At 42.5% G+C, this 72,089-nt stretch overlaps 1 protein-coding gene and 1 long non-coding RNA gene across 2 annotated transcripts; both read left to right on the forward strand.

Moving 5' to 3' along the window:
- The first annotated feature begins 2,084 nt into the window (after nucleotides 1-2,084).
- LOC139062279 (uncharacterized) lies at nucleotides 2,085-3,016 on the forward strand. The gene is made up of 3 exons (XR_011515856.1): nucleotides 2,085-2,515; nucleotides 2,583-2,762; nucleotides 2,834-3,016. It is a non-coding gene; the product is annotated as an uncharacterized lncRNA (long non-coding RNA).
- A 28,092-nt stretch (nucleotides 3,017-31,108) lies between these two features.
- On the forward strand, nucleotides 31,109-49,981 carry LOC107376139 (gap junction alpha-5 protein). Its single transcript, XM_015945088.3, has 7 exons — nucleotides 31,109-31,304; nucleotides 36,550-36,679; nucleotides 38,500-38,664; nucleotides 46,768-47,043; nucleotides 47,137-47,202; nucleotides 47,286-47,434; nucleotides 49,274-49,981. Exons 2-7 carry the CDS (start codon nucleotides 36,611-36,613, stop codon nucleotides 49,725-49,727), a joined length of 1,179 nt encoding a protein of 392 aa, XP_015800574.1. The 5' UTR covers nucleotides 31,109-31,304; nucleotides 36,550-36,610; the 3' UTR covers nucleotides 49,728-49,981.
- Nucleotides 49,982-72,089: the final 22,108 nt, after the last annotated feature.

Genomic DNA, 72,089 nt, shown 5'->3' on the forward strand with positions numbered 1-72,089 from the left:
TATTGTTCTTTGACCTTTTTGACCTTTCAGTCCTATTGTTCATTTTGACCCTTGACCTTGCCCCCCCCTTTCCTATCATTAATCAAATGGACAGGTGTATTGTTCAATCTTTGCCCCCCCCTTCCGTATCATTAATCAAATGGACATGTGTATTGTTGATCATCCAGATGGCCTAGACCCCCCACGCCGCATCATCAATGGCGTATTGTTGAGCGTCCAGATGTCCATGATCCCCACGTCATAGGCTAATGTGTGTAATGGCGTGTGAAGTTTCTTATTGTGTTACTCCAGCGGTTCCCACAGCCCCCTCCCTTCTGAGTGTAATCCTATAGTGGATAACTCTTTAAAAGCTCAGATCTGTCCGAATGGTGAAAAGCCGAGCTCTAAGAAAAAATGATGAACCACGAGGAGATGCATGAAGCACCAAGCCACGAGGAAGAGGAATGTCTTACCTCTCAGATATGTTCATCACCTAAATTCAACACACAGAAAGTTTTGTCATCTAAATTGTACTGCAAATGCAGAGAAGCATGAAAAAGAAGGCCAGCCTCACCAGTGAGCAGAACCACATCAGTCTGACGCTGCAGCCATTATAATGCATTTACCAGCCCTTACTGGCACACCATATCAGTCTAACCTCGTGGGACTTTTTATATCAAACATGACATGGCTCACTGACAGTGGATGAGTGCGGCCTAACTGCTGTGAATGACAGCCCCACACGCTGGTCAAGTACTTATGAAATGGTTGTACGTCTCCTCAAAGTTAAAGAATCTGTTTTTGGAGTAGCAGACAAGATGGGATGGTCTGCTTGCTCTCGAGTGAGTGACAGAAGCTGAGGTCAATGCAAGAACTTTTGCAGCCTTTTACTGAACACACACAAACTCTTCAGAGTGACACATTGTCTATGTCATTAATACTCTCTTTGATTTACTCAGCCATCTGGCAGATGTTCACGTTGGATTTCGTATGTTCAGTCTTAAACTTTGTGTTTAAATGTGTAAATATTTACATGCAGCTCACTGACACTTTTTGACCAGAACTAAAACTATTGTGTAAAACTCTCTGTCCAGCAGCACATCAAATTAATGGCTGTAAGCCCACACACACACACACACACACACACACACACACACACACACACACACACACACACACACACACATACACACACACACACACACACACACACACATTTAAAGCACTTTCCCCTTTCAGAAAATGTCTGACTCTCTCTAAGACAAGTAAAGAATTTAGGTTACCAACTCTAAACACCATTCATACATTTCTCTCACTTCACAAAAGCAATGGTTTACCATCCTAAACCATTTATGGTTCTGTTGTAAACCACCCTGCATACTCAAGCCTATAAGAATAAAAGTTGATCCTTACCTCAGCGTGACGCTTTTAGTCGACAACTCAAAAGCAAATGCCTCTGTATTGTTCTGCAGGTGGATTTGTTTGAAAGAGTGTCTGGAAGTTGGTTCAACAAAGATCTGTTGAGCTTTCTTAAAGCTCATTCTAAACAATTTTACACGGCCAGCGACTTCTGACAAAGCAATTGACTTCCTTTTTTTTTTGCAGGTGGCGGGAAAGTTTTAAAACAAAGATCTGGTTCATTCTAACCAAGTCGGCATGGAAACAATTCACAAAAGCAAATGACTTGCTATTGTTTCAAAGAGCTATTTAGGTGAACAGCATCTTTGGTTCGTCATCATCAGCAGTGAAAGCTTAACCATCGCCTCCTGCCTTTAGTGTCACATTTTGTTTTCACTGTCACACACACACACACACACACACACACGCACGCACGCACGCACGCACACACACACACACACACACACACACACACACACACACACACACACACACACACACACACATTGCTTCCTGCCTCATTGAGACATGATGAGATTGGCTTGACAACGCAACAGATTTTTCATAAGCGATTTCAGGAAGAAATGTCCGGTACAAAACCGGTCCGGTATTATTTTTTGGATCGTAAAGGTTTTTTTTTTTCTGCTCCGGGGAGTTTTGATGAAGCAATGGATACGAGTTACACACACACACACACACACACACACACACACACACACACACACACACACACACACACACACACACACACACACACACACACACACACAACTCTAAACACCCATTCAGACATTTGTCTACCTATACAACAAAGCAAATGACTCTGTATTGTTTATAAACATTTTTTTTCGACCAATCGCAACCGTTTTCTATTCAAGATTTTTTTAAACAGCTGTATAAAATGTAAAACCGCATTTTCGGAGTCGTGATTTGAGGTGTAACAAGCTAAGATGACGGGTAAGTTTTTAACTTAAGACGCAAATCTTTTTTTCTCTTTCTGGTTTAACATCTTTATTTTCAGACGCTATTGTCATATCGGACGGCGAGTGGGAAGAAATTCCTATTGAGGAATTAACTTGTAAAACTCCGGTCCCTCTCGATGATTTGTCTAAAATTAATCGTGCGGTCGAGAATCTGAGTGAGTGGATTTTATAAATATATAGGTAACGTTCTTTTCTTCAGCTGAGAAATATCTCATTTTACAGAAAAGGAGGGGGTTCAACCTTACCCCGGAAGTGATAACTTTTACCCAACCACGCCTCCATCCACCAGCCGAACCGTCTTACATTCGTATCAGCCCAGCCATACCGTCAGATCACACGCGAATGCGAACGTGAAAGCTGTTCGTTACAGGACCATCACGCCACAGACGATCCTCGAAGCTGGTAAGTGATTACAAAATAGCGATTAATAAGTCAGAGATGTGTCGTTCATATTTATCGTTTTTATTCTCCAGAGCAACGGCCGACGGCCTACGCACCCCCAATATCTCAGCCCCCACCACCTCCAACCCCTTCTCATGCGCAGACGGATGGTAACGATAAAAAAACAACTGATTAATAAGTCAAAGATGTCTCGTTCACATTTACCGTTGTTTTTTATCCTTTCAGAACAACATCAGACAGTCGCTTCAATATCTCCGCCCACACCTCCTCCTCCTCCTCCTCCTCCCCCTTCTCCTGCACAGGGTAAGAGATATATAAAAAGGTGGTTATTTACTTCAAAGATGATTCGTTCATATTCAAATCTTGAATAGAAAACGGTTGCGATTGGTCGAAAAAAAAATGTTTATAAACAATACAGAGTCATTTGCTTTGTTGTATAGGTAGACAAATGTCTGAATGGGTGTTTAGAGTTGTGTGTGTGTGTGTGTGTGTGTGTGTGTGTGTGTGTGTGTGTGTGTGTGTGTGTGTAACTCGTATCCATTGCTTCATCAAAACTCCCTGGAGCAGAAATAAAAAAACCTTTACGATTCAAAAAATAATACCGGACCGGTTTTGTACCGGACATTTCTTCCTGAAATCGCTTATGAAAAATCTGTTGCGTTGTCAAGCCAATCTCATCATGTCTCAATGAGGCAGGAAGCAATGTGTGTGTGTGTGTGTGTGTGTGTGTGTGTGTGTGCGTGTGCGTGCGTGCGTGCCTGCGTGTGTGTGTGTGTGTGTGTGTGTGTGTGTGTGTGTGTGTGTGTGTGTGTGTGACAGTGAAAACAAAATGTGACACTAAAGGCAGGAGGCGATGGTTAAGCTTTCACTGCTGATGATGACGAACCAAAGATGCTGTTCACCTAAATAGCTCTTTGAAACAATAGCAAGTCATTTGCTTTTGTGAATTGTTTCCATGCCGACTTGGTTAGAATGAACCAGATCTTTGTTTTAAAACTTTCCCGCCACCTGCAAAAAAAAAAGGAAGTCAATTGCTTTGTCAGAAGTCGCTGGCCGTGTAAAATTGTTTAGAATGAGCTTTAAGAAAGCTCAACAGATCTTTGTTGAACCAACTTCCAGACACTCTTTCAAACAAATCCACCTGCAGAACAATACAGAGGCATTTGCTTTTGAGTTGTCGACTAAAAGCGTCACGCTGAGGTAAGGATCAACTTTTATTCTTATAGGCTTGAGTATGCAGGGTGGTTTACAACAGAACCATAAATGGTTTAGGATGGCAAACCATTGCTTTTCTGAAGTGAGAGAAATGTATGAATGGTGTTTAGAGTTGGTAACCTAAATTCTTTACTTGTCTTAGAGAGAGTCAGACATTTTCTGAAAGGCGAAAGTGCTTTAAATGTGTGTGTGTGTGTGTGTGTGTGTGTGTGTGTGTGTGTGTGTGTGTGTGTGTGTGTGTGTGTGTGTGTGTGTGTGTGTGTGTGGGCTTACAGCCATTAATTTGATGTGCTGCTGGACAGAGAGTTTTACACAATAGTTTTAGTTCTGGTCAAAAAGTGTCAGTGAGCTGCATGTAAATATTTACACATTTAAACACAAAGTTTAAGACTGAACATACGAAATCCAACGTGAACATCTGCCAGATGGCTGAGTAAAGCAAAGAGAGTATTAATGACATAGACAATGTGTCACTCTGAAGAGTTTGTGTGTGTTCAGTAAAAGGCTGCAAAAGTTCTTGCATTGACCTCAGCTTCTGTCACTCACTCGAGAGCAAGCAGACCATCCCATCTTGTCTGCTACTCCAAAAACAGATTCTTTAACTTTGAGGAGACGTACAACCATTTCATAAGTACTTGACCAGCGTGTGGGGCTGTCATTCACAGCAGTTAGGCCGCACTCATCCACTGTCAGTGAGCCATGTCATGTTTGATATAAAAAGTCCCACGAGGTTAGACTGATATGGTGTGCCAGTAAGGGCTGGTAAATGCATTATAATGGCTGCAGCGTCAGACTGATGTGGTTCTGCTCACTGGTGAGGCTGGCCTTCTTTTTCATGCTTCTCTGCATTTGCAGTACAATTTAGATGACAAAACTTTCTGTGTGTTGAATTTAGGTGATGAACATATCTGAGAGGTAAGACATTCCTCTTCCTCGTGGCTTGGTGCTTCATGCATCTCCTCGTGGTTCATCATTTTTTCTTAGAGCTCGGCTTTTCACCATTCGGACAGATCTGAGCTTTTAAAGAGTTATCCACTATAGGATTACACTCAGAAGGGAGGGGGCTGTGGGAACCGCTGGAGTAACACAATAAGAAACTTCACACGCCATTACACACATTAGCCTATGACGTGGGGATCATGGACATCTGGACGCTCAACAATACGCCATTGATGATGCGGCGTGGGGGGTCTAAGCCATCTGGATGATCAACAATACACATGTCCATTTGATTAATGATACGGAAGGGGGGGCAAAGATTGAACAATACACCTGTCCATTTGATTAATGATAGGAAAGGGGGGGCAAGGTCAAGGGTCAAAATGAACAATAGGACTGAAAGGTCAAAAAGGTCAAAGAACAATAGACCTGTCAAAATGTTTGACGAAAGGTATCTTATAATCCTCTCTCTTGATTATTATTATTATTCTGAGCTTCTACAGCAATCAATTTCCATCTGGGATTAATAAAGTATGTTTGAATTGAATTGAATTGAATTAATTCAACAAAGAGAAAGCAGCTCTCGCCCTTGACTCATCGCCATTGTTTTGTTACTGCTAGACAAGCATTATAAGATGACACTTGTCCTACGTGGCCCTTAGATGTGACCAGCAGCATGATGATCTAACAAATGCTCTTTGATGGTCACATTAATTTGAGAGTGATCTGATTACACATCTATCTAGTAGTTTTTATGTTTGTCAGTCTTTTATTTTGTTCATTTTGTTTATTTCTTGTTGTGTTGTGAGTATAAATGCTTTAATTGTTTTTAATCACACTTAGTTATACTCCACTGCTTGACCTTTAAGCTAATTAGGGCTCCTCCTCATGCATTTCCTTGTTTCCTGTAGTATAACTGTAACCCAGAAGCTAGAACCTTAATGAGGTATTAACTAATTGGCTTACTAATATGATCCATCCTCAATTTAGATAAAATATAAAATATAAATTAAGGAAATTAACAATACTAATTAATAGATATCTAATTAACTAATAGATAATTTCATAATGAATTATTGGAAGGGTGAATAACTAAAATAACGAGTTTAATATTAAACATCGGTTAAAACAAGAATCTTGAACATCCCTAACAGAAACAGAAGAGGAAAGCTGTATACTATTGGTCCAGGTGGGAATCTGAAATTTCATTGGCTGAGAGAAATAAGTCCCGCCTCCGCGAAATAAAACCGTGCGACGCAGCTGAGCGAGAGGAGAGACAAACGGCTGTGCAGCACGCAGATACAGAAAGCAAAGACTGAGCGGTTAGAGAGAGAGAGAGAGAGAGAAAAAAAAACAACGGTCGAGGCCGTGAAGAACCCTGATTTGGGTGCCGCATAGATAGAGGGAGAGGCGGACTTGACTCCTTCTAATAAGAGCTAGGAACTTGGAACCAACGCGGTGAGTAAAGAAAAAAGAAGAGAAAAAGCTAACGATGCAACTTAAAAAAAAGGAAACTTAAATAGCTTATCAAATTAATTCCATTCTTATAGATTTGTGTGGAGACGACAGAGTGAACCAATCCTCTGTAGGAGGGAACCGTTGGAGCGCGTTGGTGAGTGAATGAGATTAAATTCAGTAAATTATTAAATTCAAAAAGCTAATTACAGCAACCGAGGTGACAGCAGTGGGCTGCTAGACGTTAGATCCCAGGAGTTAACATCTCAAACTACCAGTTAACGGTGGTAGGGCATATAGGAGTTAACGGCTCAAACCGCCAGTTAACGGCGGTAGGGCATATGGGATTCCCAGGAGTTAACGGCTCAAACCGCCAGTTAATGGTGGTACGGCCTAGATGTACAAGGTCCTCAGGGGCGTTATAGCTAACGCCATAGAATTAGCAATGCGTCCCTTAACCAAACATTTAATAATAAAAAAAATAGATAAATAAAAATAAATAAAAGCTAACTGATTAGGGAGGAATTATTTTACAAAGGTGGACCAAAGGACCAGAATTTATATTTTGTTGAATTTTGTTATAGAACATTTTATTTATTTATTTATTTATTTATTTATTTATTTATTTATTTATTTATTGTGTTACAGATATACAAGGTGTCACAATGCTGTATAGAAACACAACTAAATGTATCCTTGTTGTCATGAATGTATTTCTTGTTGAGTAGTGTAGAGTAATAGAATCTAACTGAGCCTATTGAGCTGAACAATTGTTGTCATATGTAATTATATTTCCAGAGCTACTGAGAATTATTTTAATAGACAATCAAATTGATGTTATGTTAGTTGAACTGTGAACCCAAACATGATTGGCTATGCCAATAGAGTGAAGCATTTGTTTAAGTCTGTAAGACTTTATGCTGTGATGTGACGAGAAGGGTCGATGCCAACTCGCTAACAGTCCTGTTGTTTACAGGCTGGGTTTTTTTTTTCCTTGGGTTTGATCCCGACTCCTATGATCACTCACTTGGAACGAGAACTGGATTTCTTCCTGACGAGGGAGATGGCGAGCCTTAACCACTGAACGAACCAGGACATCTCAAGTAACTGAAGAGCAGACTGCTCTCTTCTGTGAACAATCTCAACGGTGCGGTAGGAAAAAATCGCACCACCGGACTCTGACTTTCACCCCAAGCGTGGGGATTTGACTTGACGCCGGCTGACTTGTGACTCATATGATCAAATCTCATACCGAGCATTTTACTATTGTCGATTGTTTTCATCTGTTTTTGTGTGTTATCTTTATGTGTTATATTTCCCATTATTATTAAAATTTAGTATATAAACCGTTTCATGCTATACCCGTGACTCCAGTCATTCTTAAACAACCTCCAATTCTCCCCGAACCTAATTATTGGCCCATTTGTTTATTTTTTCTTTTAATTATCTTATTGTATCCTGTAATCCGGTTACATAAAACTTGGCGAGCCAGCCAGGAGAATTATAGAGTTGTTACCTTAGCTAACCATTGACTGACATCATAAGAGTGCCTGGAGGTCACAGTGGTTTGCCATTTTGGCATTATTGGTACTTTTGAGTGTTTTAAAATGGAAGTTGTAAAAACAGAAAAGGTCAAGGTTTCAAATGCTGTTTTAATCAGTGGGTTAACTGATACAGACCTTGATAACGAAGTCTTTGGGTTTATGGAAGGATTCGGACCAGTTAACAGGCGCATTAAGTTACCAAACTGTGATCAGATTATTGTGGAGTTTCAACATGAAGCCACTGTTAAGGAATTAAAGAAACAATGTTTACCCTATGACAAACCTTGTACTAGGAACCCAGATGTTTTCTTCCATATTCAAGACCTAGCCAGCGCGTACAGTCTAGAAACTAGCACATCTGCCACTGATGCCTATCTGTCAGAGCTCAGGGACATAGCTGCGCGTAGCAATCAATCATTTAAAGACCTTCTAATGGAGGAACTGGCAAAAATTGGGGAATCTTTAGGAAGGGATACCCATGCATCTGAACCAGTCACTGAACCAGAGCCAATGCTCCATAGTGACCAAGTTACATATTCCCTGCCTTTAACACCAGAAGTTAACTATATGAACAACTCAAAGGACAATTGTCCACCTACAGAGACTGGAAAACAAAACCCTTGCATTCCACCAAATCTTTTAAACACACCTGAGGTTCAGCGAGTTATTGTGGAACACATTGTTAAAAGCAGTGAGGTTATCCCTCCGCCTACTTCACAATACAGACTAAAACCGTTCTCAGGGCGAGTTCCACACCCTTCTTTTGAAACTGACTATGATACTTGGCGTAGTAGTGTAGTGTTATGCATAAATGATCCTTCACTCACCAAGTCCCAAATTGTACGAAGAATCGTGGAGAGTCTGTCAGCCCCAGCAGCGAGCATCGTTAAAGCTCTTAGTCCAAAATCCGACCCGGAAACGTACCTTGAACATCTCGATTCAGCTTACGCAGCTGTCGAAGACGGCGACGAGCTCTTTGCTCGCTTCTTAAACACAAACCAGGACAGTGGTGAAAAACCTTCCGATTACTTTCAGAGGTTATACACCTTGTTAAACCTAGTTATTCAGAGGAATGGAATTTCCTCCAGTGACGCCGACCAGCAGCTGCTCAAGCAGTTTTGCAGAGGCTGTTGGGACAGCTCGCTGATTTCAAACCTGCAACTCGAACAAAAGAAAGACAACCCGCCTCATTTTACAGCACTTCTCCTCAAACTGCGCACTGAAGAAGACAAACAGGCTACTAAAGCAGCACGCATGAAACAACACTTAGGGGCACAACGAACTAGAGTGTATTCAAATGTGCAAACAACATGCTCTCAGAGTAAAAACACTTGTGAACTGGAAATAGATGATAACTGTGATGACTTACGCAAACAAATCGCTGAGCTCAGGAGCCAAATTGCACAGCTTAAGGTTAACAACACAGATAAAAAGGCAAAGAAAACTCAAAAAGAGTCAAAACCCCGTGTGGGGACTAAAATTCCAGATGAGCCCAAACAGATTCAGCAGATAACAGCAGTGGTGCCCAGACCAAAGCCTGGATACTGTTTTAAGTGCGGAGAAGATGGGCACATAGCTTCTAGCTGTAGCAACGAGCCAAATCCAGCACTAGTTGCAACTAAAAGACTTGCTCTTAGACAGAAGCAGCGCGAGTGGGAGATGTCAAAGCCAATTGCTCAGTCTCCTCCTTTAAACCGGTAGAAGCTCCTATCGTGGGACAGATAGGTGCTAAAGTAGAACCAAGTCCCTCTAAGGAAAGGACAGAGAGACTTTTTTGCAAGCCAGTTCATGCTCATTCAGTGCCAAAACTTCCCAAAAGATTAGTGGGTGGGCGATGCACAGCTACAGTCTCAGTTAACAGTGTTGAATGTAATTGTTTACTGGATTCAGGGTCCCAGGTAACCACCATTGCCAATTCTTTTTACCAAGAACACTTACCTGACCTCTCAATTAAACCCATCAGTAATCTGTTAGAAGTCGAGGGCGCAAACGGTCAAGCAGTTCCTTATTTAGGATACATAGAGATAAGTGTCACATTTCCAAAAGAGCTCGATCAGTCTGGACTTGAGTTACCTACCCTTGCGTTAGTGGTTCCGGATATAAGCTCAAACTCTGATACACCACTACTCATTGGCACAAACACACTCGATCCTTTGTATGAGCAATTGTCTGCCAATAACTTACCTGATTCCAAGGCACTCTCTTATGGGTACCAACACGTGCTAAAAGCCTTAGCAGTCACAAAAAAAACAAAGCAAAGATGGACGAGTTGGTGTGGTGAAGCTTCGAGGGAGAACCCAAGAAGTTCTCCCTGCAAATAAAAAACTGTTACTAGAAGGGTTTATGCAACCCAGCCAAAACAAGCATGAGCCTTATGCACTCATTGAACAACCCACCAATGGTTCTCTACCAGGGGGTATAATTGTAGACTGTTGCCTCATTTCCTTACCTTCACATGGTCCATACAAAGTACCTGTTGTACTAAGAAACGAAACTAACCATGACATCACATTACCCACTAACTGTGTGATCGCTGAGTTAGTTAAAGCCGATCGTGTTATGCCATATCCAGAACCTGACAAAAGTGATCAGAAAGTACTTGCGGCGTGTAGTTCGCAGCAACAGACTTCACCTTCAAACCCTCCTCTCAGTTTTGACTTCGGTACTTCGCCCTTGTCCGAAGAATGGAAAGGGAGGATCACCAACAAACTTAACACTTACTCCGATGTGTTTTCGCACCACGATCTTGATTTTGGTCATACACAACAGATAAGACATCACATCAACTTAAAAGACGAGACCCCATTCAAACAGAAATCTCGGCCGATCCATCCACATGATTATGAAGCCGTGAGAAAACATTTGGAAGCCCTCTTGGAAACCGGTATAATAAGAGAGTCGGAGTCTCCATTTGCCTCACCAATAGTGGTAGTTCGGAAAAAGAATGGTGAGGTACGTCTATGTATAGACTATAGAAAGCTTAATCTGCAAACCATTCGCGACGCATATGCCCTGCCTAACTTGGAGGAGTCCTTTTCTGCTCTCGCTGGATCACAGTGGTTTTCTGTGATGGACCTCAAGTCAGGTTACTATCAAATAGAGATGTGTGAAAAGGATAAACCTAAAACTGCTTTTGTTTGCCCGTTTGGGTTTTATGAATTTAACCGTATGCCACAAGGAATAACAAATGCTCCAAGCACTTTCCAACGGGTTATGGAAAAGTGTATGAAGGACATTAATCTGAAGGAAGTGTTAGTTTTCCTAGACGACTTGATCGTCTTTTCCAACTCCTTGGAAGAACACGAAACCAGACTTTCTCACGTTCTTGAACGGCTTAGAGAATACGGACTCAAGCTATCACCAGATAAGTGTCGTTTTTTCCAGACATCTGTGCGTTATCTTGGACATATAGTATCTCGAGATGGCATAAAAACCGATCCAGATAAGGTGGAAGCACTCAAAACATGGCCGAAGCCTCAGACTTTGAAGGAACTCCAATCTTTCTTAGGATTTACCGGTTATTACCGACGCTTCGTTAAAGATTACTCAAATATTGTCAAGCCACTAACATCTCTCACGGCTGGTTATCCACCCAAACGGAAAAACTTTAAAACACCACCATGTAGATCAAAGTACTTGAACCCCAAAGAACCCTTTGGGAATCGTTGGAGCCAAGACTGTGAGAAGTCCTTTCAAACTATTATTGAAAAACTTACCACTTCGCCAGTTCTTGGCTACGCTGACGCAAAACTCCCATATCTAGTACACACAGATGCTAGTACGACCGGACTCGGTGCAGCGCTATACCAAGTGCAAAACGGTGTCACACAGGTAATCGCTTATGCAAGTCGCGGTTTAAGCTCTAGTGAAACTAGGTACCCTGCGCACAAGTTGGAGTTTCTAGCCTTAAAGTGGGCCATAACAGATAAGTTTCATGACTATTTGTATGGGAACACATTCACTGTCATTACTGATAATAATCCGTTAACTTACCTCTTAACAACGGCAAAACTCGATGCAACGAGCTATCGTTGGCTAGCTGCGTTGTCCACCTATAATTTTGACATCAGATACCGTGCAGGTACACAGAACGTTGACGCGGATGGCCTGTCTAGGAGGCTGCATGATAAACCTGAAGACAACTCAAAATTCACTGAGGAATGCCAACGACTAGATGAGTTCCGATCTCATCTTTTATCCTCTGTCAAAGAAGTCGAGCTTCAACTTCAAGCCGAAGCAGTGAAGGCAACATGCCAAAAGCACATGGTCTTGGATGAGACTGATTCTCCTTGTGGTTTAGTTCAGTCACTTGCCATGTCTGCAGCGGCCATTCCAGACCTATTCCAGTTGGAAGACAATAGTGACAGTTTCTTTGCTGTGCCCAAGTATAACCATGCTGACCTTGTCTCCTTGCAGAGGAAAGATCCAACCATTGGCCGAGTCATTCAGCTGCTTATGACTGACAATAAACCGCCAACTGATACTATTGCAGAACCCCCGGTGGTTCTTAACCTTTTGAGAGAGTGGAAACGGTTTGAGTTTCAAAATGATTTACTGTACCGGAGACGCCAATTAGGACCAGAGACATCATTGCAGTTAGTCTTGCCTGATTCATTACGTTCAACAGTCATGCAAAGCCTACATGATGATATGGGGCATCTTGGGGTTGAACGTACGACAGATCTCATTCGGTCCCGTTTTTACTGGCCAAGAATGGCTAGTGATATCGAAATCAAAGTTAAAACTTGCGAAAGATGTATCCGTCGGAAGGCCCTCCCTGACAAAGCTGCTCCAATGGTGAGTATTACCACCACCAGACCTATGGAGTTAGTTTGCATGGATTTTCTCTCCATAGAACCAGACAGTAAGAACACTAAAGATGTCTTAGTGATTACAGACCATTTTACAAAGTATGCAGTGTCCATCCCAACCAAAGATCAGAAAGCCACCACCGTCGCGAAGAACCTGTGGGAACATTTTTTAGTCCACTACGGGTTTCCTGAGCGTCTTCATAGTGATCAGGGACGGGATTTCGAATCACGTACAATCAAGGAACTTTGTTCTTTACTTGGTATCCGTAAAGTCAGAACGAGCCCTTATCACCCTCGTGGCAACCCCGTTGAACGGTACAATCGTACATTACTCAGCATGTTGGGAACTTTACAAGCCACTGAGAAACATCACTGGCGCGATTTTGTAAAACCACTTACTCACTCGTACAATTGTACAAAAAATGACGTGACGGGATACTCTCCCTACGAGCTAATGTTCGGTAGGCAGCCTCGGTTGCCTATAGATATTGCCTTTGGGTTACCGCATTTGAACAAGCCCTCTATAACTCATTCTCAGTATGTTAAAGAACTGAAGAGTCATCTGGAACAGAGTTATGACATTGTCATAAAAAACTCTCAAAAAACAGCGAGGAAGAACAAAGAACGGTTCGACAGAAACATTCGTGAGTCCACACTAGGTGTGGGAGATCGTGTTTTAGTCCGAAATCTTCGCTTAAGAGAAAAGCATAAATTAGCAGACAAATGGGAGCAAACAGTGTATATAGTTCTCAAACAGATGGAAAACTTGCCAGTATACACTGTAAAACCAGAGAACGGAGAAGGACCCAACAGAACACTCCACAGAGATCTTTTACTGCCTTGTGGTTTTCTCTCTTCATTAGAAAATGAAACAGAACGCGTTACGAAACCTAGCAGACCTCATACAAGACAGAGTTCAGCCTTAGAACCTGACCCAGATGAGCCACTTGACGAAGAGGTAGATGAGTTTTATTACTCTGATCTTCCACAAGTGCTAAACCGACCATCCTATCAAATAGCGGTCACTTTGCCAAATAGGGAACTCATAGCAGATTCAGGACCGGTAAATAATATTCAACAACAAAACACACTATCCTTACACACAGGGGATCGCAAGGAACCAACCTTAGCTGGTAATGAAAATGCTGAATTGTCCTTACTTGACAAAGGCATCAACACCGAAACATTCTTACCTGACAGAATGAGTGAAACTGCGACATTCTTACCTGAAAGAGTGAAAGAAGCAGCAACATACTTACCTGAAAAAACGAAAAAAAACGAAGTATACTTACCTGACGTAGAAACGGGGGATGAAACTAACACAAACCTACCTCAATTGGATGGTGTCCTAAAGTCGCAGCAACGTGATGTAAGTTTTGAACCCATCATACACGATCAGACACATACATCTGAAAAGACCAAAGTCTTAGAGAATAGCTCATCAGCTCTGTCGGAAACAGAGAGCTCACTTCGTCCTGTCTCAGTTGAGAATCAAACCGAAACGGATGAGCATGATACTGTGCAACCAGAGATGTATGTCAGGAGATCTGAACGAAGTAGTCAGCCTCCTCAAAGACTAACTTACTCTCAATTGGGCAATCCACTAGTGACCGTAGTTAGGTCCCTTTTCCAAGGACTTAATAAAGCTTTTATTGACTCTCTTACTCAAGAAGTTGTGTACCCCGTAGAAACAATGCACAGGGACGTGCATGATATTTAATGGGGGAGGATGTAACCCAGAAGCTAGAACCTTAATGAGGTATTAACTAATTGGCTTACTAATATGATCCATCCTCAATTTAGATAAAATATAAAATATAAATTAAGGAAATTAACAATACTAATTAATAGATATCTAATTAACTAATAGATAATTTCATAATGAATTATTGGAAGGGTGAATAACTAAAATAACGAGTTTAATATTAAACATCGGTTAAAACAAGAATCTTGAACATCCCTAACAGAAACAGAAGAGGAAAGCTGTATACTATTGGTCCAGGTGGGAATCTGAAATTTCATTGGCTGAGAGAAATAAGTCCCGCCTCCGCGAAATAAAACCGTGCGACGCAGCTGAGCGAGAGGAGAGACAAACGGCTGTGCAGCACGCAGATACAGAAAGCAAAGACTGAGCGGTTAGAGAGAGAGAGAGAGAGAGAAAAAAAAACAACGGTCGAGGCCGTGAAGAACCCTGATTTGGGTGCCGCATAGATAGAGGGAGAGGCGGACTTGACTCCTTCTAATAAGAGCTAGGAACTTGGAACCAACGCGGTGAGTAAAGAAAAAAGAAGAGAAAAAGCTAACGATGCAACTTAAAAAAAAGGAAACTTAAATAGCTTATCAAATTAATTCCATTCTTATAGATTTGTGTGGAGACGACAGAGTGAACCAATCCTCTGTAGGAGGGAACCGTTGGAGCGCGTTGGTGAGTGAATGAGATTAAATTCAGTAAATTATTAAATTCAAAAAGCTAATTACAGCAACCGAGGTGACAGCAGTGGGCTGCTAGACGTTAGATCCCAGGAGTTAACATCTCAAACTACCAGTTAACGGTGGTAGGGCATATAGGAGTTAACGGCTCAAACCGCCAGTTAACGGCGGTAGGGCATATGGGATTCCCAGGAGTTAACGGCTCAAACCGCCAGTTAATGGTGGTACGGCCTAGATGTACAAGGTCCTCAGGGGCGTTATAGCTAACGCCATAGAATTAGCAATGCGTCCCTTAACCAAACATTTAATAATAAAAAAAATAGATAAATAAAAATAAATAAAAGCTAACTGATTAGGGAGGAATTATTTTACAAAGGTGGACCAAAGGACCAGAATTTATATTTTGTTGAATTTTGTTATAGAACATTTTATTTATTTATTTATTTATTTATTTATTTATTTATTTATTTATTTATTGTGTTACAGATATACAAGGTGTCACAATGCTGTATAGAAACACAACTAAATGTATCCTTGTTGTCATGAATGTATTTCTTGTTGAGTAGTGTAGAGTAATAGAATCTAACTGAGCCTATTGAGCTGAACAATTGTTGTCATATGTAATTATATTTCCAGAGCTACTGAGAATTATTTTAATAGACAATCAAATTGATGTTATGTTAGTTGAACTGTGAACCCAAACATGATTGGCTATGCCAATAGAGTGAAGCATTTGTTTAAGTCTGTAAGACTTTATGCTGTGATGTGACGAGAAGGGTCGATGCCAACTCGCTAACAGTCCTGTTGTTTACAGGCTGGGTTTTTTTTTTCCTTGGGTTTGATCCCGACTCCTATGATCACTCACTTGGAACGAGAACTGGATTTCTTCCTGACGAGGGAGATGGCGAGCCTTAACCACTGAACGAACCAGGACATCTCAAGTAACTGAAGAGCAGACTGCTCTCTTCTGTGAACAATCTCAACGGTGCGGTAGGAAAAAATCGCACCACCGGACTCTGACTTTCACCCCAAGCGTGGGGATTTGACTTGACGCCGGCTGACTTGTGACTCATATGATCAAATCTCATACCGAGCATTTTACTATTGTCGATTGTTTTCATCTGTTTTTGTGTGTTATCTTTATGTGTTATATTTCCCATTATTATTAAAATTTAGTATATAAACCGTTTCATGCTATACCCGTGACTCCAGTCATTCTTAAACAACCTCCAATTCTCCCCGAACCTAATTATTGGCCCATTTGTTTATTTTTTCTTTTAATTATCTTATTGTATCCTGTAATCCGGTTACATAACCATTTTAGACCAAGGAGGCTTTTATAAATTATGAATTACTTCTTTTGTTTAGAACGTCTTTTCCCTTCCTGAAACGATTATCATCTCTTCAAACACCTTTAGGGTTGTGCGTATCTAAGAACACCATCAGTTTTTTTCTTGATCGTTCATTATGTGACAAATGAGTTTTATTTTCCTTAGATTAATCTGTTGTCCAATTTAACTTACGGAGCTTTAATTTAGCAGTATTTATCACCTGTTGACAAATTTTACGAATTATTTGAGTGACATTATTGGGTGACATTGTACATTGTTGATGTACTCTGAAACAACCTTTCCTTACTGAATCTATGTGAAGTTGAAATATTATTTTTATAACTAGGACTAGTTTCGATGTTAGTTAACTCCAGTGTTAGAAGCAAAGAGATTAAATTAAGAGGTCACTATAGGTGAAAGTTTATGGCGTAATGAGAGCAAACACATAGAGTCTATGGTATTATTTTTTTTTTTTATATGAGCTTGGGGATGCTGACAAGCTCACCCTTTTTCCCAGATGGGTTGATACTTTTTAATTTCATTAAATTACAATCTTCTGCAACAGCTCTTTTACTACAATTTCTCCTGTTACTCCTAGGTGATGTAAATCACTTTTTGTGTTTATTTTCAATTTTCTTTACACGGATTATGACTTTTTTGTTAGTTGTTTAGGTTTGTTTTGTTGTTTTATGCACACTGTGCTGCACGACTCTGCCCCCTGCTGATGTGAACTGGTAATTGCAAGTTCCTTGGGATGGGTGTTTTTCACGTTATGTGAGGTCACACTTTAACGTTGGGTTGGCACAATGCTTGCCGGAATCGGGCCATTTTTGTTTATGTTTTGGTTGTGTTTTGTTTCTGGTGAGCCATGAACATGAATGTCCTCATGCCTCAAGAGGGGGGAAGGCTGATAACGATTTCCTCACATTATTACACTGCCTGGATGGAATTACTTTAAATGTTGGATGATGAGTGACAGAGAAAATACTTTTGCACAGGGATTCCCAAAGTGTGGTGCACGAGCTGCCGCTAGGGGTTGCGCGAGGTGAAAAGTGTAATGGCTGCGGAGCTCAGAGAAGTCTGTCATATGTCACCATTACCGTAGCCAGAAACTCAATTGTGGGTGGGCCTAAAAAAACGTAAGTGGGCCCAATAAATGTAATTGAAAACAAGTACATTTTTGCGCGTGTCCTCCACATGTGCCCTAGCTTCATAATAACAATGCGCCGAGCTTCAGCACTCTGGCCTGCGCACGCCGATATGTTCCGTATTTGATCATTTTTAACGGTATTGGAGGAATCTGAAGGTGGTGAGTCATTCTGGCAATTAATTGCAATTAACACCCTGTCTCATGCAGGTGTTCTGACGTTGTAAAACTCACACACAGAACATTGTGGATGTAACAAAATAAATCAAGAAATGATTCCCATTCAGGCTATTGACAGTGCGCTGAAGATCTGAAGTTCAGAGTGCGTCTGTCAGAGTTAGACGCGTTCCAGCGGAACCACGGCTCACGGGTGCACAAGTGAGCACATCAGGGCTGGGCAGAAGTAACATTGGTTTAAATAGCGCCAATAACGAGACGCGGTGACTTGAGCGGCTCATGGATCTGTGCCGCGCGTGCGTGCACACACACACACACACACACACACACAGATTCAATAAGCGCGCACGCTGCGCAAACTCCGGCGCGCTGTCAGACTGAAGACAGAAATGAGCGCTGCCTCCTCTGTGATAAAAACTTTTAAGAGGTTTTATAACATTTTTCAATCCAGGTCAAATTAAGATATTAGCTTCTATTTTGGGATGACGTATTAAAGTCGGGTCCGCTCCAGCCAGTGACTCCGAACCTGACCACATCTCATGTTACTGCAGCATTTGTTATTCCAGTCCGCATGGCAGCGGATCGCAGATTCAGCCACACCATAAAACAGCAATAAGTCGGTCTGAGGCAAAAGTGAACCTCATGGCTATAGCTTTTCCATCTTTTCCCCTATAGACATTTGATTACGCACAAGTAGGTGATCAGTTCAGCTTTACGCAGAGCAGAAGGAAGGAGAGAGCTCTGGCCGCACAGGTTAAACGTTCCTACTTTAAGAAAACCGTTAAATTGCATTTTTATGTGCTACCTGGGCACTCTAAATATTTATTTAAAATTAAATCAAAGGACATTGTAATGGTATCGAATGCTTTTTAATTACTATTTAAAAAAATGAAAGTGATGGGGAAAAAGGTCGATCATATATTTTTAACCCTGTCTGTTTAGCTTGACGCCTGATATATATATATATATAAATATATATATATATATATATATATATATATATATATATATATATATATACATATATATCCATGCCCTGATGTGGGGGCTGGGGGGGGGGTGTCGACATGGTCGGGACATAGAAGGGGGTGCGCGGCTAAATAAGTTTGGGAACCACTGCTTTAGCAGATTGGATGATAAGAATTTTTGCTGAAAACAATTCAAAATCAACAGTGACCTCCCAGAATTTCCTTGTGCTTTTTCGTCACAGGTTGTGAAACCAGGAAATTGGGTTCTGATGAAGGTGCTGAAGCAAGACAATTGGGGCAGCCAGAGGTCCATTCGAGGGACTCCTCGTCACTCCCACTGCTGTGAAGATTGCTGAGAAGCCATCTTGGATTCATCTATCCCACTGCAAGCCTATCAACTAACCGCTTTAGCACGGCAACAAAGTCCGGCTACAAAGGGGTGGGCCACCACTAGGGTGCCATCTCTCAAACCCGGTGAAGATGGAGGTCCGCTTCAAGTTCGTTGGGTTCACCACATTGTTGATGTTGGTGGTCGCACTCATGGCCCTGCACTTGGGCCACCTCTCAGCACCTGATAGAACAACTGGGACAGCAGCATTTGAGGGGGTACTAGAACTGGAATGACGGATTGGGGTTCCTCCCTGACCGCACACCTACATGACAACGTAACCTGCATCTACCTTGGCTGACGACCCCCTGGACACAAATACAACAGGACACAGCGAAGAAGAGATGCTGGAAAACGATCAACTACTTCAAGCACCTGCATCCAAATCTCCAGACTGGTTTCATGGTCAAGGACCTGAAGGACTTTTCGGGGACAAGATTAGCTCCCTGACAATTGGATAGCCGCCTCGACATGCCACGGAAGGACTCTAAAGTTTTCCTATTGAGAAGCTGAACTGTGCGCATCATGTTCCGAACTACGTTATTACGCGCCGGACCTGGACTTCAAGGTACTCATCAACGTAAGACTGAAACCATCCTGACCAACGAAGACGACTCTGACCTTCCAAACTATTCTCCAACCGAGACTCCCTGTCCACGGACATCTGATCTGAACTCTGCAATGTACTGGCAATCTGTCCAGGGTGTACCCCGCCTGCATGCCCAGAGACAGCTGCAGATATGCACCAACCCACACTGTAATAAAGTGTGAACTAATGCAGAATGGCCAATGACATGATCAAAATAACTTTCTTCAGTTAAGAACTGCCCTGTAGCACCAACTGCAAACACAATATGATACTCTGACCAACTCCAAGTAGGGTGGATTTGCAATCATCCAGACACTGTTATAAAGTGTGAGTGACTGTTTCTTAGTCACCCATAGATGGGAACAGCTTTACATTTGACAATCATATAATGATATAAAGCAGATGACGCAACACCAATTACATGTTTATCAAAGCTACATGATAAATTTTCACCGCAAGATGAACCACCAAACTACTGAGATAAGGGGTAAGAGCTTCAAAATCAACACATGGGACAGCACAAAGAAAAAAAATATTCTGCACTGTCAAACAGTCAATGAGCGTTCCAATGGACCGATCATCAAATTCATCAAAAGCTGACAACCATTAGCGTAGAAATAAAATAGAGTTCTGTCTCTTTAGAAATTCGCCCAAAGTAAGAGTGTACAGAGAATTCCCCACAGCAAATTTTCTGTCAAACCATGGAATGTAAAACAATATCCATTTAAGACAAGATTCAGTGTTGTATCACTGAAGGAAAACGTACAAGTTTGACTGCATACATTTGAAAATTATAACATCTTTACCAAAGTAAAAATAATTAAATCCATCTAGTTCAGTTTTCACCATCAATTCATCATCAATTTTATTTCTATAGCTTATTCTATTGGCCAAGGTGTACACTAACACAGTACAACAGAAACAGTCTAACAGGAAAATGATAAAAAACAGTTAACATAGATATACTTGTAAAAACAATCAAAGGACAAAACTAAGTAATAAAACCCCAATAAAACCAAGTTTAACCCTAACCCTAATCCATGCCTAATAATAAAGAACACAATAAAATCAGATCAAATTTCAGTTATACTGAGTAAGATCTTGTCCTACGATAAACATATGGGAACCCCAGGGATCATGTTGACCTAGATTAAGAATTAGGCTGAAATCAATAAAAACCTTTTTCAAAATTCAATAAAAATGATAAGCAAAAAAGGGAGCTGGAACGAGATTATGATTTGGATAAACCAAAATCTTTATAGTGGGAGGGTGATTAGTATAAAACACTACACTGATTGTCGCTTGCCATAAAACTGCAGTGATCTAATGGTTGCTGACTTAGCAAACAAGTCTCAGTCATCCTTTTAGCATCTGCCTGGGTCTGGTGTGACTGTCAGCTGTGCTTCAGAGGAGGTGCAGAACTTCAGATAAACCCATCTCCTCGTGTGTGGATGAAGCTCTTCCTATAAATAGTCCTGAGAGGTCAGGCTGAATTTGTGCACATTACATGCATCAGTGTTCTCTTTTGAGGAAAGGAATGTTATCGCTCTTTGTGTGAGCTTAATGCAGCGAGATAACAGAGGTGTGAAGCATCCAAATGCACACTGAAATCTTTACGCCTCCAGATATCAACACACACTTAAACCAGCTGGTGAGAAGGTGATGACAAGGACCCAAAGTCTAATCACCGTTTGCTGTTTGTCTTTTTATTTCATTGAGCATTGTTTATTACAGACACCATAAAGTTTTCTGAGTGTGAATTGATCGATATTATTTGCTAAAGATGGTACTCTAAATATAAATCAGACTGAGTTCATAGTCCACAACTTCTTCCACTGTGCATGCAGAGGAAGTTAAATCCTTGGCTGTAAAGACTCCACCAATACTACTGGACCCACAAAAATACAGAATCAAAACTGTTAAAATTTTTACTTTCATTTAGGCCATTTCCTTCATGTGCAAAGCAAGTGCAAACACCAACCAAACCACTACAGAAAAGCAAAGGCAGAATTGAAATATACAATAAAAATGTAACATTTTTATTAAATATTCAAAATTATATGTTCAATAAGCCCTTGTATACTGCTTCTAACCACTTCTGTCAATAAAGTGTCCAGATGGAGTATCAGGATTACTACCTTCATTACTAACCTTCTATATCCGTGTGGGGGGTGGGTATGCGGACACCAGCCCGGAGCCATGCTGTAGCCAGTCCTATACACATTTACTGCCCTCTGGTGGGGGATCGGCAGGTGATAAGGGTCCATTTTCCTACCATGTTATTGTTATTTTGTTAGATAATTAATAGGGATGTCCAATATTATCAGTCTACCATTAAAATCAGCCAATATTGGCAATCAGTGTTAATTTTGTTGACAAAATATTTTCGTCTTTTTTTGTCACGAAAATATATTTACAGACGAAAATGAAACAACATTTCAAAATAAAAGCTTGGAAAAAGACGAAGACGATAATTAAATTGATTGAAACTTTTAGTCAACGAATGAAAGACGAGACGAAAATCCACGATGACGCTCTTCTACATGGCACTCTATGGTGCAGTGCGCCTATTGTGTTGTTGTGAGACGCGAACGTAGTAGAAGACAAGGGGCGTGGCGTGCCGTGAACGTGTGGGACGTGAGCGAAGACAGACCCCGAAAATTATAAAGGGGCAGGTATGCGCGGTATGCTAAACACAGCTCACTGAATATATTGACGGCATAAGAAGAAGGAGTAGAGGAAAATGTTAACTGCTGGGCGAAAAAGAAGAGAAGATGTGTGGAGTCATTTTTCTTATGATAACATTGCTACCAAAACTACATGCCGAGAGTGTGGACTGTCGTTCCGAGGAAAGAACACAACGAATCTGAAGAGGCATCTACAGAATGGCCACTTCGCCATTTTCTCTGAGGTAAATCCACTTTAATGTACACGTGATGACCCGAAAAGTAATATACAGGCAAATAAAACTGTATCAACTCTGTCATGTTGGGGTAAAAATTCGGAAGTACCGTATTTTCATGACTATAACGTGTGTTATTAGGGAAATAGCGGGCGAGCAATACTGATGCATGATTGCCCATGCGCCGTGAGCGGTTCTGGTACTTTTTGGGTCACAGCCGCTCGCTGCACGTGCGCTCTAAACCAGGACTAGACCAGTAAAGTGAAGCATGCTTTTGGCTGTTTATAATTTTCACAATGTCTGGTTTGCACTGATATGATCCGAGTACCGAGCCCGCACAGATGTTTTACCGGTACGTTTTATAACCCGGTGCGCCTTTTGCATGTGTTACAGATCCCTCAGATGACAAGTTTTCCCCACTTGTAGCAGCTGCTTGCTTTCTCAATCCTACTGTGTGTCAGACCCTCCTCAATGTGGCTGATGATAACATTCAGGAGCTGCTCAAGCAGGCAGAAGGGTATGTTGTTCGGTGCTCTCAGACACAGGAGAACCACTCTGATCTGGAGGAACTGAATGGACCTGAACCGGCACCACCCACCGCTGCCTCCTCTTCATCATCTGCCTCCTCCTCCTCCTCCAGACAACCAGTCTTTAGGTTTCTCTCCAAATTCGGAGCAAAGCCTAAACCAAAGTCTTCCAAGTGTAGTGTTAGACAGCAGATAAGCCAGTATAAGGAAGAGCTCTCATAGTCCATCACTTGTGAAACGGGAATGGAGTTTTGGCTTGGAAAATGTGACACATTTTATCACAGCCTGAAACCGTTAGCATTAGATATATTGGCAATGCCAGCTTCTCAATCTTTTGCAGAAAGAGTGTTCAGTATCACAGGTGACCTCACTAGAGGGAAACGCAACCGAGCAAAGGTCACACTAGCACGAAGTGCTTTTCTCAAAATGAATCGCACCAAATAAATATTCACACTGTTTGGTTGAGCCTGTGTTGTAATAAGTGAATATCTACAGACTCAGGGTTAACATGTTTAAATTTGCTGTTCTTGTAAATTCTTCTTGTGCAATTGCTAAAAAGAGCACCTTTGTAATTTCCATTGTGCTTTTTGTTTTTTATTAAACACGTAAGTGTTAAACATGTGAAGTGTTTTTTTTATTCAAATATTCTATGTTCTTAGCTGTGTGTGCTATATCTGATCAGTGGTGGTTAAGAGTTTGGACCCTGTGTATTAAATTACACTAGTTTTTCTGTGCTCTATACAAAAGTAGGAAATTACTTCATTAGAAAAAATATATGCATTTTGTTGACTAAAATTGCTTATTTTCATCGACTAAAATGGGACTACAACTAAAATAAATCTAATGACTAAAATTGGACTAAAACTAAAATTAATTTTTTGCCAAAAGACTAAGACTAAAATAAAATTAAAATTTCCTGTCAAAATTAACACTGTTGGCAATAAATTTTTATATCAGAAAATATTAGTATCGGTTTTCAGTCATTTAATGGACGGAAATCACTAGCTGGGGTGTTGATTGCAGACCATCCAAGAAGTCTCTGCTCCATTTTTATGTAAGTAAAATTATATTGCTGTACTTTAATTCACTTGTTGATATGGCAAAATGCTGTGCATTCAACATAAGGCTTGGTCAAAAATGGGTGGAAATATGATGTGTTGGTGGGGCTGGATGGCTCCCAAAACTTGAGCTAAATGAGCTAACCAAGGCTAACAGAGGTTTCCCATCTCTGCTGGTCAATCGCTGTCTGAGATGTGTAAAGTCGCCGTTGCAGAAGGGAGAAAGACCTTGTTTTGGTAGCTTGTCTTTCCCTTCAGAAGTGACAGATAAGTGTGTCTCTGATTGCAGAGCTTCCCCGAGGCCCACGTCGGCGTTGCTCTGAGAAAGGCTGCAGAGTTAGACGAAACTTGTCAGCAAAAAAACTAAACAAAAGAAGAAGGTAAAAACAAATATTTATTACTCTGTGTGCAGAAAATAATTATAACGGAATTGGACATAACTTGCGATCAAAGCCACGCTCATTATGTTTTTTGACAAGCTGCACCTAAAGGTGGTTGTCATTCACAGTCCCCATGAACTGTATGGTGATCTGGGCTCCAGCTCTAACGGAGAGAAGGGCCTGGCTCTGAATTGCTCCAGTTTATCATCTCAGCTGATTCTGTTCAAGAAGAGAATCTTTCTGCCCGCTTTTATTTTCATTTTTAATATAGTTTCCTGCCGGAGCATGGCAGTAATTCCCCACGAGATCATGCCACCAACCTTTGTTGTGCAAATGCTTAATGTGCATTCACAAGTCTGGCATTGCGGCAATATTACTACCCAGCATGGCGGCATGAATGCTGAAAAATTCCCACATTACCATACCGCCACGGCACGTTCAATAGACACAACGTGGCGGCACTATTACGCTGATTTGCCAACAAGGTGTGTCTTCTACAAAGGGTTAGTGACTTGGAACATGGATGTTTTATCTCCACAAGGTGTCACACCCTGTCCTGTCTCCCCGTTTTGGTTCAGCCTTGTGTCTCGTTAATTGCTCCCACCTGCCTCTCATTTCCCAATGACCTTAGCTCCCTGCCCTCGTGTATTTAAGCCCCTTCTGTTCTGTGTCTTGTGTCGGTCCATTGTTTCAGTGTCCAGCATGTCTCAGATTAAAGTCAGTGTTAAGAATCCTACCTGTCTGCCTGTTTCCTCCCCGGTCTGGAGCCTCGCCTCTCCTCGGCTTCTTTCAACGGCACGCGTGACAGAATGGACCGACTCGTTAAAGGATCCAGCGGGGAGATTCTTCCATGGCAGTACCTGCTCCGGTGGCTTACCCCGACCCACCAGCCGGCTTCTCCCTCTCCAGCCCCAGCTCCACCTCGCCGCCGCCGGCGTCCACGACCCTCAGCCTCGGCGATCCTCGCCGCCCTTCCGGAACTGGATGGGAGTTTGGATCGGGAGACGCTCCTGGATCGCTTCGGCTTCGAGGGCACGCGGCTGGCTGTCTGTTCCCCCGGAGTCGGTCCACGGCGTGGGGAAAGACGCCGGACTCCACTGCGATCCGGTGTCCCAGGATGGAGCAGTAAGTTTGTCGCTGCCCCTGCCCGGCGCAGCAGTTTGGACACCCCCCCCCCCGGCCAGATCAGCATCCCGTCTCCTGCCGAATCAGCGCCTCTGTCACCTCCAGGGGGAGGAGCGTTGGCCGCAACCCAGCTGACCGAGCTTGTCAGTCTCCCGGCGGAGCTTGGCCGGTTCCACCAGCTCATCAACTCCCAGGAATCCCGCTTGGACGCTCTGTCCTCCTCATCACACCCAGCAGAGCTCGCCGGTCTCCGGGCTGAGCTGGCCCAGCTCCATCGGGCCCTCAGCCTCCGGGAGCTTCAGCTGGACGGTTTGTCCTCCCTGCTCTCTCCGTTCCTAGTACCGCCAGGTCACACGCAGCCTGTCCAGGCAGCCCCTCCCGCAGCTGCTCCACCTCCACTCCAGACGTCAACGGATCCGGCCCAGAAGCAGACGGGTCGGGCCCAGAAGCTGACGGTACCAGCCCAGAAGCAGACGGTACCAGCCCAGAAGCAGACGGAACCGGCCCAGAAGCAGATGGTACCGGCCCAGAAGCAGATGGTACCGGCCCAGAAGCAGACGGTTCCGGTTCCGGTCCAAAAGTCGGCGGTCCAAAAGTCGGCGGTCCAGAAGTCGACGGTCCAGAAGTCGAAGGACCAGAAGCCGACACCCCCGGACCAGAAGCAGACGGTTCCGGTCTAGTGGCCGGTGGTCCAGAAGTCGAAGGACCAGAAGCCGACGCCCCCGAACCAGAAGCCGATGCCCCTGGACCAGAAGCCGACACCCCCGAACCAGAGCCAGACGTCCCCGGACCAGAAGCGGATGGTTCTGGTACCGGTCCAGAGGCCGGCGGCCCAGAGGTCGACGGTCCACAAGTCGAAGGACCAGAAGTTGACGCTCCCGGACCAGAAGCCGATGCCTCCGGACGAGAAGTCGATGGTGGTCGACGCCCAGTCCTGTCCTGTGGTCGACGCCCAGTCCTGTCCTGTGGTCGACGCCTCTTCCAGTTCTGAAGTCGACGCCTCTTCCAGTTCTGAAGTCGACGCCTCCTCGTGTTCTGAAGTCAACGCCTCCTCGTGTTCTGAAGTCGACGCCCCCTCGTGTTCTGAAGTCGACGCCCCCTCGTGTTCTGAAGTTGACGCCTCCTCATGTTCTGAAGTCGACGCCTCCTCGTGGTCTGAAGTTGACGCTTCTTCCAGTCCAAGGGTCGACGCCTCTTCCAGTCCAAGGGTCGACGCCTCTTCCAGTCCAAGGGTCGACGCCTCTTCCTGTCCAAGGGTCGACACCTCTTCCTGTCCAAGGGTCGACGCCTCTTCCTGTCCAAGGGTCGACGCCTCTTCCTGTCCAAGGGTCAACGCCTCCTCTGAAGTAGATGCCTCATCCGAAGTCGACGCCTCATCCGAAGTCGACGCCTCATCTGAAGTCGACGCCTCATCTGAAGTCGATGCCTCATCCGAAGTAAACGCCTCATCCAGTCCAGAGGTAGACGCTCTCTCCACTCCAGAGGTCGACGCTCTCTCCACTCCAGAGGTTGACGCTCTCTCCACTCCAGAGGTCGACGCTCTTTCCACTCCAGAGATCGACGCTCCCTCTGGTCCGACGTCTCCGCCGTCTCCAGACCTGTGGCCGACGCCATCTCCGGTTCCAGTGGTGGTTCCCGAGGTCGCACCGTATCAAGTCCAGCCCTTCCATGAGGCTCCGGTCCAGCCTGCAGAGACTTTGTCCCCGGTCCAGCCTGCAGAAAATTTTTCCCCGGTCCAGCCTGCAGGGACTTTGTCCCCGGTCCAGCCTGCAGAGACTTTGTCCCCGGTCCAGCCTGCAGAGACCTTGTCCCCGGTCCAGCCTGCAGAGACCTTGTCCCCGGTCCAGCCTGCAGAGACCTTGTCCCTGGTCCAGCCTGCAGAGACTTTGTCCCCGGTCAAACCTGCAGAGACTTTGTCACCGGCCCAGCCTGCAGACACTTTGTCACTGGCCCAGCCTGCAGAGACTTTGTCACCGCCCCAGCCTGCAGAGACTTTGTCACCGGCCCAGCCTGCAGAGACTTCATCCCCGGTCCAGCCTGAAGAGCTCCTCTACCGTAAACGCAGGCCCCCAAGAGCCCGTCGTCGCCGCCTTCTCTGCCACAGACGCAGGCCCCCAAGAACCCGTCGCCTCCTCCTCTGCCGCAGACGCAGGCCTCCAAGGGCCCGTCGCCTCCTCCTCTGCCGCAGACGCAGGCCTCCAAGGGCCCGTCGCCTCCTCCTCTGCCCCAGGCGCAGGCCTCCAAGAGCCCGTCGTCTCCTCCTCCTCTGCCCCAGGCGCAGGCCCCCGGACTCAGCTGGTCCCTGCCTCCTCTCCGTTGGTCCCTCTGTTCCTCTTGGCCCTCCCTCCGGGTACCCCTCCTCCCGCCCTGCTCCTTGCTCCTGTGGGCGTCTGGGATCCGCCCTATGAGGGGGGGAGGGGGTACTGTCACACCCTGTCCTGTCTCCCCGTTTTGGTTCAGCCTTGTGTCTCGTTAATTGCTCCCACCTGCCTCTCGTATTCCAATCACCTTAGCTCCCTGCCCTCGTGTATTTAAGCCCCTTCTGTTCTCTGTCTTGTGTCGGTCCATTGTTTCAGTGTCCAGTGTGTCTCAGATTAAAGTCAGTGTCAGGGGCAGATTAAGGACTGAAGAACATCCGGGGCTTAACACACGCACACACACACGCGCGCGCGCACACACACACACACACACACACACACACACACGTGACGCGCACTAGTCAACATCATATATGTCTTGTACCACATAATTTTTAATCTGAAGCTACATATTAAGCATTTTCAGGGCAGAGTATTGTTCCTGTTAGTGTTTAGTGTGAGATGATAGTAAATATTCCCTTTCTTTCTCCAACAACTTTACCTGATAGTAAGCTAACTTTAGGCAAACCAGCAGCACAACAAATATTTTCAAATAAGACTCACAAACCTGAGTCAACACCAGTCTCATCAAAGCTGGGGTTCTGTCGCCGTACTTTTGGTCTAAAAAACGTCCTTATGTCCATCTTCACGCATGCGTTTCAGGCAGTGAGTGCAGAAGAAGCCGGCTGCTGAAGGGCTTCTTCTTCAGTGGTGGAGGCTCAGGCAGGCTGTATACAAACTACTGCCAGCTGCTCCCTCTCTGTTGGACTTTGGTACTGCATGTTACTTCCGCGATTTAGATCCGGGGCTTTCCATGAAACATCCGGGGCTTCAGCCCAAGTAGCCGGGCCTAACGCCGCCCCTGGTCAGTGTTAAGAATCCAACCTGTCTGCCTGTTTCCTCCCCGGTCTGGAGCCTCGCCTCTCCTCAGCTTCTTTCACCGGCACACGTGACACAAGAAGTTTTTCTGTGTGGCGGTGTTGCTAGTCTGGACGTTTGCCATTTCCTGGACGCTAAACCAACAACAACCTTCCTGGTCGTGAGCAAAGATCAGTGAGTCCATAAATGTTACGTGACAGTGTGACGTAGATCTGTCAGGCTTTTCAAATCCTAGAGTCTCACCATCTATTTTCTATCAGAAGCTAATGCAGGAAATAGGTGTAGGAGACTGTTTTCATTTTCAGCCTGCATTAAAAACTCTAAGTGACTGATTATAAACGGAAACAATCATAAAAAAGGGGTTTCAGTGAACCCAATTTTAAAGTTTTATGACTAAAACAGTTTTCTGAAGAAGAGACAGAAACGTATGTGCTTCAAACTTCATCTTCCAGCCAAGTGCAGGAGAAACAGTGATGGTAAAGAATTTTTCATTAGGAAAAAAGGTAACAAAGGACTGTTATTTTGACATTATTGCCATAGTAATAATTCCCTGTAAAAATGCACAAAACTAAAAGTCAAATTTGCACTCACAAATGTTAATTTGTTAAAACTATTTTGTTATTTCTCATATGTATTCTTAACTCATGTTGTGTATTTTGAGACAACAGATCATAAGGCATTTTTTTCTAATGTTAAAATGAGGTTTTATTCTTGGCAAATCACGAGTGTTTTATTGACACTAAATTAGCTTTAGTTCCATTTCACAGATTGGGTTTTTGACAGATTCATGAAATTCAATACTATTAGCTGAATAGCATGAATTTCTTATAAAACAAGTGAATCCAGTTGTTACAACTATAACAACAACTTAATCACATTTCAGACACTCATATCAAAAAGGACTTCAGTGGAAAACCAAGAACTTGATGTGCTCTGGTGTTTTTAGTCACACGGTCACAGCACAGCTCTAGGTCATAAAGTTAAAAGACACCGATCACAGCCTGCGGGGAATTACGGTGCGCTCAAAACTATCACAAGTTGTCTGAAATAAAATATCATGCCTTGATGAAATGTCCATGCATAATCATAAAAGCCTTTAGCAGAGTTTTGTGAAAAGATCTGGTCCTTCTGTCATTAAAAACTGTCACGTTGTAAGATTTTAAAAATGTAAAAAAAAAAAAGCTCTTTTTTCTCATTACCCTGGAGCCATTGTTTTGTTTTTAGGTCAGTAGCTAAAACTGAAACAAAGAGAAATGGATAGAGTTATGTTCTATTTAACCATGTCAGAAACAGGAATTTAGATAAATGTGTTTGTATTTTATTTACGTGCAATTTAACTAATATGTCAGAAATGACATAGAAAACACTGGAACCTGGAAATAAGGAAACACACACACACACACACACACATCACCAGCTGTTTTCTCTCTTTTACTTGTATCACTCGCTTCATTCCCCGTTTCTTTTTGCCTTTGTTCTCCGTCCTGCACCCTTCAGGGTTGAATTCTCACAAGATTCTCCTTTGGTCAGTATTGTAAAGCCATCAAGAAGCTATTGAGGGATCTTAGGTGCAATGCCATGCTCTGCTAATGTTTCATAAAAAAATGTTATTAATCCAAATTCTGCATTTTCACAAAATGATCCTTATAAATGAGAGTGCAATAAAAAAATGACACACTAACTCTGTTGGAGATTCTTTTGAGAATGGTGGTTCAGGGTTTGGGTATTTGATCACAAAGAAAGACGTATAGAGAAGAATACATGAACACATGAAGGATTGAGGCCTTAAGCTATTGTGTCTTCATACAATATGTGACTTCCTCTTGATGCCACAAACAAACATGAGCACTTACATTAGGTCTGAATAGCAGGCAGCAAGGCACCAGGCCCACTTCCTCTGGAGATGTGGATAAGAAAAAGAGGCAGGGAGGGAAGGAGAGAAGGAGGGGAAAGGGAGTTCAAACTAGTCTGACTCACATTTGCTTTCAGTCCAGACTTCTGTATCCAAACTGCTCGTATCGGTCTGCTGCTGAACCATCTCTGTTGACTCGACTGTCCTCATTCATCTTTAGACATCTGAGCAGACCTTTTTCCTGAGATTTATTTCATCAGGCTGATCTGAAAACAGCTGGCAACAAGGAGATGCCTAGACTTCTCTCAAGCAACTGTTGCTGACAATCCATTTGCTTCACCTCTGAAAGGAAGAGTGCCTTGCTCAAAGGCAACAACACCTGCAGATAAGAAGGGGGCACTTCATTTTCTCAAATCTTTTGATACAGTTTGCATCCATCAGGCTGCTCACATCTGCATTTTAAACCAGGTAACATATCTTCTACATGATCGTTTATTCTGGGAAAATGATTGCTTAACCCAACTCTGACAAACTTTCAATTGTCATTTAACCACTTTTTATCCATGCAATCATGTCAAATTCAGCTGATCATTTTCAGTTTAAACAAAAGGACATTTTTAATGAAAAATGCAAGGTAAAACGCGCCATAAAGCTGCAAAACAATGTAGATTTTCACAAATGAAACACTACTGCACAAAATTTGGAGAATGAGGATGGAATTGTTGCATTTTACAAAAACTGATATTTTTTAGTGTTTATGCACAATGTCTGTCCTTCATCTTCACCATAAGAACTGAAAGGATAAAATGGACAGAATTTTGTGTTTACTAAAATCTCAGTTGATAAATATAACCCCAGTCTTTCACTCTTGATGAGCTTTGAATTTCTTTATCACTTTTGAAATATTGTTTAAGTTATAAATACATTTTTATCAGCTAAAAACATCCTCAGGCCTGAGGGATGTCAGGGATTTATCAGTTTTATTGTAAATCAGCAGAGTATTGTGTGTGTGTGTGTGTGTGTGTGTGTGTGTGTGTGTATGTGTGTGTGTGTGTGTGTGTGTGTGTGTTTGTTAAGACAGGATGCAGAACAATGCAGGGTGTTTGGTGGTGAACACACACTCATGTGGCACTCAGACACACACTGAGGCAAAGGTCAAGAGAAAGTCTATACAGGGAAGTAATATCATTATTAATGATGCTGGGAACACTTGTAGAGGACACACACACACACACACACACGTACACACACACACACACACACACACACACACACACACACACACACACACACACACACACACACACGTACACACACACACACACACACACACACACACACACACACACACACACACACACACACACACACACACACACACACACACACACACACACACACACACACACACTCACACACCTTGTTCAACGTTCTGGGCTTTCGCACAAACAAGAAAGGAAGGGCATTTCAGGGATTTTGGATAACGATTCAGTCAAACTAAAGTATAAGTTCAACTTTTTCTTGGATTCTTTTCAAGCTCCAGAGACATAAAGGGAACACCCTGTAAAGGGACATTTTAGCACATACTGGCTCAAGAAAGTCATTTAAAATATGAAAAAGTTGCAAACTAGGTCTTTAATATCGGAAATGATCAGTATCGATTTTTAGTCTTTTAATGGCCCAACTTTTTCCCACCATACAATATTATACATCAAACTCTTCAGCTATGTCTACTCTCTCTTAACATGTCAAGATATGACAGAACTGAGGTAAAGTTTTTGAGATATTTTTGTGTATTTGGCACAACTTGTGAAGTAGAAATTTACTGTGTAGTGCATGTACGCTGTACCAAAGCGATGTGTAGTTAGACAGCTAACAAACAACTAAAACAAAACCAAAATCTTCATGCATGGTTTGCTTTTTATGTGAAGATCTTTATAAATGATTTATCAATGTAACTGCAATATACAGCTAAAGAAAAAGTACATTACTAACTAATGCACACACATTAGCGTTGGATTTAGGGAGAATGAGATTCAGCTGCTGTTGAAGACTAAATAAATATAGCACTTCTGTTACTAACTTAAATCGAAGGAGTTGTCGTTTCTTACAAAAAATGTTTACAGTTAGGCATCTTGTGGAGCTGTGTTGGCTAACGCAATTCTGTAATGTCTCATGGACATCGGGGACAGTTCCGCGGGATTGGAAGTCCGGGGTGGTGGTCCCCCTATACTAAAAGGACGACAGCAGGGTGTGCTCCAACTACAAGGGGATCACACTCCTGAGCCTCTGATAAGGTCTACTCAGGGGTTCTGGAGAAGGAGGTCCGTGGGATTGTAAAACCTCGGATTCAGGAGGAGCAACGTGGTTTTCATCCCATCCGGACGGACCAGCTTTATACCCTTTAGGTGTTTTTCCAGGAACACTGCTCAGCCTAAAACAGCTCTGTACAGTGTGGTTTGAGTCAGCACATCTGAGTGTAGTTTTGTTCCCATGCCAGCTCCATGACAGATTTTTACTCATGACAACGTAGCATGAGGGGATCAGTAAACAGTGTAAGGCAACTTGTTTGCCCCACAGGAACAAAACTCAGCTGAAAAATGTTGGTGTTGCTGGACATTTAGCTCAGTTTTATGGCTTTTTGTCAAGCTCTGAACCAGGAAATGGCTGCAGGCAGTGAAACACAAGGTAAAAAACTCCAGAGCAACCAGTGGCTCCGCCCCCTAGCCAATCAGTGGCCAGAATAAGAATGCCAACCCGACTCAGCCTTGCCAGGTACCTCAACGAAGAAGGGACTAAAAATATTGGAGAAAGTAGAGGGAGAATATTGAAGCGTGCCCTTGGTCGGATCGACCTGCATCGGTCCGAGTCGCTCTGAGTAGTGCTCCTGGAAAAACATCTTTAGGGGGGTCCTAGAGGATGCGTGGGAGTTCACTCAACCAAACTACATCTGTTTTGTGGATCTGGAGAAAGCATTCGACTGTGTCCCTCGGGGGATCCTGTGAGGGGGTACTCCGGGAGTATGGGGTACCAGGTCCTATAATAGGGGCCATTAGGGCCCCATGTGACCAGTGCAAGAGCTTAGTCCACATTGAGAGTTGGACTCCACCATGGCCGCCCTTTGTTACCGATTCTGTTCATAACTTTTATGGACAGGATTTCTAGGTGCAGCCAAGGTGTTGAGGGGATCTGTTTTGTGGCCTGAGGATCAGGTGTCTGCTTTTTGCCGAAGATGTGGTCCTGTTGGCTTCATCAGTGATCTCCAGCGTTTGCTGAAGTGGTTCACAGCCGAGTGGGAAGCTGCTAGGATTAGAATCAGCTCTTCTAAATCTAAGACCATGGTATTGAGTCGGAAAAGGGTGGAATAACTTCTCCAGGTCAAGGATGAGTTCCTGCCTCAAGTGGAGGAGTTTTAGTATCGCTGGGTCTTGTTCACAAGTGAGGGAATGATGGAACGTGAGATCGATAGGTGGATTGGTGCGGCGTCTGCAGTGATACGGGCGTTGTACTGATCTGTCATGGTGAAGAGAGAGCTGAGCCCATTTAATGGTCGATCTACTACATGGATAAGTGGACGATGTTGGATGGATGGACAAATTAAGCATTCACGAAATGAGATATGTGATGTTAGTAACATAAAATTGAGGAGCCCTGCATATATGGGTATTGGTTTATATTAGCAAACAAACCTAAGAGTAGACTATACCCGTATATAAAAAAGCTAATATCAAGTAACCCTAGTTAACACCACGGCCATTCATTTGGTGTAAAACACTGATATGCAATGCTCGGATGCACATTTGTTTGTTTTTCATGCTGTTTCTTCTTGGAAACTCAATTTTCTATTTTACTTTAGCTTTCCTCTTTTATTTATTTATTTATTTATTTTGGAGTGCTGAAGGTTACGGTAATAGCCTAATGCCCTGTAAACGAATGTGCTGTTATAACAAGTGAATTTCCCTGCTGTGGATAACTAAAGTCTGTTTATTCTATTCTATTATTTACACAACAACATTTCAGCTTCAGACTCAAATTAACAATTTGTCAAGACATACGACTTTAAATATTTCTGATTTAATGACACAAAAATGCCTAAAAAGTTAACTGCCTGTCTGAGCAGAACCTCCCTGAACCGTCTACAGGTGGTTCAGAATGCCTGTGCTCGGCTTCAGACCAAGTCCTCCTAACACACCCACATCACCCCGCTTCTCCTCCAGCTTCACTGGCTGCCAGTCAACTTCAGGGTTCATTTCAAGATCCTGGTTCTGGTCTATAGGGCCTTACATGGACAAGCACCATCTTACATTGGTGATCTTCTTAGTCCCTACACCCCCAGCAGGTCCCTGAGGTCCAGTGATCAAAGCCTACTGGTTGTGCAGCACCAGGCTAAAGACCAAAGGTGACAGATCATTTGCTGCTGTGGCCCCCAGACTCTGGAACTCTCTCCCCCTGAGCCTGAGATCAGTGGACTCAGTGGTCTCCTTCAAAAAGCAGCTGAAAACGTACCTGTTCAGGCTTTGGTGTTACCTTCATCACCATCCTCTCCTTATTCTGCTCTTTCTACTTATTCTCCCTTTTTTTCAGGATCCACCGATTTCTCTCTTTACTATTCATTTTCTCTCTCCCTTTCCTTACTTTTTAAATCACAATTTGTTATTTTTTGTCATTTTAAACATACTTTTCAAAAATTTAAAAAAATCTTTTTTACATTTTGAAATTTGTGTTTTGGGGAAGTGCCTCATGATTTTAACCTTGAGAGTCGCGTTCTTTACCTAATGTAGAGTATAAAAACTGCTTCAGCTCACATTCACTTTCATCCATTTATGATAATTAAGTACAATTTAACATTATTTAAAACAATTATGTCTTTATGGGTTTATAACTTAACTGAACTAAAGCTGGGAACAAAAACCGAAGTCAGGAAAAAAGGGAACAGGCAAGGAATAGCTAAGAAAACCTAGAAATATCTGAACCGAGGGAGGAACAATCGTCAGACAAGGAGCTGGTGTGCAGGGGAAGCAGACAGCAAGGGTAATTAAAACAAGTCACGGATACGGAAACAAGATAAGAGCAAGAAACAATAAGTCCAAATCATACGATTTAACTGTACAGCAGTTTATGTTTTACTGACTCATCTGAGAACATTTAGTCAGGACAAACGAGCTTTCAGGACGTGCTGTGTAATGACCAGTTCAGCATCTAGGTGCAAAAATGACACTTCCACAGCTGATTATATAGGGGCAGGTGTGTGTGTGTGTGTGTGTGTGTGTGTGTGTGTGTGTGTGTGTGTGTGTGTGTGTCTTCCCCAGAGACACAGTGGGAGTGTGGGAACTGGGAGTGGAGCTAAAATGAGACATGGGCACAGACATTTTTATAAATGGGGTCAGGATCCGTAGTGGAGATGGAGCCAGGCCAAGATAGTAGAAGCTAACACACACACACACACACACACACACGAAAATGTAATACTGTGTCAAACAAGCTCTTTATGACATTTCAGCTTTTTAGTATTGGGCCTCTATTCTGGTTTATTGACACTCCTAAGGTAAATGACACTGAAGTGAAGACATTACCTGGACTTCCTTCTGGTTTGTCTTTTTTTTTTTTTTTTAACAAGGGTTAAAAGTGAATGCGTTACCCAGGTGTCCCTGCTGCAGTTTCAAACCTGCATGTCTTTTGTTTCTCAAGAGGATTTTGTTGTTCTTTTCTGGAGGTCGGCAGCTCTGAGACAATCAGCAGGTGGAAGAAAAGTCTGAGCTGATTTTAACTCAGGGATGGCAGACTGGAGCCTTCTGGGAAACTTTCTGGAGGAAGTACAGGAGCACTCTACCTCCGTTGGCAAAGTATGACACAAACATACAAAAACACACAATATGATTTCACATCAGGCACCAGACAGACTTCCTCCGAACATGCCAATATTAGAACTTTAATGTTTTTCCACATCCTCATGTTTATGTCCCAAAACAAAGTTTACATCTCCTGTAGCCGTCAGGTTTATGTTTAAACTAATCTGATTACTTAGTTGTTTAGTAAGTACAGAAATGTTTGTCTTAGTTTAATAAAAGAACAAGTTGGCGACATTTGATTCAAATAGTAAAATAAGCTCTCTGGTTATCACTGAAAACGGAGTCAAAAAAGAAAAACTTAGTCCTTTTCTAATTATAAATTGGTAAATGGCCTGTATTTGATGTAACACGCTCTAGAGTCCTACAACCCCCCAAGGCCTTTTACAACACAATCAGCCATTCACTCATTCATTCACACACTGGTGGTGATGAGCTACATGGTAGCCACAGCTGCCCTGGGACTCACTGACAGAGGTGAGGCTGCCATACACAGGCGTCACCGGTCCCTCCGACCACCACCAGCAGGCATTGTGGATTAAGTGTCTTGCCGAAGAACACGACAGTGACAGACTGAGTGGGGATCTAACCTGCAACCTTCCAATTGCGGGGCGGAAATGAAGTAAAAATGACTTCCTGTGGTAAAATTTGGTTACTTAATCTGGCAACCACTTTAAACAGCTCGAGTTTTTTGCCGGCTGCATCAGATTACAATTGTGGGCGCTGCAGTGTTAGAGTTCAGGAGACACGGTGTCTGTACAGGATCTGCTCGGGTGCAGGATCGGCTCGGGGTCCCTCAACTGCCGATGACGTCAAAGTAGTTGATTGGCTGAACATGAAGCTTACAGAAGTGACGTTATCACGTTATGATTTTGATTGGTCAGAACAAATTTGCGGTCGTAGTCTTAGCGGTTGTAGTCCTGTAGTCCAAAGATCAACACTTTTTGGAGAAAATATGTTTGAATTTCTAAAGGAAATGTAAAATATAAGCAAATGATAAACGGTGGCCCTCAAAAGCTCTTGATGTTGATGAAATGGGGCAAAATAAACTATAAGAACTTTATTAAAAGACACCAAGCAATATTTTGGGTCAAATAATGTATTTAGATAACAACTAAGGTAATATACAGACGAATTCCACATTAATACAAACAGATGTGGCTTCACAAATAAGAACTGTTCTATTTTTTGTCAGTCCGATGTTGGTTTTATGCAGTTTCACATTCTTTACAAAACAAAGATAATACGGTGTTTTATTAACTAATTACAATTATAAAGAAAACATTTAGGTGTTACAAACAAGAATTTATTAACAAAACTGCTGATGTCTTTCCAAAACGTATGTGTGAAAGCCGAGTAGATTTGCAGTAATGTGACATCATCTGCAGTCGAAGGACCCCGAGCAGGTCCTGCACCCGAGCAGATCCTGTACTGACACCGGCACTTCCACACACAGCAGTTACATCCCTCCTTCTTTTGTTTTGAAAGGAGACAAATGACAATCCAGCAGCCAGCTGGATATGAAATATTTCAGTATAACCGTCCTTCCAAAATGATTGAAACATTAGACTCTTTTGGAGTTTTCTCACTGTAAAATTCTCACTGTATTCTAATGTACTGCACCTTTAATTACTCTGCCACTGTTGTTCCCAATTCTCTCTATGTGTCTGATTTGCTCCTTTAGCTCATTTTAATGTCTTTTTAATACTTGCAGCAGAACTGAAGGAAAAGAAAAGCTTATTTTGTGTTACCATATTTGATCATGTTGTTGTTTTTAGAGGGTTTAATGTGGTTTTTTGGGTTGATTTTGGCTCCAGGTGTGGCTAACCGTCCTGTTTATCTTCCGGATCCTGGTACTCGGGACAGCGGCCGAGTCCTCATGGGGGGACGAGCAGGAAGACTTTAACTGTGACACAGAGCAGCCTGGCTGTGAGAACGTCTGTTACGATCGAGCTTTCCCTATAGCACATATACGGTACTGGGTAAGAAACCATACTACTGGATTCTGTGTCACATGACCAAAACAAACTACACTGATAAAAATGTTACTTTGAACCAACTTAAAACAATTTCTGTAATTTGTTACAGGTCAGTTTATTAGTTATGATGACATTTTAATTCCAATTTGACTGAAATAGTATATTTTCATTTAAATTAAGTCAAAATATTTTTTTCTTCCAGAATAATAAATGTATATTGAAACAAACAAAAAAATATAATTTAAACCTTAAACTTATTTCATTTTAGTTCACTTTATTTTTTATTTAATTTCAACTAAATGTCTCACATTGATTACACCTGATAGTTTGATTACGTACAATTGTTCTTTGGACTAAATTATTTGTAACACTAATTTGTTACATATAATTTTATGAAGTTATTTTAACTTATATATTTCAGTCAGTACAACAAAAGGCCAATTCATACTTACACAAAATTGGAGATTTGTTTTGTACGTCCTCATTCAAAATGTTACAGAATAAATATTTACAAAAATACATTTTAATCCATACAATTTACCACAAAATGTACAGGTTCAGAAAACATTGGATTTATTCTTCATAAAATCTAGATTTTCTTGCTAAAAAAGACAAATTCTCCTTTGAAAGACAATGTTTATTATGGTGCATTTTTTATTCAAACCCATAAACAGCTAGCACTGACGTTTTCTACAGAAAGTGTAAACACCATAAAATAGGATGCCTGACTTTGTTTTTGAACAGTCAACCTTGTCTTGCTCTCTTTTTCCAGCTGTAGTTAAGTGTTGTTTAAGTAAATGTTGCTATAGGAAACTCTCTTGGCCACATCTGGGTTCTTATGGAGACAGAGCTGGAGGTTGGGGATAAGAGTTCGGTGTCATCTGAATGTAAAGAAAAAGGCTGTCAGGTTATCAGCTAGAATCAGTTATGGGGATGACTCTGACAGCTGCCAAATCATCAAGTTCTTCAATAGTGCATCTCCAAAGTCTTTGTCTTGGTTAAAATCTTCTTTTCTTCTGTGAAGCAAAGAGACTAAGGCCTAGTCCACACGTAGCCGTTTTTTTAAACGAATATCCGCCCCTCCAAAAACTTGCATCCACACCACCTCGTTTTTAAAAAAAACTCTGTCCACACGTACCCGGATAAATACGTTGTTAAGGACATGCCAGACCTGTAGGCGGCAGTACTTCCCCCATTCTTAACCTCATCCTTCGTCTGTGGTCTTGTGCAAGGAGCAGTAGTTCCGCTTGCAAAAACAAACAAGCAGAAAGCGCTTGGACAATTGATAAAGCGAGCGCAGCTCTAAGAGCATCCATGCTGTCAGCTAGTGTAAACACAGGTCGCACACGTGATGTCAGCATTTTTTTGTCGCGGAAAGTGGCGTTGCTGACCTTAAAATTCCGGTTTTGTCCATCCACACGCAGACACCCAAAACGGAGAAAACGCAGATCTTCACTTTGGCCGGAGTTTTTAAAAAGATCCATTTTCGTGTGAAAAAACTCAGTTTTTGTGTGGATGACAGGCCAAAACGTAGAAAAATATCTACGTTTTGGCAGATCCCTGGCTACATTTGGACAGGGCCTTAGATAAGATGGGTTCTCTGTGAGGGAGCTTGAGGAGCGAATGTTGTTATGATTTCGTTATCTCTGTCAGAGCTGCAGGCTCTGAGTTCCAGCTGGTGGGATGGAGGCAGGCTGATTCATAAGGAATGAAATGCTGTCTCGTGTCTCCTTTTTGACCAGATGTTGAATGGTCTAACAGTACCTAAAAACTGACCATTGCTGGACATTACACCAGATACTGACTGGTTTTCTACACCAGTAATAGTGGTTTACACACATCATACATAACAAACATCACAGTTTAAAAATGTGTTTGAGTAAACAACTAGCCTTTGGACAGGTGTCTATACTGATAACGAGTTCCAACTGGTGACTTACAGATAACAACAAGTGGAGGCCAGAGGAGCCTCTTACAGAAGATCATGTTTACAGGCAGTTTAACTTTTTTCATTTCCTATTATTTATGGTAAATGGCCTGTATTTGTATAGCGCCTTCTTAGGGTTCTACAACCCCCCAAGGCGCTTCACAACACAACCAGTCATTCACCCATTCACACGCTGGTGGGGATGAGCTACAATGTAGCTACAGCTGCCCTGGGGCGCACTGACAGAGGCGAGGCTGCCAAGCACTGGTGCCACTGGTCCTTCCGACCACCACCAGCAGGCAAGGTGGGTAGAGTGTTTTGCCCAAGGACACAACAGTTTAATCTGTTTCATTTAACCTACGGAATAATTCCAGCTTGCATTTTTGGGAATAGCTCTGGGAAAATGACACAGAAGGAAAATGACTTCTCCTGAGCTTTTCTTTCACTTTGCTCCTCTCATACCCCAGTCATCTAAGGCAGCAGGCTGTTGGTTTAGTCCTGTTAAAATAGAGTTTTCCTTTCTGCTGTGCTGCTCAGACTCAGTTCCTTATGTCAGGGCTCTCCAACCCTAGTCCTTCAGGATCACACCAGCATGTTTTAGTTGTTTTCCTGCTCCAACACAGCTGACCAAATGGTTTAATCACTTGTTCAGCAGCTCTGCACAAGCCTTTTAATCACCACTGATTCAAATCAGGTGTGCTGATGCATGGAATTAACTAAAACATGCTGGACAGAGGCTCTAGAGGACCTGGATTAGACACCCCTGTTTTTGTTTTTTATTGTGCAAATTTGACCAACTAACATTTATAATCTAACAACGTTCACTAGCCTGAATCAGGACCTGGTATGATTTAAGTTGTGTTGCTTTTATTAAAGTGCTATCAGATAACATATCATGAACCGGTTTTTTAAACTACTAATTTGAATATTAAAATAAAGTAAAATAAAATAAGCTGTTGAAAACAATACAGTGTGGTGCAGTACATGATAAAATATGATACAATGTTGTGACACAATGAAACAACACATTGTAATGTTAAGGTATTTCCCAATTTTGTTGTTTTTTTAGTCTGGTTTAAAATTATTTGTTTTATTTCTAACTTATTATTGAAATTTTTACTTAATTATTTGCCTTTAACCCTCCCACTGTCCTAATGGGTGTGACCCCGTGAGGAAAGTTGACCATTGAGCAGGATTGATGATTTATCCCTTGGGTCCATGTGGCAGGAGTGAGGAGTGAGCACCACCTCACCCCTGCCACATGGACCTCAAGGGATAAACCATCAATCCTGCTCAATGGTCAACTTTCCTCACGGGGTCACCCATAAAGATTGTGGGAGGGCTAACTTATTATTTCAAAACAGTCTGATTGGTGAAGCGAGATGATTTTCTGGGCAAGCAAAGACATATCTTATCTTATCTAATGCAATATGACATGGTATGAACAGGGGTGTCAAACTTAAATTCACACTGGGCTGAATTGAGAAACTGGGATGAAGTTATGGGCCAAACTCAATGCTTTTTGAAAAAGTGACCTCAAATGTGCACATTGTCCTTTATCTACAGATAAGTACGGCCGAACCTTTTCATTTGGAAACAACTCATTTTTGCAGTAACACTGAATGTGGAATAACCAAATTACACACGAGCAAATCAATTTTAAATAAAACACACATCAGCGGTATTCATTATTTATGTCTGTTTTATTATTTTTATTCCTTAAATTGTGTAATTATACAGCATTTTTTTAATATTTTGAATGTTTTAGGTATTTCTGTATTTTTCTTGTTACTCTTTACTCTTGTTTTCTTGCTCTCCTTTTGTTGCTCCTGTAATGAATGTCATTGCTGATGTGACACCAATGGATTTTCTATTCTATTCATCTATCTGTAGTTTTTCCAGTTCCTGTTTTAAAGTAGGTTAAATATTATTTCACAAGCCAACAACAAAAAAGCTGTATTTCTCTTAAATGAAAATGTAATGTAGTGGGATTAGTTCACCTGCCACCAAGTAACTGGAGGACCTGTCACCGGTGGAGGTGCTGATATAAATAGAGCCTGGGGTGGTGCTGGTGCTCTCTCTGCTTTGGCTCAACTTCTGCTTCCGCTTGCCCGGTGAGGTGCTTTTGTGTACGGGACTCCTGTGTGTCAGACTGAATTGTGGCAGGTGGTCCACCCTGAGACACTGAAGGCTTCTCTTTATCCTAGGTGCTTCATAAAATTGATCCAGGACATTGTGTGTCTCCTCAGTTCTGCTACTCTTCTGCTCTGTTCTGCCATTTGTTCGCTTTAGTTGCTGCTGCTGCGCTCACCTGTTCCAGCCAGACTCCTGCTTCTCTGGGGTTGGGCTCTGAGCTGAGGAAGGAGTTCATCATTGAGACTCCTGTGTTGTTCTGTTCATCTTCATCACAGACACCAGTTGCTCACATAGATGTGTGCTGCTGAACATGGAGTGTTATGGCTGATCACCAGGGCTGGGTGATTGTGGCTCCTGCATCCAAAGTGGACAGGCTGGTGGCCATAACAGAAAGCATTTGAACAGCTAGACCACGCAGTTGTGCCAGTGTGTCAGGGAGAAGAGATAAAAACTACAGCAGCCAGAGTCACACTGACTTGAGCGTGTCGCTAAACTGAAGTTAAATTATCTCAGTCTGGATGTTGGTTGGTGCTCTTTCTATGTCAGCCGAGAACAGATTAATGAGTAGTTAAAATCCATTTCTGGGCTTCAAAGTCGGCAAACTGCTGAGCAAACTCAGCGCTGAGTTAGAGGAATGTTCTCAGTTTATCTGACGCCAAGTAGTAGCGTGGATGCTAATGAATGTAAACAGAAAGGAGGGGGCACTTCGACAGATGCGCCAACACCACAAAGCACTGTAGGATGTGTAGTCTTTGCGGCAAAGTCAGCCGATGGGGCAGTTTTAACATATTTTTGATATTTGATCTCATGGACCAAATAAAAATAGGCCACAGACCTGAGTTTGACACCTGTGCAATAGGACATAATACAGTTGTTATGACACAGTGTTATGCAATACAAACTGATACAATACACTGCTTGGCCAAAAACAGGTCAACACGAAACAGAAAGGGTCACATTTAATTAAACCACCTTTAGCTTTGATTACGGCACACATTCTCCGTTGCATTGTTTCAATAAGCTTGTGCAGTGTCACCAGATTTATTTCCAACCACTGTTGCATTCATGTTTCACCAAGATCTTGCATTGATGATGGTAGAGTCTGACCGCTGCACAAAGCTTTCTCCAGCACATCCCGAAGGTTCTCAATGGGGTTAAGGTCTGGACTCTGTGGTGGCCAATCCATGAGTGAAAATGATGTCTCACCCCAGTTTCACACTGAAAGCATCTGCGGCATGGAATTGCAGCAGAACGTCACTGCGTCAATAGACTCCATTACTGTATAATCTATGGAGTGTTTCACACAGTCAGCGATGCGGTAATTTCTAGGCGCGTCCCAGAAGCGGCACAACGCACTTAGGATCGGGTTCTACATAATTTTGCCGCGTGCCGCGTCTGGGATGCGTCAATATCCGCAGTTAACGCAGGGCTAGACAGGAAATCACATATGGTTTCAGTGTAAAATCACAGGTAAATTTCAAAATAAAAGTACTGCAGCAATGCTATTTCATATGTATAAAGCTTACGTGTGACCTAACGGCTTATGTACTGACAGCATTGTTCCAGAAGTGCATCTGTGTTTTTTTTCATGGCTTTAATCCTAGCAGTGTAGAGGAGCAACGTCATATAACCCCGGGTTTCCACGGGAGCCGTCAGCAGCACGTTACTGCAGCAGCACGTCTAGCTGCTGCTTGGCCCTTCCCACGAGACGCGACGCAGCAGAGGAGCAGCTGTCACCGACAGGGCACGAAATCACACGAGTGACTTCGTCAGTAAACACAAGAACAAGCAGGAGAAAACTACAACATGGCTCCAAAATGTTTGTGTTTTTATATTCTGTCCGTTTTATAATCGCCAATACGGACCTGAAAAACAAAGGAGACCGCTAGCTAGGTGATAACTTCTCACGGGGACGCACAGTTAGTAACCTTTTTTAAAGTAAAGCGACCAGAAGGCAGTACGTTCTTTATTCTGAAAATCTCGGGAGCTTCTCTCCATTTCCGCGTCCGATTTCCTGTCTTTCCTTCCCCAAAAATGTCGAACTTGACCCGTTTCAGAGGCGTCGCGCGTAGGAAATAGAACCGGCGCGTAAAGGCCGCGACATGCTGCTCCTGAGACGCGGCCGACTCGCGCTGCTGACGGCTGCTGACGGCTCCTGTGGAAAAGGTTCTGTTGACCACAGCCGTTCCTATCAGCAGCTATGACGTGCTGCTGCAGTAACGTGCTGCTGACGGCTGCTGTGGAAAGCCGGGGTTAGACACAAAGTAGTGTCATGTTGAGGGGATGGTTAGGACCCAAAATGCAGATTACCCAGACGACAAAAGGCAGGAGTTGATATAAAGTAAAAATCCTTTTATTGCAGGATGAAGAAAGTAAATCCAAAAGGCAGCGAGCCAAAAATCCAAAAGTCCTGAGATCCAGGACACCGAAAGCTCACATGGAGCACAAAAGCTGAGAACTAGAACTAAAGCTTACTTAGAGCACACAAACCTGGGACAAGACACAAAGCTCACACAGAGCACCAAAAACAATGTTGACAAACAACAATGGACCGACAAGACACTGAGACAAGACAGGGCTTATATACACTGGGGCATAATGGGAGGCAGATGAGCTGCAGGTGTGTGGGGAGAGGACCAGGTGAAAGCAATACTTAATCAGGGAGGGAACTCACATGACCTAAGAGTAAAACCTAAAAACAAGAAAAGCAACCACATACAGTAACTAACATTCTAAATGGAAGGAGAACTACAAAGACTGGTGGGACAAAACATATAAAAGAGACTAATACAATGAAAAGCTGAAACTATAAACAGCAGAGGGGTGACTGGAGAAGACTAAAGGAACACAGGACCTGAGAGATATATCTGGACGGCTGAAGACCAGGGGACACATGAGGAACACAAAGAGACAGACACAGACCATGACAAGCAGCAATATCAAACGTGATTTTCTTCTTTTGGTTTTAATGGCGGATTACATAAACAATCCGTGACCTGAAGTCTCGAGGGATTGTGTGATCTCGTAAGTCCAGCGAAGAGCACAGCGAGGAAGCCGCGCCGCTGCCAAGACTCTCCGTCTGCTGCCGTTTCGCTCTGCTGGTGCTTCCAGTGTGAAATCGGCGTCATGCTCCCTGAACCACTCTTTCACTATCTGAGCCCAATGAATTCTGGCATTATCTTCTTGGAACATACCCGTGCCATCAGGGAAGATGGAATAACCTGGTCATTCAATATATTCTGGTAGTCAGCTGACCTCATTCTTGAAGCACATCCTGTTGCTGAACCTAGACCTGACCAACTGCAGCAGCCTCAGATTGTAGCATTGCCCCCACAGGCTTGTACAGTAGGTACTAGGCATGATGGGTCCATCACTTCATCTGCCTCTCTTCTTACCCTGATGCACCATTACTCTGGAACAGGGTCCATCTGGACTCATCAGACCAGTTTTTAATAATGCGTTGGACAGTTCTTAACCCAAGTTTAGTCGTTTCTGCATCTCCTTAGATGTTTTCTCTGCTTGATGCCAATGATCTGACCCTTGGTTGCTTAAGAAATGAGAAGCACCTCATTGCACCAGTTGGAGTTCAATAACTTGTAGCTGAAAGAGAATCACTCATGCTTATCCAATAGGAAGCTCCTACCTGTTTGCTTATTTAAATCCAGGTGGTGACTTTTTTTTGGCCAGGCAGTGTAATTGCAATGACAAATTTGTTTAGAACAATGTTAAAGTCCTTTATTAATCTATGACATGAATGCTTTTGTAGAAACATACCATTGCTGTTTACTGTATAGAAACCCAGTAACCAGAAAACAGCAGATTTCATTTTACATTACCAGGTTTAAATACATGTGCTGACCTCTTTGTCAGCATCAGTAGGATGACAGATTTCACAAGTTCCTTGTCAAACTGTTGCTAGATTAGCTTGAGCAAAATCAAACCAATGTAAACTTAAGATTTCAGCAGCTGATTCTTTCATTCCTAGTTTCTTCAACACATATTGAAAATGTTCTTAGTTGTAGATCTGTCTGATATCTCCTCAGGTGCTCCAAATAGTGTTTGTGTCCACTCCGAGTCTGATATACATGGGCCACGCCATGCACACTGTTCGCAGAAAGGAGAGAAGAAGGAGCAGAGAGGAAGATGATGAAGATGGGGGAGAGGAGGAAGATCCAGGAGGAGGACACAGACATGGGAAGAATGAAGAGAAAGATGAGGAACAGGAAAAGTTTGAAGGTTCGGCTGCTGGTCGAATTCGACTGAGAGGAGCTCTGTTGAAGACCTACATACTGAGTATACTGATTCGCAGCATCATGGAGGTAAATCTACGTTACTGTCAATTTTCACGTGACATCACATCAGCATATTGCTACCAAATAAATAAACCTTGATGCCACCTGTCTCCCATCCAGGTAGTGTTTCTGTGTCTCCAGTACTTCCTGTATGGAGTTTTTCTCAATCCTCTCTATGTCTGCAAGGTAAAAACTGACTTTTTCATTTATTTACTTTTTAAGTCTTTCTACGTGTGCCTGTAATTACTGTGCCTCATCCTTTCTCTCAGGCATGGCCATGCCCACATCCAGTGAACTGTTATGTCTCCAGACCAACAGAGAAAAACGTCTTCATCGTCTTCATGTTGGCCGTGTCGGCCGTCTCACTGGTGCTCAGCGTGCTTGAGCTCTATCATCTAGCATGGAGACACTGCTGCAGGTAGACTATAATCCTAATCTTTGGTCATAAAGCTGTCTTTGGCAACAGCAGGCACACGTCTGATGGAAGAAATGGAGACCTACAGATTTTCTTTTCATGTCCATCAAAAAGAAAGTTTGATGATTTGCAAAACTTGAAAATGTTGGTCAAACAGCTGATAATCTGTCTTAAATAGAAACATCGAACAAAAGCAGGATAGGATCCCAAACAGAGCTAACAGAAGGGGCACCATTTACATAAATTTTATTAATGAAAATGTTGCTGCTTTCTGAAAGATCCTGATAAAATGGATTTAGAAGTTTTTAAAAGGGCAGAGGCCAGTTAAGAAATGCACTGAGACTCCTTTTAAAATGATAAAAGATGCTTTAATCAAAGTTTTCTGTGGTGTTGCAAGGGTAAGCAACTCTGCTCCTCAAGGGCCAACATCCAGCATGTGTTAGTCGTTTTTCTGCTACAGCACACCTGATTCGATTACCAGCTCAGCAGGTCGCCAAGCTCTGCAGAAGCCCGTTACTCAGCTACTGATGCAAATCAGATGAGTTGACCAGAGAAACCTTTAAAATTTAGAAAACCAAATGCACATATTATTCACACTAAAGACTCTTTAAAGCTCTGATTTGCTCATTTGCTGTTGCCTGTGGATTTGATATAAATGAATGTCTTGAGAGTCGTTTCCTGTGGGAATAAAGCATGGCGCTCCTGTTTCAGGATCTAGAAGTTAGCCAGAGGAGTGGGGGGCAGAAAAAGGAAGGGTTTGGTTTCTCACTCATTGTTCATGACATTCAGATTTTACCTCTGACGGAGTCAGTGGCAGAGTCATGTTGCACTTAGCAACGACTCATCACCTGCTCTGCACAGTGATGTTTTATCTCCACAAATAACACTATAGGCTGATGAAGTTCTGCCATGTGGTGGAGTTGCTAATGCTAACGCTAGCTTCTACTCACTGAGATGTTCTCTGCAGTTTCATGGACGCTAAACCAACAATTGCCTTCCCTGTCTCGCCAATCAAGATGAATGAGTCCATGAATGTGTGTGCAGTGTGAAAGTGTGTAGATCTGTGTGTGTGTGTGTGTGTGTGTGTGTGTGTGTGTGTGTGTGTGTGTGTGTGTGTGTGTGTGTGTGTGTGTGTGTGTGTGTGTGTGTGTGTGTGTGTGTGTGTGTGTGTGAAAACAACACAAAAACAATTGTTTTTGCAATAGGACAGCTGGAATTGGTGCCAACTGCTACGTAGGTTGGTTAAAAGGTTTATCAGGCACTTTGATCTTCTAAGAGCGTGAGCTTTAATACATCAAACCTTTTTTGTACCTTTAAAAGAATTTTTTTTAAAACAGGCATTTTGATTATTTGAAATGTTTTGATACAGTGAATACGTATTTTATTTATTTATCTGTGTGTTATGTAGCTATCGCCAGCTCACGGTTCTGGTATGAGCTTTGTTTTACATGAATACACGATAGTGGAATAAAAGGTGTTTGATAACTTGAATGGATGTTTACTGAATTAATGTGAAAGTATGAAAAAGCTACAATGTGAGAATAATTCCTGAATGCAGATTAAAAAAACATCACTGTTTAATAATCAAATCATAGAACCCTGACATAAAATCGAATCAAATCGTGATTAGCAGGCTTCTGCAGAGCTTGATGACACACTGAACAGGTAATTCAACCACTGAATCAGGTGTGTTGGAGCAGGGAAACAACTGAAACATGCTGGATAGTATCCCTCGAGGAGTAGCCTGCCCCGGTGGAGTAAAAAGGAATGATAAAATGGATTCAATTTTGAATATTTTCGGGTGAAATGTTTGACCGAGCTGGTTTAAACTTTGTTTTGCAGGCATTTTTTCTTCTCTACAAAGGAGGTACCTCCAGCCAACACCTCCATGGCCCGACAGCTTTCCATGTCTGCACCTCGGCCATCTACCCCTCCTCCAGATTTCAACCAGTGTGTGACTGGGTCCTCTCCCTTCCTACAGCTCCCTTTCCCCAGCCACCGGCTGGCCACCCAGCAGAACTCGGAGAACATGGTCACAGAAAAGAACAAGATAGCTGCTGCAGTGGAGGAGGCCAGCTTCCTTCACATGAGCTGCTACTCGTCCACATGGCAGAGCGCCACAGATAATCAGATACCAGAAGGTGCATACCTGAGGTCTGATCCTAACTGCTACAGCCTTCCAGATCACGTCACCCATAACGGTGGTCCAGATGGGCTGCTAGTGAAGGACAAAAGAAGATTCAGTAAAACCAGCGGAACGAGCAGCAGAACCCGGGCGGATGATCTTTCTGTTTAACAGGAACAACCCCAAGGCGTCTGCATGAAAACACACTGAGCCTTCTGACTGTAACAGCTGGAGGAGGAGGATACTACAGATTTGTCACAAGCACTAACTTCTGTTTATTTTTGTTTTTGTTTTTTTGTTGATTTTTTTGACAAAACTTTGATTGCTGGGAAAAATTGTGGATTTTACATTAACATTTTTTTTTTTGGCTTTAGATTCAAACACCTCAGGTGTGCTGAAATTAAATTGAATTACTTTGCACTGTACTCTTCATAATGACATCTGGCTTTTCTTTCACTTTCTTGTCAAACCAAAAGCATTGCTAAACATATTTATATTGGTGAATGGTGCTGTATATTTTTCAAATCAGAGTTATTCTGAAACCAGTTAAATGGTTTTCTATGAAAAACTATCTCTAGCTACATCTCAAAGGTTACTTTACTCCATTATGGAGCCAAGATAACATCAGAGATTCTTCTGAACCCTTCAGTTTCCATTTAGGCTGCAAAAATTCCTGACGTCTGATTTTCCTATTTTGTGACTAAGGAGCTTTTTATCACGGGGCCTCTTTTATAAACGATGAAATCTTGGGAGAGGATGCACAATCACAAAAGGATAATTCACAATACGCGAGAGGATAATTTCTCACCTCGCATGCAGTATTTATCTCACATTCACACCAATAAACTCCTCGTTTGTGTTTTATCAACCCGCGAGGAGAATGTATCCAGTCAAACAGAGAAAAAAGGTCCTCTCGCACGCCAGTGAGGTTACATGCGTGGAACTGCTGATGCACACTCGCACAGTCAGCTCTGCTCCTGAGTAGATTTTTTTACTCTCTTTGCAGACGATGTGGTCCTGTTGGCTTCATCAGAACGTGATCTCCAGCTCTCACTGGAGCGGTTCGCAGCCGAGTGTGAAGCAGCTGGGATGAGAATCAGCTCCTCTAAATCCGAGACCACGGTCTTGAGTCGGAAAAGGGTAGAATGTCTTCTCCAGGTCAGGGACGAGGTCTTGTCCCAAGTGGAGGAGTTTTAGTGTCTCAGTTCCTGTTCATGAGTGATGGAAAAATGCATACGTAGATTGAAAAGGAGAATGGAGCTGTATCCGCAGTGATGCGGTTATTGTGCAGGTCTGTTGTGGTGAAGAGAGAGCTGAGCCAGAAGGCAAAGCTCTCAGTTTACCGGTCGAGCTACTTTCCTACCCTCACCTATGGTCATGAGCTTAAGTGACCGAAAGAACGAGGTCGCGGATACGAGTGGCTGAAGTTAGTTTTCTGAAGGGTGGCTGGGCTCTCCCTTAGAGAAAGGGTGAGAAGCTTGGTCCTCCAGGAGGGGCTTGGAGTAGATCTGCTGCTCCTCCACATCGAGAGGAGCCAGTTGAGATGGCTTGGGGATCTAGTTAGAATGTATAGTGTATGTATAGGATGTATAGTCTGGCTCTGGCCACAGAACGTTGTGGTGTGGAATCTAGGGTTTTCTTTTTTTCTGCATGTAATTGGACAGCGTGACAACTAATCGGAGCAACATGACACATTTATCACTATGGCATAAAGTCAACGGGGCAGTCTGCCATACACCGTTAGAAAGCAAAGAAATACATTTTTAAATTAAATTATTTAAGTACCTCTATCTCCTCACGTCTCAAAGAATATCCCAAATCAAAACCTTCCAAAGTTAGCATCAAGTTGACACCATTCCTGAGCCAATGCCATTTTTGTAGTTTTTGTCCATCACAGTCCTAGTGTTTGTCCTGTTGGGAATATGTTTTACCCAGGACATGAAAGAATCACAGACGGAAACGATGGTAAGTAAATAACAAATAATATTTTTTAAGAACGGTGTGTAACTGAAAACGCTGCTCCAAACGGGAGCAGGAGGGACCGAGATCTAGAACGGGAAAGCAAACTGGTGTTAGAATCACGAAACCCTGGAACCAGAGAACCAGAACTGGAATTGTTTGGAGAGTTATTCTTACTGCAGATGATCGGTCTTGGCGAGGCAGGGCTGGGTCTTTGGGGCCAGGTGGGGAGAGGCAAGCAGCAGAGAATGATGATCCAGGACGGGATGAGGAAACAGGTTGCGAGGCAGACAGTGAGGCAGGTTATGGTGCAGGTCCGGAGGCTGGTGGTTAGGCAGGCTGGGAAGCGGGCAGGACGACAGGTGGGCGGCGGAGAGTGAGGAGACCAGGCGGACGGTGAGCGACGTGATGTTGGAACAACAACTCCAGACGGCGGTGGAGAATTCCTGAGAACAGACGAGCAGGAACCTTCAGGACTCGGTAGATCGGGGCTGAACTGAAACGGGCAGACAAGATTAAAACTGAACATCAAACTAAACTGCGACTGGCTAGTGTTTACCCAAGATGCGAGTATCAACTGGCACTGGAGTTGTGTCACACCGCTCCTTTAGTACCCCTGGCCCTCTGACCAGGGAGATCAGGAACAGCTGGCTCTCCGACACGCCCACCTGTTAACACAGAACTTGGACAACTGCAGTGTATTAAGTGAAAGGAATAGTGAGCAGGGCAGACCGTGACAGTGTTAAGCTCACCCAACAGAGTGCTTTGATTGGCAAGACACAAAATTGGTCAGCCCGGTGGTAGACCTGCTGGGGAACAGTGTAGCATGGCTAGACCAACCTGCAGAGCTACATCTTTTAGAGACTGTTAAGATTTCTAGGCTACGTAACTGTCCTTTAACCCAAGTAGAAAGCCTAATGTTACATATTACATCTTTTGTCTGTCCATCTGTTTGTCACTAACACTTTCAAAAGAAAGGAAGCTAATTCATTATGAAGCAAATCTGTTATCAAAATATTATACTTAAATCATCTTTTTATTTTCATTTAATCTATAGGGAGCCTAAGCCACGCCCATCTACTTCCAGACCACCGGAAGAACAAAAAAATGTATGCAAATCAAAGAGGCTAAAAACGCTATTTTCTAATTCCGCTTGTTATGTTCCATGGATTTCACATATGATGTCGACCAATTTTAAATACGCATTTTGATACCAAGAAAGTGCTTATTTTTGAATGGGGGAAATGTTATTTTAGGTTTTGTGTGAAAATAAGTCTAGGACTACAAATGCGCATCACAAAAGTGACGTCATCGAACCAGACAAGGAAAAAAACAGGGAAAATGGCTGTAAGATAGCGAACTTAATATCCTTCCTTCAGGAGGAAAAAACACCATGAATCTAGACATTTGTTAAAGAGCAAGTCACCCCGAAATCAATTTTTTTTCCTGATAAACTATATAAATGCGTGTCTAAACGGGCTGCAGACACGTGCAGTCAATAGTTTTGCCCTTTAGTGCATTTTTGTTAAAATTTTCATTTTCTGCCTAAAACTGTCAGTGTTGTGCCATTGTCAGGTAAAAACTCTGCACAGAATTTGAATTTAAAACTGCCATCGCTATTGGCTAAGAGGTACCCTAGAATGTTATATGGTACGATATGATGTCACAATGTTGTTGCGAGCCTGTGTGTGTGTGTGTGTGTGTGTGTGTGTGTGTGTGTGTGTGTGTGTGTGTGTGTGTGTGTGTGTGTGTGTGTGTGTATTTGTTAGCGGCTCAGCCCTCTCAGTCTGCTAGGCAACAGCATTTGTTGCATTTTTCAAACAGGAAGTGAGAGTGGAGTAATACTCTGGTAGGGGGTGACTAGCTCTTTAAGTAGCAGGTATGCTTGGGGAGAGGAGATTATGTGGTGATGCCATATATGTGATGTGCCGATGTCTGATATGTAGTCTTTCTAATTACAAACTTTTACAAGCTGATAAATCTCAAAGTATATGACTGGCATGGTCAAAACACCCATCATTAGTATTCATTTAAATTGCAGTACACCATCCAGGCCGTAAGGCAAAGCAAAGTAGAAAATAGCTCTTTTAACCCTGTTGACTTGCTTTCATTTTTTCTTTCTTCCACGGACCCATAAGCCGACCGGAAGGGAAGGAGACTTAGGCTCCATATGAGGAAAAAAGGATAACTATTAGAAAATTCAATTCAAATCAGAAGATATTTTATTAATCCCAGAGGGAAATTAGAGTTTCAGTACACACAATTCTGAGATCAGACATACATAGGCAAGACACATGACAAGAATTGGTGACTGTGGTCATTTGCAACCCGAGTCGCACTCAAAAAAATTCTTAAGACTTTGGTCATACATAACAATTTAAAACTAAATGACTGATGTAGGTTTTTAATTAGTTTTCTATAGTTATTAACTGGCCTGTTGGGGGGTAGGGTTGGTATATTTTCGTGTTTGAATGATTTTTATCTTTGCTGATTTTTCTTATTAATGGAGATGTTTGTTTGAATGTTTTGTATGTTCTTTTTCTTACACTGCATATGTACTATTGTAAATGTTTTAAATGATGCGGACCCCAGGAAGAATAGTCTTCACTATGGTGACGACTAATGGGGATCCTTAAATAAACAAATAAACCTTAAAGAGCAAGTCAACCCCTACCAGATTCTTAACTCCCAAAATGGGGTGGGGGGGGGGGTGGGGGGGGGGTGGGGGTGGGTGGGTTTTCGTTTCAGCCTCAGAGGCTCAAGGGCACCAGATTCAGATAAGAAATTGTTTTGGGGCCAGACAGAGATAATTTCTTCTCTGTCTTAAAGTTCAGCTGGTCCTCAACCTCTGAAAATCCAATAATGGCGTAAATTAATCAATCCCAATCCGTGCTGATACGTCCACTCGTTGCTTGGTCGCATCAATCTTTTGTGTCAATGTATGAATCTCAGCCAAAGTTCCAAGCTTACAACTCATCTCGACAATTATATGAGTCTGTGCATTCACAGCGCGGTGTAATCCATCCCTGAGCTCGGGGAAAGAGCCAATATTCCTCGACAGCTCGTTATTTTTCCGGTAAACCAGGTAACCTCCCAGGCCAAAAAGCAGGAAACCTGACACCAACACCACGAATGTCCATACGTCTTCAGAATCCTCTACAGACATTTGGGAGAGGCAGATCAAGTTCCACTGTTTCCAGGAGTCCATGATATGCCCAACTGGATCTGTCCCAGAGGGGCACCCGGGAGCCCCTTCTCCCGTTCTCATCGTTGAGAAAATTTTGTCAATCGCATTGAGAGAACAGCTGACCAGGTCCATTTTTAATAATTTCCAGTTTCCAGAAAAAATGTAGAAGCGTCGTACACCCAAAGACAGACAAAGAGCCTTAGGGATAAGATAGGAGGAGAGGAGGAAAAAAGTGTCTGTACTCTCCAAGAGCCTGAAACTTCACTACAATAGCCACAATATATATCTTATAATTGTGAGTTCTCCCTCATAATTATTACTTATCTCATAAATATGAAGTATTTCCCTTATTATTATTATTATTATTATTATTATTATTATTATAACATAATTGTGTTGTGAATATGCCTTAACTTACAATTATGATTTTCAAATTAGTTGAAAGACATAATTAAAATAATATTCACAATAATAAGCATCTTACATGAAACAGTAGAAAACAAGTCCTCATTGAAGGTTTGATGAATTTAACTTTGCTTTTCTTTAGAACCAGTTTTCACAGACAAAAGGTGTGGTGTCTACCAACCACTAACATTTTTAAACAACAATCTTAGTTCTCCATTTCTTTGGTATGAAGAATGGTTTCACTACAGAAAGAGAATACTCCAGTCATTTATGCTGTCTGTCTTGCTCATCCGGTGAGTTTATCCCATGCAGCCCCTTATGCTCTGTTGTCTTAAACAAGTTGGCAATTTCTTGTTGTGAAATCATCAAATCTTAGTGTGGAGACGGGAGTTTTTGCAGAGAGGCACTTTAATTTGCCAAAATAGTTTATTTTGTAGGGTCCGCTCACACACACTAAATCTATTACGAGCTTGCACCAGTTTTTAAATATATTGTCAAGATTATTTATCATCAATATTAATGCAAGTCATCAACATGTGAAAACCCATACATTAGAATAAATATTTTAGAATACAGCCAAAGCTCATTCCCATCCAATGGTTCAATTAAATATCAATTGCTAGGAAAATAAATATATAAGTCAAATTGGAGGGTGGAAAGACAAAACATTCTCCTTAAAAGAGGAAAAACTAACAATACAATAAATGAATGCATACATATAAAATGTTGGTACAACTGTTTTCATTGAGTTAAAACAAAGATTTACCACACTTTAAAAATTTCCTTCAAGGTCTGCACTTGATTGCTGAATAAATGTTGACGTCAGGTATGAGCAAGTTATTGTAAGATCAGAACACACATGTGGGAGGAGGAATCATTGTACTATTTAAGTCCATAAGCCCATTAATCAGACATAATCACATCCCCAGTGTTAGAGGAACTTAGAGATGTATGTAGGTAGGTTATTATTTACAGTTTGGAAAGGATCCCAGCACGCATCATGCAGAATTGCTTTGCACCACATTTTATCTGCAACATTAAAGGGACACTTTTTAAAACTACAGGAGCAATTTCAAAGTAAAGTCAAACAAATGTGAATAAATGTAAAGGTAATAAGAGTAGGACTTGATTTAGAATGTAATCTAATAAAATACTTTGTAATTAATTAAAATTGATTAATTTCATTTTATTTGTTCAAGACAAACTGCCCCCAAGATATTTTTAAATTAAAAATAATGTTAGTGAGGCACAGCTGACATACCCACACTTTGATGAGTATATTTCTGTAACCACAATGTCTATTTGATTACTTTGGTCTCGTTAAAAAGATTTTTGAGATTTGTTGGTGTCATGAGCCGGGGTGAGTACTCTGCCATCTTCTCACCATCTGTGAGTTTTTTGCCAACAGGAGAGGGAGCGCAGCTGATCCTCATCAGCCTGATCAGCGGGACGGCTTTAAAAGGAGGACGGTTATCCAGATACGACGCCGGATGATTAACTACTGCCTGGTAGTCTCTAGCTCCTAGTAACTTTGAAACCTTGTCTTGTCTAGTAACTTTTGGAACTCGTTTTTATCTGAACTCGTTGTGCTTGATACCTACCTTCAGACTCCCTTCTCCTCCGGATTTGCTCCCGACTTGGAAACATCAGGAGACTCACCGGTTTGCTGCCTGGATACCAACTCCGCTCTGCCGTCCCGCTCTCCACCATGCTCACGCTCCCTCTCCGCTACCTCATCCTCGTCCTCCTCATCCGTCTACCCTTCCACCTGGAATTTACTATTCACCTCTGGATATCACCCCGGCTCAACTCCCCTCCACTTTCACCCCGAACTTCCGCATAGTAAGTTCTGCCTACAAATCTCTCTTAACTGCAACTCCCGTTACTCACCTCTGGTTCTCCTCAGTTGCCGCTTCCTGGTTTACCCTTCGCTGGATCATCAGTGTGCCCTCAGTTCTCCTCATCATTAAGAAATAAATTATTATCTATCTTTACCTCAACTCGTGTCTGATTCTGTCTTGGGTTAGACACTTACCCCAGATCATGACAGTTGGAGTGTGTAAATATTAGTATGTGTGTTGTTGATGAAGTGTAAATGGACATGGAACATTGCAAATGTTGTGTAATGAAGTAAACAGCACTGCTAATACACATAGAGATGTAGTGCAGAGTTCAGGGGAAGTTCTGCTGTGAGTTACAAGATGAATGCTGCTGCTCATCCCTCCTGCTATAATAAAGTTAAAATAGATAAAGTTACTGCCTGCCTGCTTTCTACCTACTAAACATGTCATGTCTTGTGTTCTGTCCATATCGTCTTATGTTCTATTTCCCCTCTACCTTGTCTCCCCAGCATTTATTTTAGGGGATTTTAACACCCAGACTTCACAGGCTCAATCTCAGATACTCACAAGGTTCTGCTAAAACTGTCATGCTGAGAACGCAGGAGGATTGGACCCAAAATGCAGAACACAACACAACTCAAGGCTGGAGCAGAAATAATACTCCTTTTATTAGGATGATAAACTCAAAAACAAAAACTGCAGGACTCTAAGTGAAAAATCTAAAGTACTAAAGACAAAAACAAAAGCTCACTCATGAGCCAGAATCTGTATCTAGAGAGGACAAAGCAACGCTGACACAAGACAATGGACCGACAAACACTAATAGACACAGACAGGGTTATATACATGGGGCTGGGTGATTAGGAGAAGAGCAGCAGAAGTGTGGGGAATGGGCACAGGTGAAACTACTGAACAGTTGGAAGAAGCAGAAATAAGCAGGGGAGAAAACCATATCTAAATCCTGTAAACCAAGGGTACCAAAATAACCCCAAATTAAACTTAAACATTGTAGAACAAAGACACTGGGAAATCTAAAAATAAGTAAACGAAGTATCTAGGTGGGGAAGGGAACACACTAAAGGAGACTAAAGAACAGAAATTCTAAACCTATAGAGAACTGCAGTGGAGAGACTAGGAGAACATAAGGGAAACCTGGAGGGAGCTGGGGACAAAAAGGGCTGGGGACTACAAGGACACAGAACCTGAGGGGACACCTGGAGGGGGCTGGGGACCATAGGGACACAGAACATGACAAAAACATCTAGCTTCCATTCCATAATTTCTTTCGTCATCTGTTATCTGTACAACCATCATTCCATTCATACTTTGTCATGTACAATCATTTAGTTTAGGAAAATAGAATGAAAATATTTTTTATAACAATATTCTTCTGCGTTCTATACAATTTGTAAAAAAAATGTTTTAACTATCTAGAAATTGAAAATAAAGAAAAGTTAATTTGGAATCATCTCAACAGTTAGCAGATTTAATTGCTTGTTACTGTAATGAACTTAGTTGTCACAGATCTTCAGAAACCCACGGCATGACAACATCAAAGTCAGCCAAGTCTGTACGTTATGTTTAGACATAAATTATATCCATGCACTCACACTTACACACACACACACACACACACACACACACACACACACACACACACACACACACACACACACACACACAACAGAACCTGGGTAACTTGAAACAGAGAACACCTTACTTAGAGGAAAAATCATCGTCCTATCGAAGGCAAAGATTGAACCAGAGGATCGACTAGCTTAGGTAGAGGTGGAACAGTATTATTTGGCACTACAGGCGGCAGACTCCTGGTTAGACGGCTCCCCAAATGGTGGAGCGAGTCCCCCAAGGGAACCAATCATGCGGAGAAGTGACGGAATAGTGCATACGCCAACCCAATCGACAAACAGCAGTTGAAGCATGTAGTGAGGAAAATGACAGAGTCTGAGGAGGACCAGGAGTAGGTCACAGGCTGAAAGCTGAGGCCAGAATCTGAAGCGTGCTGACGTAATACCTTGTCTACCGCACTAACCCGAACCATGGTCAACGTAACACGTTTCACAGTAGCGGCAGAAAGAGCAAAGGAGTTGTTATCATTGAAACGAGAAAACTCTACAACAGACCTGTGTTCATCTGGATCCAAGTAAAACAGAGAGAACTCACCAACATGGACCACAGCACCACGAGGGACTGACACCCACAGAGTTTGGGATGGAAGCTCAACCCGTGTGGACACATAGTGGCTATCAAAGAAAATGTCGGCTTCAAGCGCAGGATTATTGACTAACCAGCGCCAACCAACGATAACTGCTGTAGTCTGGAGCACGTGCGTTCAGGGTGCAACTGTCACAGGGCATTTAGAATCTCTTCTCACACACACCTGTGGCTTTGTTGCACAGAAAAGGGGTACCTTGACACAGGGAGCGAAGGCCTTGAGTGAGAGAACACACACCAGATCTGGGACTAGACCGACGTCCGGCGTGTCGTCGTGGAATGCGATCACCTATGCAATTTGACGTGAGTGTCATTCACCCAGTTACCAATATTGTCCACGTCTTTCAGTCTATAGATGTTCTCTAGGGACATGATTGGTAAGTTGATGAAGAACGCTAGCTCCCTAGCAACGGGATCGACCCGAAGTGTAATAGCACTGCCTAAAGAGATAACTAGGTGAGTCTGAAGGGCAGTCACATCTCCCTTTGTAGCCCTACCAAGCGCATTTCAGACCATGTCCAGAGACACTAGGTATGGAGGAGTCCTCCCCATGAGAAGGGCGTCTATACAGGTCCTTCTCAAAGAATTAGCATTTTGTGATAAAGTTCAGTATCGTCTGTAAAGTACTGATAGACACTAGACTTTCATATATATTAGAATCATTACGCACAACTGAAATAGTTCAAGCTTTTTATTGTTTCTAATATTGATGATTCTGGCATACAGCTGATTAAAACCCAAAATTCCCATCAGTACAACGAGGACGCTCCGCAGCGTGCAACTTGAGTAGCTACCTGATCAGAGTGTTTGTTTATTGCAAGTTTTATGGTGTGTGATTGGTGAGTCAGCCAACTAAATAAAAATGTGGATGCTTAGATTGGCTGCTTTATGGCTGCTTGGTGGACTGTAATTTGTACTTGGCATCTGTCAAGAGCCTGGAGACGAAGGAAGCTCGCATTGGCAAGAGGCCCTCCCAAGGATCACCTTCAGCCGGGAGGCACTCATGAGACTTCAACCGTTCGGGAGAGGCGTTGCCCTGACGCCGCCGAGAATCCCCATGGAGCTCCGCGTCCTGGTGACAAAGTTGAGGTGCCGCAAAAGGGGCAAGAGGGGTGGAATACATTGGAGGCTTAAACGCATGAGTTTACAGGATCGACGCAAGCTGCCAGCTCTTCCGTCTATCCTGCTTGGGAATGCCCAGTTGATCAGAAACAAGTTGGATGAGTTGGAGGCCTGGATCACGACCAGGCAGGAGATTAAAAATGCCTGCCTCCTTGTCTTCACCAAATCCTGGCTCAGTGAGTCAGATCGGGATGAAGACCTGATGCGTCCAGGATATGGGGCTCCGCTGAGGCTGGATTGAGACAAGGGAGTAACCAACAAACAGCGCAGCGGTGGTGTTTGTTGCTACGTCAATAAGAGGCACTGTAAAACTATTGTTGTCCGAGAGAGGATATGTACCCCAGACATTGAACTGTTATCGATATCCCTTCGGCCTTTTTATCTGCCGCGCGAGTTCCAACAGCTGTTTTTCACAGTTGTTTACATTCATCCGTGAGCTGATGCTGTCACCGCAGCACAGCTGATAAATTACGTCATGCGCCGCCTCGACGCTATCTGCCCAGAGGCTCTGAAGTTTATTCTGGTGATTTTAAGCACTGTCGTCTTGAGGAAACTTTAAAAACCTATGAACAGTACATCACCTGTACCACAACACTCAGGAATACGACCCTGGATCTGTGTTTTGGTTCAGTGAGCGGCGTGTATAAATTACTGTCACTTCCTCCTCTTGGATCGTCCTATCATAACTGCATGTATCTTATGCCCCGCTATATTCCTGCGTTCAAGAGACTATCCCGGGAGGAGAAATCAGTGAAGTGCTGGTCAGAGGATAACATCTCAGCACTCCAATCATGCTTTGAGTGTACAGATTGGAACTGCTTTTTTAACTCATGCAAGAACATTAATGAGTTGTGCGACACAGTTTCTTCTTATATTACTTTCTGTGTTGACTCTTTGGTTCACTCAGAGACTGTTGTTATTTATCCAAATAACAGACTATGGGTAAACAAAGAGCTTAAACTAATAAGTAATAAAAAGAAAGTGGTTTATTCCTCTGGTGGCAATCACCTTGAGAAAAAAAGTAGTTTCTAGAGAAGTATGAGATGAGATCAGAAAAGCTAAATGGAAATATAAGGATAATATAGAAGAAAGGTAAAGCGGTGGTGACCTTAGGGCAGCCTGGAAGGGTATCAAATGTACAGCTTCATGTAATCACCAAAAAGAAGATAAGAAACCTATCAGTGTGAAAGGAGTACCTGATTCTGATCTGCCAAATGTTTTTAATTCCTTTTTTGGTTGGTTTGAGAGGGGGGACCTTCTTGGAAAGGTTGGGGTCTGTAAGGAATCCCTCAAACCTAGTGAGGGAATAGAAATTTCACAAGACCATGTCACTGCCTTACTTAGAGAAGTAAAGGTGGGGAAAGCTAGGGGCCCTGGCGCCATTTGTGGGCACACCCTGACCACTGTGCCACACAATTGAGCTGTGTATTTAGCAGATTGTTTCAAACATGTGTGGAAGTGGGTCAGATTCCAACTTTGTGGAAAACTTCAATTATAATCCCAATCCCAAAATTAAGTACTTCAAAGGAACTGTCTGATTTTAGACCAGTAGCACTCACATCTCTTCTGATGAAAACTTTTGAGAAAATTTTAAAATCTGAAATGTTATTTCTGACAGAGGGGAAACTTGACCCACTTCAATTTGCCTATCAGCAAAACAAGGGTGTGGAGGATGCAGGGCTTTTTGTATTGAGCACGGTCTACAGGCACCTTGATAAAATGGAGACTTGTGTAAGGCTCTTGTTTGCAGACTTTTCTTCAGCCTTTAACAAGATGCAGCCCCACATCCTGATTGAAAGACTTGCCACTGTCTTTAATTTGCCCGATCAGCTTCTTTTATTAAAGTTAAAGTTAAAGTTTTAACTTTAACAACAGGTTCTTGGCCAGGTTTTCAGACGACACTGTTTTGATGTCCTTACTTTTGGGATCTAAAATGAACCATGGCCCTGCGTTGTCAGACTTCATAGAATGGTGTGACAGTAACTACCTGGACTTGAATGTTACAAAAACCAAGGACATGGTTATTGACTTTAGACGCTCCGCACCACCCCATCTCAGCAGCAGTATCATCCACGGTGAAGTGGTTGAAGTGGTTGAGGAGTACAAATATCTTGGTTCTTGGATCGACAACGAGCTGCGGTTTGTCACAAACACAGACTCCATTTTTAAAAGAGCTCAGCAGAGAATCTATTTTTTAAGGAAATTGAATTATTTTAATGTGAATAAAAGGATTCTCTGCAACAACAAAAATAAGCTGCAGAACATTATCAAAATCTACTCTAAAATTATTGGAGCAAAGCAACGAGACTTATAGTCTCTATGGGAGGAGAGGGCACTAAAAAAGGCTTGAGGTATCTTAGGTCAGCCCCTCCATGCTCTGCACTCTGAGTTTTCACTCATGCCCTCAAGAGGTCGTTTTTATGGACCTTATCGGAAAACAAACCGTTTCGCCAACTCCTTTGTTCCATTGGCTATTGAACTGCTTAACTCTGAGTCGGGAAGGGTGGCTAAATAACATTGGCCTTTAAGTATATGCCCATTTTAGAGGGCTACTGCTCACTTATGATGTTTTCGGGATGTTGGTAGTGACACACATTGTGTGATTGTGTGATGGACTGTTTGATGGATTGTATAAGGTAGTGATCGTGTTTTTCACAATGTTGATCTTGTGGTAAGCTACAAATTAATTGCCCCTTGGGGACCAATAAAGTTTTCTGATTCTCATTCTATCTAAAAAAATTAGCATATCATGATTCTCTAAATGAGCTATTAACCTACCATCTGAATAAACTAATTAACTCTAAACACCTGCAAAAGATTCCTGAGGCTTTTAAAATCTCCCAGCCTGGTTCATTACTCAAAACCGCAATCATGGGTAGGACTGCCGACCTGACTGCTGTCCAGAAGGCCGTCATTGACACCCTCAAGCAAGAGGGTAAGACACAGAAAGAAATTTCTGAACGAATAGGCTGTTCCCAGAGTGCTGTATCAAGGCACCTCTGGGAAGTCTGTGGGAAGGAAAAAGTGTGGCAGAAAATGCTGCACAATGAGAAGAGGTGACCAAAACCTGAGGAAGATTGTGGAGAAGGACAGATTCCAGACCTTGGGGGACCTGCGGAAGCAGTGGACTGAGTCTGGAGTAGAAACATCCAGAGCCACTGTGTACAGGCGTGTGCAGGAAATGGGCTACGGGTGCCGCATTCCCCAGGTCAAGCCACCTTTGAACCAGAAACAGCAGCAGAAGCGCGTGACCTGGGCTACAGAGAAGCAGCACTGGACTGTTGCTCAGTAGTCCAAAGTACTTTTTTCGGATGAAACCAAATTTTGCATGTCATTCGGAAATCAAGGTGCCAGAGTCTGGAGGAAGACTGGGCAGAGGGAAATGCCAAAATGCCTGAAGTCCAGTGTCAAGTACCCACAGTCAGTGATGGTCTGGGGTGCCATGTCAGCTGCTGGTGTTGGTCCACTGTGTTTTATCAAGGGCAGGGTCATGCAGCCAGCTATCAGGAGATTTTGGAGCACTTCATGCTTCCGTCTGCTGAAAAGCTTTACGGAGATGAAGATTTCATTTTTCAGCACGACCTGGGACCTGCTCACAGTGCCAAAACCACTGTTAAATGGTTTACTGACTGTAATGAAGAAGACTTTCATTACTCATGTTTGTAAAGTATTTTGTCACTGACGTTTCTTACACAGAAATAGAAGCACTTTAACTTGACCCCCTATTATCACTGCCTTTTCAAGTACATTTGTGGGTGAAAGAAGACCGTGGTACATTGAATGTTTTAAAATATTTATTGAAGAGTTGTAAGATTGATGGGCCTTTGTTCAGGAGAACCACAGTTGCTCCTCATTAAGCCATGTGGAGTAGTCTGGTGTAGAGAGGAAAGTGTTACCTGAAACAACAAAAGGGTTTCTCAGGAATTAGGAAAGTAATGGGGTTAAAATGCACAAAAGTTCAGTGTTAAACTAAGGCCTAGTCCACACGTAGCCGGGTTTTTTTTTAAACGAATATCCGCCCCTCCAAAAACTTGCATCCACACCACCTCATTTTTAAAAAAAACTCTGTCCACACGTACCCGGATAAATACGTTGTTATGGACATGCCAGACCTGTAGGCGGCAGTACTTCCCCCATTCTTAACCTCGACCTTCGTCTGTGGTCTTCCGCAAGGAGCAGTAATTCCGCTTGCAAAAACAAACAAGCAAAAAGCGCTTGGACAAATGATAAAGCGAGCGCAGCTCTGAGGGCATCCATGCTGTCGGCTAGTGTAAACACAGGTCGCACACGTGATGTCAGCATTTTTTGTCGCGGAAAGTGACGTTGCGGACCTTAAAACATTGGTTTTGTCTGTCCACACGCAGACACTCAAAACGGAGAAAACGCAGATCTTCACTTTGGTCTGAGTTTTTAAAAAGATCCGTTTTCGTGTGAAAAAACTCAGTTTTTGTGTGGATGACAGGCCAAAACGTAGAAAAATATCTACGTTTTGGCAGATCCCGGCTACGTGTGGACAGGGCCTGAGAAGTAACGTTGAAATTGTGTTCACTCACCTTTCTTCCTGTTTCCTCACCAGGGTGTTCGGGCAAATCTTTACCGGGTCTCCAAGCACCATTTAAAGGTTCCGGTTGAGGCCTAGAGGAGAGGGTGGGGGAAATATTCTAATGGGGTATCTCTTATGGGTGTTTTAATCTAGTGTTTAGATGCAGATTAGGATTTTTATATTTGTATTTTTGTATGGGTAATGGGTTATGAAAATATTTGTATTTAAATAAAGTTGAGAAATACTTGGTGAGGGTAGCAGAGGAGCTCCCCTGGTGAGCTGGGGTAGTTGGTTTAGCCCTATTAGCAGCAGGGTACACAAGGCTGCAAGTTTTCATGCTCATGTGGATTGTTGTTGCCTGTACCAAGACAACTAGTGGAAAATAAACCACTCTGCGTGACCTGCCAAGTTCCTGCATCAGTGTCATTGCTCCTGAAATCCAGCCGTTTAAAGCCATCTATATGACACTGACCAGTGGCGGCTGGTGAAAAATATTTTTGGTGGGGCTGTGCTTTTTTTTTTTTAAACAAACTTGTGCTTTCTGAGCTTTGCGCACAACTTCACTATTTCATGAATTAAGCACAGCTCTTTTATTTCCTGTCTTACATCATTGGACAAACTGATTAATCCAGGTGTGTCTGACTATTGGCACGCTGCCTTGCAGACCAAGGTTGAAAAATACTGCATTAAATTGCACATAAAATAACATGACCATAAATGGTAAATAGGCAATGCAAGAGGCAAGTAACAAAAACATTTTGTTAATTTCAACATTTGAGTGAACACAAAAAATTATGAGCAGGTCACTGTTACAGTAATGGTAGTAAACACCACTTAGACAAAATGCCAGAAATTTACACTGTTAGGACTTATGGAAAGTGGAAACACTTTCATAGGAAATAATGTCATCAGTATCCTCTTACAAATGTCATATTTCCCACTTTTTGGGACAAATCAGAAATGTTTTATTGTCCCAAAAGCTGGGAAATTTGTTTGCTGCAGCAGAAGTGTAACAAGTAAAATGGAATCAGATTGATGTATGTACAAATTTACTTGAAATACACATTTACATGATTAAATATGTATAATAGGTATGTGTGTTGAAATTAGTTTTTACAGTTATTGCACATTAAACAATGTACATGTTATTAAACAAATGTCCCGGTTTGTGGGACAACCAAGGATTTCTGATTCTGATTGTCTTGTTCACAGAAATGTAATGTACAGCTTACCTCTGCACCCAGCTGCTGTTCTCCCTGTCCAAACGTCCTCCGTTTCTTTGTTGGCTGCTGCACTGATGCGCTGCATTCCTCAGTCAGAGAATGAATGGAGTCCCCAATGAGACACAAGTTCCACATCCACCTTCTGTGGATCCCAGCCGTTTTGAATAACAAACACGGAAAGCAAAATAACGCATTAGCGTGATTGCATCCAACTAGCCACTGCTTCCTGGTGTAGCAATTTTGGGAGAAGCCTTGTGTGTACAGTTTACCTCTCTCCTCCTCCTGCTAGCTTATCTTTACGTCGGGCTGATCTGGTCCAAGCTCTTTGACATTAAGTTTTTCCACCATAGTTCTCCTCTCGAATGGATACTGGAGAAGAGACCGAACTGAATTCAGTGGCTGCTGAGATCCGGTATCCTGGTTGTAGGCTCACTGGCGTCCATGTCTGCGTCTGCTCCATGTGCGTCACGGGTCACGACCAAAAACATGCTGGAGTCGAGACTCTCCGAGTTCTACCGAACACCAACGAAAGCCTTGGCGGTAGCTCTATCGCCCATCATGCTTCTGAAACGTTCTGAAACAACGTCGACGCTGATTGGATACGTTCCCATTCCTACCCTTTGATTTTCTTGTCAGCAATTGGACAGCTGGTCTCGTCCTGTTTGGGCGATTGAAAAACAGCACACAGCCTCCACCGCTCGGCAGAGACCGGCAGAGATCAATATATATATATATATATATATATATATATATATATATATATATATATATATATATATATATGTATATATATATATATATGATTTATTTTTGTTACAAAACACACAATTAACTTAGAATATGTGATTATTGTGAATTTTATTTATTTATTTTTTAAAATAAAAATTAAAAACAGTGGGGAAACTGGGAGGGCGGTGCCCTATCGCCCTCTACTGGCCAGCCGCCACTGACCATGGTATACTGTGCTCAATTGGCCTGCCAACTCTCCTGACCTGAACCTCATAGCGAATCTGTGGGATATTGTGAAGAGAAAGTTGAGAGACGCAAGACCCAACACTCTGGATGAGCTTAAGGCCTCTATCGAAGCATCCTGGGCCTCCATAACACCTCAGCAGTGCCACAGGCTGATCGCCTCCATGCCACGCCGCATTGAAGCAGTCATTTCTGCAAAAGGATTCCCGACCAAGTACTGAGTGCATAACTGAACATAATTATTTAAATGTCAACTTTTTTTGTATTAAAAACACTTTAATTTTATTGGTCGGATGAAATATGCTAATTATTTGAGATAGGAGTTTAGGGTTTTCATGAGCTGTATGCAAAAATCATCAACATTAGAAACAATAAAAGGCCTGAACTACTTCAGTTGTGTGTAATGAATCTAATATATATGAAAGTCTCTTGTTTATCAGTACATTACAGAAAATAATGAACTTTATCACAATATGCAAATTTTTTAGAAGAACCTGTAGAAGTGCTTTTGTCCCGACTGTAGTAGGACAGTCGAGTGGTCAGCATCTGAGTGTGAGCACTATCGACCGAAATGAAGGAACTGAGTTAATTTACCGCGGAAGTAGTTCGACATTCAGAGGTGCCAAGCTGCTTTAACGCACGCTGTTGGTGAAGCGCTTGCTCACGCAGGGACAAGAATTCACTGTTAAGCTCGGCAACATGACGTCAAACAGTGTCAATTTTGACTGAGTTGACAGATGAGAATCCCAAAACAAAAAGAGATCCAATTGTATTAGCAACTGAGAGGAACTCAGAGAGGAAACACTTCTCCCTGAGGTGGGTACCAGAAAGTTCAGAATTGGAAACTGTGAGTTAAAAAAGTAAAACTATTTAAAGATGACTACAGGGAACAAATTCTTCTAAATTTACATTAGAATCTAAGCTATCCAGTGTTGCAACTGTCCTGGGCCCTGGAACAGTTGCAACACGTTTTGGGGATGGCTGGAACATGTTACAAATAGAATATTCATTAGTTTTAATAAAAATAATATTATGATTAATACTAAATTGTCATTTATCAGTCTTAATCAAATGACAATCACAGATATGGCCTGTATTTGATATAGCGCCTTCTAGAGTCCTGGAACCCCCCAAGGCGCTTTACAACACAATCAGTCATTTGCCCATTCACATACACATTCCCACACTGGTGGGGATGAGCTACAATGTAGCCACAGCTGCCCTGGGGCGCACTGACAGAGGCGAGGCTGCCGAGCACTGGCGCCACCAGTCCCTCCGACCACCACCAGCAGGCAACGTGGGTTAAGTGTCTTGCCCAAGGACACAACGACAGTGACAGACTGAGCGGGGCTCGAACTTGCAACCTTCCGATTACGGGGCGAGCACTTAACTCCTGTGCCACTGTCGCCCCCGATATGTAGAAGATATGTCTTAGCAAAGATTCTAATTGAAAAAAAAGTATATATATATATATATATATATATATATATATATATATATATATATATATATATATATATATATATGTGTGTGTGTGTGTGTATATAAATACACATATATTTACTCTGATTATTTACCAGATAATTAAGTTGGAATGTAACATGGCATAGCAAGGATTGAGTTATGAACATGGATGATGCAGATGGGAGAAACTGAAACAAATTATGTTCTGTGTTGTTGTTCCCCAACATTCCTATAATCAGCTGATCTTACTGGAATTTTTCCCATCCTGCTCTGTTCTATTCTGGATGCTAGCCATGGGAAACAGCTAGGGAAGTTTATTTTAAGCCCAATAGAGCTTCTTTTTAAACTATTCAATTTCCCATGAGTCTGATGTCTTTTCTGATGAGCATCAATGACGTTTTGTAGGGTATCTTCTTATAGCAAGCACAGTAGGGCCGATGCTGGCTGAGTTCTGGCACTGTTGGCTGAGGTCTGCTTACTTTCTTTTTTGGCCCGACTGTGGTTCAGTACAATCTGTGTGCAAAATGCGGTTGACACATGTAAAACAGTTTGTGGCCCGATAGCAAGTGGTACAGCATCTGCCTATATTTAATTTAAAAAAAGACTATTTTTGGCTCTGCTGATGTGCACATAAAGCAACTGATTGCGTGTTGTGTTCTCAAAATAAGCGAACAAATAATTTTTGCTGAAATCAGGGACAATGTGGGGTTATTTTGCAGATTAATATTTAATTTAAAGACAATAAAAATGCTACTACAATCTTATACATCTACAGGCAAAGAAATCACTTTTGCTGGCTGATTATATTTTAATTTGTTTTTTACCATGGTCTGTGTGAAAAAAATCGACCACAAATACAATAAAATAGCTATGAAAAAAGATGCAGTTTCCTGTCTGTGGATGTTTACCTGTGGAGCGCACTCAACGGAGTCAGATAACGACAACGTGATCAGCTGTTGAGCTGCAGAGACCAATGCCTGTATAAATGTCAGGCTGTCGGTACGCTGTCCAGAAGGCCTTATTAACCATATGGGCAACTGGGCAATTGCCCAGGGCCCACAAACTCTAAAGGGCCCAGGGCAGCAAGGGCACGAGCAAAATACTATATCTGTAATTTCCCGCTTTATGAGGACTATGGTGACCGTACGTCCTGTTTTCCCCGGACATGTCCACTTTTCACTCTCTGTCCGGGGCGTCCGGACTGGGGGTTCTTGTAGATGAAAATGTCCAGCTTTTCATCCAGGAGCAGGGATCGAATTATGGGGGAGCTGTGTATCCTACACATCCAAGGGAGCCGGAAAAAAAGTTTTCTACCTATATTACATCATTTATGGACTCTTTTGAGCAGAGAGCACAGAGAGCGGCACAGCGCGTTGTTGCGCAGCGCTCCAGGATGCTGCGTCCAGCTCACGGTCCATTCTCAAAGTGGCGCAACCAAAAAACTATAATTAGCACACGATCGTTCATGTCCACACATGTTCTCTATTTTCTGTCTTATTTGTGCCTGAAGCGCTCTGCTACTGCGGAGCTCATCACCTGTGCTGCGGTGATTTCACCTCACTGACGCAGCATCGAAACGCGCTCTCCGCTTTGCGGTCAGGAGATCCCTTTGATCTGCTCAGAAGTAACTGATGAGGTGAAAAAGTAAGAATCCAGGCAGCAGGTTTTCTGGAGAGTTTAGAGGAGATGCAGGAAGAAGAGAGACAGACAGGACAGGAAAATAGTTAAATAAAAACAAGAAAACAAAACAAAGTGTTGAAAAGTAAAATGTAGGTAGATTTATCTCCACTATACGTTTTTACCTGTATAAAACAATAAGTTACACACATGTAATATTTATACATCTGATACAATTCAGATCACCTTCAAAACTCAGTCACACAGCCAGGGCTGTTTCAAGACATTTTGGGGGCCAAGGCAAAATGCCCCCCCACCCACCCATAACTGGGCTCCCCGGAAGCCTCTGTGTAATCCATACCCCCTCCAGTAGTGTTAGTTATATGGTGTTTGTAAAAGCCCCTCAGACATTACTGACATGTTCTAATATTATCAGATGAAAAACTAAATGATCAGACATGCTGTCTCATCTGCTTCTTTTCTAAACTTGCAGAAAGTAACAAAACCATTTGAAAGCCACTATTTGTGGATTCTCTGAAAGTTTCCATGGAGTGTGTGACAACTTATTTTTTCATTAATCCTATCGTCTAATCTCACAGCTGAAACAAGCATCCTTAATAATCTGTGCACAGGAAGCGTACCGATGCTGTAGTAAAACAAAAGGTAAAATAATTTCTTATTAATAAAATCTTGTTGCAGCACTAAAGCAGAAAAATGAGATTTTGCAATAAATATGCTAAATATTCACATATGAATTGTTTTAGAGCCCTTTTATTGGCAGAATCTGATATTAATTTAGTTCTTACAAAAAATGGGTCCCAACGTGGTTTGTGTGACGTTGCCATAGTGTGACATCATAGGCACAAATCCTCTGTCCTCTTTTTTGGAAATGGAAATATAGTCAACCTATATTAATTAAACTGTCCACCCGGGCTTTTGCGCTGCACAGAGACGCTTCGCTGCCTATGACTTTGAACGTCAGTTGAGAGCAGTTGAGAGTCAGACTGATCAATGAAGAGAGGGCCTCAAGTTAAGACCCTCTCCTCATTGGTCAGTCCACACAAGGTGGGTCAAAGGTTACCCTGAGCAGGTTACGTGATGTCAGGCATTCAAGTATTGAGTATATTTACTGCATATTACAGTAATATATTCTGTATGTGACCACATTATGGTGATCCTTGGGTCGTGATTATGGGGCCCTTGAATCTTGTTGCCCAGGGTACAACAAAGTGTTAATCTGGCCCTGTGTCCGTGCTGTGGAATCCGACTCATCGCGGGAAAAACAGAACAAAGATCGGCAACTATCGGGTCATTGCAGGAGGACAGACAAGTGGACAGATGAGCTGAGCTGTGCTACGCAAACATCTCTCCACTTTCTGGTAAGTAGCATTTAACAACTGATATTTTGCCAACAAAAATCATTTTCAGTTGTTAATATCATCTAATATGCTTTCAGGAAGGGTCAATATTACAACTACAAAATTCCTGAAATTTAAATTAGGAGCTATCCGTTAACTATCGTGTAATTTTTTGTAAAAAGAACACAATCGCGCCACACAACTGCCATGGTCTGACCACTTATAAATGACTTAAGGTTCCCTAATTCTGCTATGGCATGGCACTATGCTTCCTGAACGTGTGTTGTTGGGCTACGTGAGGTATTCTTTCAGTGCTTTTGAGAAGGCCCCTTTGTGGTGTTTTAAGTGCCAGAAGTTTGGCCACGTGGTGGGCGTCTGCGTGAGTGGCAGGAAGTGTAGAAGGTGTGGGGGTGATCACGATGTTCTTCAGTGTAAGGATATTCTTAGTTGTTCAAATTGTGGAGGGCATCACCAGTCTACTTTCCATGGTTGTGTGTATTATCGTGACGCAGTGTCTATGGAGGACTTCAGGTCGGTGAAAAAGGTGTCCTATGCTGAGGCAGCATGGAGGTTAAAGGGTAGGGAAAGTTGTGGGTCCCAAGAGGTGGGT

This window comes from Nothobranchius furzeri, chromosome 12 (genome assembly GCF_043380555.1).
Source record: "Nothobranchius furzeri strain GRZ-AD chromosome 12, NfurGRZ-RIMD1, whole genome shotgun sequence".
Lineage (NCBI taxonomy): Eukaryota > Metazoa > Chordata > Actinopteri > Cyprinodontiformes > Nothobranchiidae > Nothobranchius > Nothobranchius furzeri.

Coding starts and splice junctions, on each gene's coding strand:
- LOC107376139 (XM_015945088.3), top strand. CDS start 36,611: ATGGCAGACTGGAGCCTTCTGGGAAACTTTCTGGAGGAAGTACAGGAG. Junction 38,665..46,767: donor TAGCACATATACGGTACTGG/GTAAGAAACCAT, acceptor ATATCTCCTCAG/GTGCTCCAAATAGTGTTTGT. Junction 47,203..47,285: donor ATCCTCTCTATGTCTGCAAG/GTAAAAACTGAC, acceptor CCTTTCTCTCAG/GCATGGCCATGCCCACATCC.